This window comes from Lactuca virosa, chromosome 1 (assembly GCF_052849685.1).
Source record: "Lactuca virosa cultivar CGN04683 chromosome 1, Lactuca_virosa_CGN04683_v6, whole genome shotgun sequence".
Classification (NCBI taxonomy): domain Eukaryota; kingdom Viridiplantae; phylum Streptophyta; class Magnoliopsida; order Asterales; family Asteraceae; genus Lactuca; species Lactuca virosa.
The window spans coordinates 286,156,319-286,228,407 of record NC_136426.1 but is presented as its reverse complement, the minus strand read 5'-3'; the positions used below and the strand labels follow the sequence as shown (position 1 = coordinate 286,228,407).

The 72,089-nt window shown below is 36.0% G+C and overlaps 1 protein-coding gene and 2 non-coding genes across 4 annotated transcripts; 2 read left to right on the top strand and 1 right to left on the bottom strand.

The window, feature by feature from the left end:
- Window positions 1–41,000: 41,000 nt before the first annotated feature.
- Window positions 41,001–41,213, bottom strand: LOC145151876 (small nucleolar RNA U3). The gene has a single exon (XR_013732425.1). It is a non-coding gene; the product is annotated as a small nucleolar RNA U3 (small nucleolar RNA).
- LOC145151877 (small nucleolar RNA U3) lies at window positions 41,176–41,388 on the top strand. Its single transcript, XR_013732426.1, has one exon. It is a non-coding gene; the product is annotated as a small nucleolar RNA U3 (small nucleolar RNA).
- Window positions 41,389–54,431: 13,043 nt separating this feature from the next.
- On the top strand, window positions 54,432–63,493 carry LOC145166891 (uncharacterized). 2 transcript variants are annotated; one of them, XR_013740795.1, is made up of 5 exons: window positions 54,432–54,997; window positions 56,380–56,764; window positions 56,850–57,924; window positions 58,007–58,135; window positions 63,399–63,493. XR_013740795.1 is itself a non-coding variant. In XM_079085944.1 (4 exons), exons 1-4 carry the CDS (start codon window positions 54,538–54,540, stop codon window positions 58,034–58,036), a joined length of 1,950 nt encoding a protein of 649 aa, XP_078942070.1. In that variant the 5' UTR covers window positions 54,432–54,537; the 3' UTR covers window positions 58,037–58,239. The 2 variants fall into 2 exon arrangements, 1 of the variants encoding a protein (XP_078942070.1); XM_079085944.1 differs by lacking the exon at window positions 63,399–63,493 and having other exon boundaries at window positions 58,007–58,239.
- The last annotated feature ends 8,596 nt before the right edge of the window (window positions 63,494–72,089 follow it).

The window sequence follows — 72,089 nt, the reverse complement described above, 5'->3', positions numbered from 1 at the left end:
ATTTAGAGAGAGAAAGTGAGAGAGAATGAAGTTTGTTCTTTGGTGGAAAATGAGAGAAATGTGAGGAGAGAGGGGAGTTTTCCAGCCTTTGATTTGTGGTTGGAAAAATGATGGAAAGAGTACAATGAAAGGACTAGGTATGGTGGGACGACAAGGGCTGGTCATGGAGTGGGTATGGGTGGTTGCTTGTGTCATACACTAAAGTAAAGTCAACACTCCACCAATAACATCCCACCCACTCTTCTTGGATAAGGATTATACCCCAAAAACGTGATTAATTATGAAGTATGGGGTTCTCTATGTTAAAATACGAGTTTGGGTGAAAATCTCGCGTTAAAATCACGAAAAACGGGCTCAAAACGCTAAAAATATTGAAAACCGGGTAAAAATTGCTAAAATCCGAAATTCAGGGTCGAAGGTGCGAAGGTTCGGCTCCTTAGGAGCATAGAACCGAAGGTAGGGTTCGGTTGTATATGGGAACTGAGAGGTCTCGCAGGCATCAGAAGGGACCGAAGGTAGTCTTCTCGGACCGAAGGTTAAGTTCGGTTCCTTAGCAGGTTCGGTTCAGGAGGTGGTTTCGGTTCTCAGGAGGTTTCGGTTCCTTAAGGGAGGTTCGGCTCCTTAAGAAGGTTCGGCTCCTTAAGAGGTTTCGGCTCCTTAAGAGGGTTCGGCTCCTTAAGGATGTTTTTCGCGTAAACTTCCGTTTTCGAGCTGTTTTCGATTAAATTAAGGGTCGGGATGCCCCGAGTGATTATAAGAAGTTGAGAGAGATTTTGAGAGAGATTTGGGAGAGATTTCACACACTTGGAGAGATTTCTTATACAGAGAGAGATTTGGGAGAGATTTCACACACTTGGAGAGATTTCTCATACAGAGAGAGATTTGGGAGAGATTTCACATACTTGGAGAGATTTCTCATACAGAGAGAGATTTGGGAGAGATTTCACATACTTGGAGAGATTTGGGAGAGATTTCACATACTTGGAGAGATTTCTCATGCAGAGAGAGATTTGGGAGAGATTTCACATACTTGGAGACATTTCTCATACAAAGAGAGATTTGGGAGAGATTTCACACACTTGGAGAGATTTATCATACAGAGAGAGATTTGGGAGAGAATGCACACACATGGAGAGATTTCTCATACAGAGAGAGATTTGGGAGAGATTTGACACACTTGGAGAGATTTCTCATACAGAGAGAGATTTGGGAGAGATTTCACACACTTGGAGAGATTTCTCATACAGAGAGAGATTTTGGAGAGATTTCACACACTTGGAGAGATTTCTCATACAGAGAGAGATGTGGGAGAGATTTCACACACTTGGAGAGATTTCCCATACAAAGAGAGATTTGGGAGAGATTTCACATACTTAGAAGGATTTGGGAGAGATTTGAGGTAGAGTGAGATAGAGTGAAAGAGATTGGGAGAGACTTCTTTTGTGACCTTTTTGAGTGTTAAGCTTTGTAACGTAAGGTTTGTAAACCTCGTTAAGTCTCGTTATGATTGTTATATGCCCCCGAGGGTTAAGGATTAATGTTTTATCGAGTAGTTTCATCACTTGCCCTGATTAGGGTTTAGAATTTCCGAACACGTGAAAACTCTAAGTGATACTTTGTATTAAGATTGCGAGTTGTTAAATAAGAAACATAATGGAAACCCTAATATTAATACAAGGGTTAGATGAGTTGACCGGTTTGACTCGTTGACTTTAGTTGACTTTGACTTGACCAAAAATTGACGGTTGTCACATCATCCCCCCGTTAGAAAGAATTTTGTCCCGAAATTAGTGTTTCGACTGGGACTTCAAGAATTTGGAGGAAAGATGGGGGAACTTTTCGTAGTACAAGAAATTGATTATGGTGGGGACCAACCCGCCTGATGTTAAATGACGACCTTGGAATTTCTTATTGTAACTTGAGATGAGTCGATTTAAAAGGAGTTATTGTTTTGGAATGATAGTGTATTCTACGTGTGCCTTTATGCTCTCCACTTTATACTTGGTATTACCACTATGAATATTTTATAATGTAATTTGTGAGTACTAGTATTACGAATGCTTCAACAATTTGTGATGAAATTTGCCATATAAGTCCTACCAGGTCTTTTATAATTGCTTGGTGTAAACTAATCGTATATCATTAAGATTGCAAGGGCAGTCGAATGAGTGACTCCGCCTTAGGCCCACAACCAAATAAGGAACAGGAAATAGGGCGGAATTACACATTCTAAGTCCATAGAATCTTAACGATATATGGCCATAATGTTTACACTAGCCATCATAGATTCACTAGTAAAAACCATGCGTTTTTATATAGATGATAAGACTTATTCGGGTTTTGCCGTGTTCTCGAGATTTATGGTTGATATACTTTAATCGATGCTAGTTTTAGTAATAAAAAGAAATTTAAAATTTAAACGTCGATGTTAGAAACACGCACTGATATTTACGGGTGGTTCCGGGGTGGTCTCTCCTGCGGTGATCATAAGCACCCTTCCACCATCACCGGCATTCCTTGCTCTTGGGCAGTCCCTTTTAAAGTGTCCCGTTTCGTCGCACTTGTAACAGGCTGGGCTTACTCCAGTGCTAGGGACCTGGTTGATGGGTTGTGCTGGCGCCTTACAGAAACGGACAGTGTGCCCCTCTCTGTTGTAATTTTTGCAATGCATCTTTCGGCAAGCCCCAGTGTGATGGAAGTTACACTTATTGCATTTCGGAAGGGTTCCAGCGTATTGTTTTATGGGTGCTGGCGTGGCGAGGGTTGTGGCAGCATGAACATCAACGATCTGTTGCTTCTTAGTGAAGTCATGGGCTGGTTGGTCCTTCTTGTTGTCCCAGAACTTTCTTTTGTTGTTCCCTCCTCCTGCTTGATTAGGGGTGGTTGTCGCAGTGTCATGGCTGGCTCGATGGTCGATGAGTTGTTGTGCCAATTCCTTGGCACTGTCAAAGGTAGTTGGTCTTGAGACCAACACGCTATCTTGAATTTGGGGGGACAATCCCCAGAGGTATCGCTCCAACTTTTTTCCTTCCGGGGTGACCATAGTGGGACAAAGGAGTGCTAGATCACAAAATCGGGCGGTATAAGTCGCAAGATCAGAGCCTGTCATCTTAAGATTCCACAGTTCTTGCTGTAGCTTTTGCACTTCGCCCCTTGGGCAATATTCTTTCAGCATCATTGTCTTTAAGTCCTCCCAGCTTAACGAGTTAGCCAGTGTAAGCGTTAGTGACTTAACGTGGCCTTTCCACCAAGTGAGGGCCCGGCCAGAGAAAGTGTATGCTGCAAATTTGACCTTGCTTGCTTCGGGGCATGCACAAATTTCGAAGACCGTTTCGGTCTTTTCGAACCATTGCATCAATGTGATGACGCCCTCGCTTCCATTGAAAGAATCGGGTTTGGCACTAGTAAAGTCCTTGTACGAACATTCCCTCGTACGTCCTGTACTGTCCCCGTGGTTAGAGTTTGTGGCTCCAGATCCAGCACCACCGATACCATTCGTACCAATCTGTGACATTGCGGCTGCCACAGCTGCTGTTACTGCAGCTTGGAACATTGCGGAATCAAACTGTGGAGGTGGTGGCGGAGGTGGTGCTGCTGCTGCGCTGCCTGAAGGTCTGGAATTTTTCTTCGGTGGCATAGTTCTGTCATAAGTTTGTAAAGATGAACAGACGGTAAGTTCCCAATAGCAGTGACAAGTCGGTTGTTATTGAACTAGATTTTTTGTATTATGTTCGACTTAAAAGTATCTTGCATGCAATTTATAACGAAAATCCATATGAATGAATTTAGCAGTAGAGACTCGAATGTAATCTTGTGATTTGTTCCATGCCTGATCTACTCCTAAGATCACTCGACATATACCAGTCGTGTGTAATTAAGGTTTGATAGGCCGTTGAACTTAATGAGTCTGCCCTGAACCCACAACCAAACAAGGAACAGGACCCAAGGCGGACTCATCATTTCTAAGTCGATCGCCTCTTAATTACACATAACCTTAAGGTATACATTAAGTACTTTTAGAGTCATCATAAGCAAATCGTTTGTAATACCTTGTTATGAAATGTGTGGTAAACTCCCAATGAAATAAAATGCATGCCAATTTTTTTTAGTGATATACTCCAGTTCATAGAGTTCAGGAATGTTTGACCTTATATTAGGTCTATATTTCGTTAATGTAAGGAAAAACTTTGACGGTGACACGACCCCTTGAATAGTGTAGTCTCTACATGTGAAAGGTCAAATTTATGTATAGGACGGGGCAATGTTTCAAACGCACTACAGGAGTTTGAGTCTGTAATGGTATGTCAGTAGTGTACACACTACTCGTGGCGGGTGATGTTCCGTGGGCCATAGAATGAAGACATGAAAGTCTGCATTGTCTTATCCTCTGCCCTGGCTTCTGCCATTTGATGTTCTATTTTTGCCATGCGTTTTCTCTAACGCTATGTGAAGTTCTCGTTACTCCTAATCTCGGCTCGGGTTGCGGTTACTTCCCTATGAAGGCTTTGATGTGGTTTCTGATATGTTCATGGTCTCCATCCAGGTGGCGAAGGCGAATTGCGGTGATCTTGGTGGTAGCGCCAACCTCCACGATTTCGGCTGACCGATGCTCGTGTTTGTACGCTCGAGTGATGCGGCGTATTATGACAAGGAGAGCCTTGTCTACCAATCCTCCTATGTTGAGGTTGTAGAAGCCTCATCCATGTTATAGGGAGGGTGTTAACCTTGTTCCTAACTTCGTCTTTGTAGTTCTACGGCTTATCGAGGTGTCAGGCGATGGAAGCCTCGTCGGGGTGTGGCGACTGGAGGGTGTATTGTAGACCTCGGGTTCTTCGTCAGAGTCTTCTCCTATTTCTTCTTTGTCTCACCATCTTCCTGGGTAGGAGAATAGGGGTCTCCTGGTAGTTGAGCTTTTGCCATGTTGCTTGTGCGAGAATAGGGGTAGAAGAGATATGAAATGAATCTAAAATGTCGAGTTATAAATTTACAAAATACTCCTATAGTATTTTTAAATGTTATGGTTGGTTTTTAGTGCATTCATTGTAGGGTGATGTTAGGTTGTCAGATTTGTTGTCCACTACGACTATCCCCCAATATATGCAAGTCACTTCTCGGATAGATATAGTTGATCAGGCTATATCCATCTCAGACTTGACCACATATCCCAAGGCATACTCGTAACGTACAACTCCTCCTCTTTTACCTTATGTTTTTCCTAGTTATGACACTATGTGAGCATGTATGCATGTACTTATACTTTTAACAAGAAACCGTTTACTTTCTAAAAGTATAGTCATTTGAAAATGTTCAATCAGAGACTTTTAGTCCCAAATGTGTTTATAGTTTGTATATCTTATGTGGTTCGATATACTTAGTTCACTATAAACATTGCTCTGATACCAATCTGTCACACCCCCAAACCAATGATGGCGGAAACGTCCGGGGGTGGAGGACTTCATGTAAAGTATCACAACAACGAGTATAATAGTGCTCAAAGTAAATACAACCATCATAAATATAATTGAAAAGGTTACACCATAGTATATGTTTACATGTTTCAAAATCAATTACATTATGATGACAAAATGAACTGTTTGACGAATTAACGTCCCATCCTCAAAATGCTGTTGTTTTCCTGTTTCACTGATTCCCTGAGAATACAAGTAGTTTTAAAAAGTGTCAACAATTAAGTTGGTGAGTTCATAAGAGTTTTGTTTGAGGAAGAAACCGTTTTCCTTGTAAAAGCGATAGAGTATGATTTCCAGAAAATCCAATATTTTCTTAGTTAAGTGTGAAATGGATGCTCCTATGTTATGCGCTAATGAACCCTAGAAAGACCCGTAGATTTCTTCTATAATCACCCAGTGTATATAAGTTATATAAAATTTAAGTTAAATAAACCTTCGAATATAATGGGTCTGCCCTAGGTCCACAACCAAACAAGGAACAGGAAGTAAGGCGGACCCACCAATTCTAAGTCGATTGTGACTAGATTCTTATATAACTCTAGCAAATACACTTAGCAACTATAGCTGAAGTCTAACAATTCTAGATGAAGTGTAGTTTTAATATCATAAATGTGTAAACCCGGTGCTTTGTATTTGTACCCCTTTTTGTATAAACCCGGTACTTTGTATTTGTACCCCTTTTTGTGTGAACCCGGTACTTTGTACTTGTACCCCTTTTTGTGTGAACCTGGTACTTCGTATTTGTACCCCTTTTTGTATGAAAACCCGGTACTTTGTATTTGTACCCCTTTTTGTGTGTAAACCCGGTACTTTATATTTGTACCATTTTTTGTGTGTAAACCTGGTACTTTGTATTTGTACCCCTTTTTGTGTGTAAACCCGGTACTTTGTATTTGTACCCCTTTTTGTGTGAACCCGGTACTTTGTATTTGTACCCCTTTTTGTGTGAACCCGGTACTTTGTACTTGTACCCCGTTAATGAAAATCCTTTGTAATGAGTTTGAAATGTAAATGAAACATAAACTATACCTATTATAGTTTAGCATATTTGTTTGTGGTGTATAAGAACCCTTTTCTATGTAAGTCGAATGTATTTGTACCCCTTTTTGTATGAAAACCCGGTACTTTGTATTTGTACCCCTTTTTGTGTGTAAACCCGGTACTTTGTATTTGTACCCCTTTTTGTGTGTAAACCTGGTACTTTGTATTTGTACCCCTTTTTGTGTGTAAACCCTGTACTTTGTATTTGTACCCCTTTTTGTGTGAACCCGGTACTTTGTATTTGTACCCCTTTTTGTGTGAACCCGGTACTTTGTACTTGTACCCCGTTAATGAAAATCCTTTGTAATGAGTTTGAAATGTAAATGAAACATAAACTATACCTATTATAGTTTAGCATATTTGTTTGTGGTGTATAAGAACCCTTTTCTATGTAAGTCGAATGTATAGCAAAAATATAACTAGGTTTATCATGCATTGTTTTGTACTATTGGTAATGATGGAGGATTCTTACAATTCAGGGAGTATTTTCTGTTATATAATTATACCACAACAAGAAACACATGTAAAATATGAAATCCTCAAAGATTAACACTTTGCTCAACAAGTTACAAAGTATGATGAAAGTTATAAGCTGTTATCTAGATTTTTACCTTTCTACACTGTTTTATAAAAATCATAGAAAAATCATACGAAGTTGGAAACTGAATCCGTAAATTCTGAGAGTTCATAAAATGTGTCTAGTTTATTCATAATTTTTATTATGATTTTTAGAAGTCTTTAACTTGTGTCAAAATGTTCATATTCACAGACTGGTCCGAATTCGTTTATGAAATGATACACAGTTTTGTAAAAATTACCATAAATCATAGAAAAATCGTATGGAGATGTGAAAGTAGTAATTTTAAAGGTATGAACCTGAACTATTTGCATGTTAAACAATTTTGAAAGATATTTAGTTTCAGATAGTCAAAACAGTCCGTGAATAAGACTCAACTTTTCTGATGAAAGCTGTTGTTTGAGTTTAGTTAAGTTTTTGGTGTTTTAACTTGTATTCCCCCCCCCCCCCCCCCCACCCCTTAAAACTTGAAGAAAACATGAAAATGTAGGGGTATGAACTCACCTTTTGTGATTTCAGTGGATGGATGTTGAGGAAAGGAAGTGTTCAACTCAAGAACAATTAGAAGATTGCTTGAAGATTCGAAGTTCTAACACAAATATGATGAAGTTTGTGTAAGAAACCTATGATTTGAGTAGAAAGGAGTGAAATAATCATATGGAGGATGATAATACTTACCAAAAGTAAAAGAAAAGCTTGGAGAATAGCCTTGAATCTCGAAATTTAGAGAGAGAAAGTGAGAGAGAATGAAGTTTGTTCTTTGGTGGAAAATGAGAGAAATGTGAGGAGAGAGGGGAATTTTCCAGCCTTTGATCTATGGTTGGAAAAATGATGGAAAGAGTAGAATGAAAGGACTAGGTATGGTGGGAGGACAAGGGCTGGTCATGGAGTGGCCATGGGTGGTTGCTTGTGTCATACACTAAAGTAAAGTCAACACTCCACCAATAACATCCCACCCACTCTTCTTGGATAAGGATTATACCCCAAAAACGTGATTAATTATGAAGTATGGGTTCTATATGTTAAAATACGAGTTTGGGTGAAAATCCCGCGTTAAAATCACGAAAAACGGGCTCAAAACGCTAAAAATATTGAAAATCGGGTAAAAATTGCTAAAATCCGAAATTCAGGGCCGAAGGTGCGAAGGTTCGGCTCCTTTGGAGCATAGAACCGAAGGTACGGTTCGGTTGTATATGGGAACCGAGAGGTCTCGCAGGCGACTCATCAGAAGGGACCGAAGGTAGTCTTCTCGGACCGAAGGTAGCCTCTCGGACCGAAAGTTAAGTTCGGTTCCTTAGCAGGTTCGGTTCAGGAGGTGGTTTCGGTTCTCAGGAGGTTTTGGTTCCTTAAGGGAGGTTCGGCTCCTTAAGAGGGTTCGGCTCCTTAAGAGGTTTCGGCTCCTTAAAAGGGTTCGGCTCCTTAAGGCTGTTTTTACCGTAGACTTCCGTTTTCGAGCTGTTTTCGATTAAATTAAGGGTCGGGATGCCCCGAGTGATTATAAGAAGTTGAGAGAGATTTTGAGAGAGATTTAGGAGAGATTTCACACACTTGGAGAGATTTCTCATACAGAGAGAGATTTGGGAGAGATTTTACATACTTGGAGAGATTTCTTATACAGAGAGAGATTGGGGAGAGATTTCACATACTTGGAGAGATTTGGGAGAGATTTCACATACTTTGAGAGATTTGGGAGAGATTTCACATACTTGGAGAGATTTCTCATACAGAGAGAGATTTGGGAGAGATTTCACATACTTAGAGAGATTTCTCATACAGAGAGAGATTTGGGAGAGATTTCACACACTTTGAGAGATTTCTCATACAGAGAGAGATTTGGGAGAGATTTCACACACTTGGAGAGATTTCTCATACAGAGAGAGATTTAGGAGAGATTTGACACACTTGGAGAGATTTCTCATACAAAGAGAGATTTGGGAGAGATTTCACACACTTGGAGAGATTTCTCATACAGAGAGAGATTTGGGAGAGATTTCACACACTTGGAGAGATTTCTCATACAAAGAGAGATTTGGGAGAGATTTCACATACTTAGAGGGATTTGGGAGAGATTTAAGGTAGAGTGAGATAGAGTGAAAGAGATTGGGAGAGACTTCTTTTGTGACCTTTTTGAGTGTTAAGCTTTGTAACGCAAGGTTTGTAAACCTTGTTAAGTCTCGTTATGATTATTATATGCCCCCGAGGGTTAAGGATTAATGTTTTATCGAGTAGTTTCATCACTTGCCCTGATTAGGGTTTAGAATTTCCGAACACGTGAAAACTCTAAGTGATACTTTGTATTAAGATTGCGAGTTGTTCAATAAGAAACATAATGGAAACCCTAATATACAAGGGTTAGATGAGTTGACCGGTTTGACTAGTTGACTTTAGTTGACTTTGACTTGACCAAAAATTGACGGTTGTCACACGAGTGGAATCACAAGTGCTGTGATTTTTGAGTTTACTTAGATTTAAGATCGAATTCATGGGATAAGATATAACATCAATATGTACAATATCATGCAACTTTTGCAGACACATCACCATAATATACCTTAAGGTAAACATTTATGCTGATAAATATACCTCTCATACATAGTCATATCCTTTTTGCAGAGAGGTGTTGACAACTAACCACAGTAAGCATAGCATAGACCATGTTTTAACGAAATTACCCCTCCGAAACGCTCTTCATATATGTTATGGCCAAAGATGGTTGCAGTCTTTGATAATTTTGCAACTTTAATTTCATTTAACTTTTCGGGGAAAATGACTCAAGGGGGTTACCAACTGTTGAGTTTGTTCTCATTTGGTCCCTTTTTTGTACTCAATATACCATCGAACTTGTTGTTTGTATTCACCATAACACTTTGACCGGCTATTGTAGGTCAAAAGTCGGTCAAAAGGGTTATGGTGAACACAAACAACAAGTTCGATGGTATATTGAGTACAAAAAAAGGAAAGTGACCAGATGAAAACAAACGCAACAGTTAGTTACCCTAAAGAGTCATTTTCCCTTTCTCATATGTATGCTATTTTTGTTCTATTTTCCAAATATTAAACATTCATAAATCCAAAAATCGGACTCCACTATTTACAAATGACTCTTGATATTTTTCCCATATTATATACAACATCAAATAATTTTACAAAAGTTTTTAGGAATTATCCTAACTGTTTACTATTTATTCTCATTTTTATTTATTAAATACACATAAATTATGAAAATCAGACTCCTCTATATGAAAATCACCTTTGTCATTTTTCCCAGATTATATATGTTTAATAAAAGTGGAACACCAAGTTGGGGAAATTTTACATACTGTTTTCTAATTATCTTCATTTTTGTTAAAATAAACACACAAAAATCATAAAATCGGATTACACTATTTGAAAACCAATATTGGTATTTTTCCCAAATTATGTACACTGTATATATGAAGTTTACAAAAATTTTGGTAATTTTCCTTAAAAGTTTAATAATTATTCACAAATTAATGATTATTTAAGTTAATAAAACCAAGAAAAATATCTAAACTGCTTGGAAAGCAACTTTTATATTTTTCCCAGTTTGTATATGTCGAACAACACTAGTACAAAAAGTTTGAGGACATTTTCAAACTGTTTTATATTTATCTCTACTTTGATAGAATAAATACACCAAAATCAGAAAAATCGTGTTAAACTGTTCGAAAATACATTTTATTATTTTTCCCAGATTAAGTAAACTTTAAAATAGTTACACAAAAATTATAAGAATTTTTCAATGATAATTTACTATTTTTCCATGATTTTATGATTATTCAAGGAATTAAAATGGTGAAAAATAGTTAGACAAATAAAAAATTCAAGAAAATTTATCTTAACATCTTTGACTTCATTTGAAACTGAATACAAAGTTTGGGAAAGTTTAGAACTAAATTGATTCAGTTTTGAATATTTAATCATTGGAACACCTCTTAAAATGTTAAATGTTAACATTTCAATAATGAGAATTTTCCACTTAAATTGTTATATAACAATTGATTCATAGAAATCTAAATTTCACAAAAAAATGTTTGTAACTTATCAATATTAAATTTTGACACAATATTGGCATAATTCTATTGTAGTAGTAAGTATACTAGTGTTAGATTTCGATTAGAGACTCACTAGTGTATACCATTATTGTAGGAATCGGTTGTGGTACAAGTGAAACATAGATCAAGGCATCATTTGCATCATCTCAATGTATTGTGAGTATTCACGACTCCCCTTATTTTCGGTTTTTATGTTTTGGGGTGGAAAAGCATGTCCAAAAAACTATTTATTATTCGTTGTATTTTAAAATGATTTGTATCAACTTGATTGCTATATTTTGTTATGTATGTTTATGCAATTTGAAACATGAGGCCTTATCATCTTAAGTCCCTTCCCTTACACTTTAGTCCAACCATTAACTCTTTGAGCCAATGGTCATTATGGATAGCGCTATTAGGAATTGACAACTCCTCACTTGCCCGATTGTTGGAGTGCATGATACCATATAATCTATGGAACGATAAGCATATCTCTCGATAGGGCATCAGTCATAGGCTTGGTTGTGAACTCATTATTTGATCATATACATACAAAGTTGTTTATTAATTATAGCAATGAACTTTGTTTCTCATTATAGCAATGAACTTTGTTTCTCATTATAGCAACGAACTTTTATTACTAGAAACTTATTTACTTGTCTTAACAACGAACTTGATTGCTCCTTGTAGCAACAAACTTGATTGCTCATTGTAGCAATGAAACTTGTTTACTCGTCTTAGTAACGAACTTTATTTACCATGAGAATATGAACGTTGCATCTCACTTGGGCAACATACTTTATCTTTCATGATGACAATGAACTTTGTTTATGCAAACTTATTTACTCATTTTTGCAATATATTTTTATTTATGGAAACTTTTTTCAAAACTTTGATTTCGATTCATGAAACCAATATTATTTTTAATCTGTGAGTACTCACCAACTATTTTTATAGTTGACGCTCGTTTTACATGCTTTTTCAGGAATCCTCTAGTAAGAAGCACGTAGAGACACAACACTTGTAGGAGCATTTGCATGTGTTGACTTTTAAATACATTGTAATCTCTTTTAAAAAGTTGTTCAAACTCATTGTAAATTTGTAATGATTTTTAATACTATGGTTGGTGTTGTCTTTTAACTTTTGCTATGAGACCTTTTGTACTGCCACGCCTCGTGTTTCCGCTTTAGCGGGGTGTGACACTATTCCTTCTATTCCCAGTTGAAGCTTACACCCTTTTGGGTTAGGGCGGTGAGTGGCTTAGCGATCTTGGAGAAATTCTATATGAATCTCCTGTAGTAACCAGCGAGGCCTAGGAATTGTCTGATCTCCGTTGGGGTTCTTGGAGTTGCCTAGCCTTCGATTGCCTTGATTTTGGAAGGGTCCATGTGTCCTTCCTTGCTGACAACGTGACCTAGGAATTCCACTCTTCAGATCTAAAATTCGCATTTGGAGAACTTTGCATACAACTTCTCCGCCCTTAATGTTTCCAGGACCTGTCGTAGGTGTTGACTGTGTTCTTACTTACTTCGTGAGTAGACGAGTATGTCATCGATGAATACAATCACGAATTTGTCTAAGTAAGGTCGACACACACGGTTCATTAGGTCCATGAATGTCGCAGGCGCGTTTGTTAGACCGCAGGGCATCACTATGAATTCATAGTGACTGTAGCGAGTTTGGAATGCGGTTTCGGGATATCTTCCTCCCAGACCTGTAGCTGGTGGTACCCAGATCTTAGATCTATCTTCGAGAAGTAACTTGATCCTTGTAGCTGGTCGAATAGGTCGTCGATTCGGGGAAGAGGGTATTGGTTTTTTACGGTGAGTTTGTTTAGTTCTTGGTAATCGATGCACATGCGGAATGATCTGTCCTTCTTCTTTACAAATAAGACCGAAGCTCCCCAAGGCGAGAAGCTTGGCCTGATGAACCCCTTATTCAGCAGTTCACTCAGTTGACTGGAAAGTTCTTGCATCTCCGCAGGAGCTAAGCGGTACGGCGACTTGGCGATTGGCGTGGCTCCAGGTATCAAGTCGATTCTGAATTCAACTTGTCGTTCAGGAGGTACTCCCGGGAGTTCTTCAGGAAATACGTCGGGGAAGTTACAGACCTCCGGGATGTCCTTAATGTCCCTTTCTCCTTTCTTCTTATCGACAATGTGAGCTAAAAAGGCATGGTTCTTCTTGTCTAAGCACTTCTGGGCCTTGATACACGAGATGATTCAGAGGTTCGTACTGGGTTTATCACCGTATATGACCAAGGTTTCGCTACTTGGTAGGTGAAGGCAAACGACCTTCTCGTAACACATAATATCGGCACGGTGAGGACTTAGCCAGTCCATGACGATGATAACATCAAAACTCCTTATGGTAACCGACATTAAGTCGATTTGGAAGGAGTGGTTGTTCAAAGTTAGTGTGCATCCTATGTATACATCCTTTATTGTTTCAGTTTTTCCGTTGGCCATTTCTACGGTGAATGTTTCGTTTAGTGTTTGAGGGTTTTGTTTGAGTAGATGTTTAAACTTATGACTCACAAAGCATCTCTCTGCACCACTATCAAATAGTATGCATGCATAAATGTTATTGAGGAGCAACGTACCGGTGACCACTGCAGAGTATTTCATCGCCTCCTCGTGTCCTATCGCTAGGACTTTTCCCGTTCCCCCAGTGTTTCTGTTGTTGGCCTTCGGACAGTTCCTCTTGTAGTGCCCCGTTTCCCCACAACCATAGCACGCTTGGCTCACCCCAGCATTTGTGGGTTGGGGGGCCTGTTGTGCGGATGTTCTGTAGTATCGGGCAGTGTGCCCCTTCCTGTTGCAGTTTGTACAGTGCATTTCCCGGCAGGCGCCGTTGTGGTGAAAATTGCACTTGTCACACTTTGGGAATGTACCGGCATATGGCTTGGTAGTTGCTGGTGCGGCAGGGGCGGTAGCGGCATGAACCACTACGATCTACTGTTTCTTTGCGAGCTCCTGGGTTGGTTGACCCTTCTTCTTGTTTCCGAACTTCCTCTTGTTATCACTCCCCTTTTTCTGTTCGGCGACGGGAGTCATTATGCCTTGTCGTACTCCATGATCAATGAGCCTTTGAGCGAAGCGCTTGGTGCTGTCGAAAGTTGTTGGGTTGGCAGCAATTACATTCCCCTGAATCTGGAGAGATAGCCCCTGATGAAACCTTCTACTTTCTTGCTCTCCGAAGTGATCATTCCAGGGCATAGGATTGCCAGGTCGCTGAATCTGGTAGTGTAGGCTTCGATATCAGAGCCGCTCATAGTGAGATTCCAAAGCTCATGTTCTAGCTTCTGTACCTCGCCCCTTGGACAGTACTCTTCGAGCATCATGATTTTGAGATCATCCCAGCTCATCGAGTTCGCCACTGGGAGTGTTAGGGCTTTGATGTGGCCATTCCACTACGAAAGGGCCCTATCAGAAAGAGTACAGGCTACAAATTTAACTTTGCTCTCCTCTGAGCAGGAAAAATTTTCAAATATTGATTCCATCTTCTCGAACCACCGTGTCAGAGCAATGACACCACCGCTTCCATTGAAGGGTTTGGGCTTGCAGTTTCCAAAGTCCTTGTAAGTGCATTCTCTTGGTTGCCCTTGGTTTTCGCTTTGATTGGAGCTGTTATTCCCATTTCCGCCTCCGTTGCTGTTACTGCTGATTTGGGCGACGGGAGCAGCCACAACAGCTGTCACTGCAGCTTGGAACACTACAGAGTCCATTTATGGGGGAGGTGGAGGTGGTGGTGTTGCTGATCTGTTGGGAGTTTGTGTGTTGTTCTTGCGCCTGTTTGACTTCCTTTGTGGCATACTTCTGCCATAAAGTTTAAAGGTTGGAATGACGATAAGTTTTGAGAATAGTCATGAATCATGCATTATCGTAACTGAATGCCTTGTTTATGTATGTGTATCAATTTTAGTTGTTTTTGGAATTTGCAAGCAATTTACAAATGAAATTTATTATAACAAGTAAACAATTGCATAACAAATAGTGACATCCAATGAAATAAAAATGCATAACTATTTCATTGATAACATGGTTTTAGTACATAGTTTTTAGTGAAAATTGACCTTTAAGAAGGTCTACATGAAAGAGTAGCACTAACGCTTACTCATAAATAAAAAAAAGATATGAGTGGTACATGCCCTACTCATGACGGGTAGTCTTCTGTGGGCCAGAGGATGAAGTCAAGGCGCCCTGTAACTCTGTTATCCGACGCTCGGCTGCAATCACTCGTTCCTCGAGAGTCGTGTGCCTCTCCTGATACTCTCGCACTTCCGCTCGGGCGGTGGTAAGGTCCTCGTGGAGGCTGTAAATGAGGTGACATGTGCGGGGGTAATCCCTCTCCATCCATCGGTCTCGGACGTTGGTGGCCTCAGTAGCAGCCCCCTAGCTCCACAATCCGGTTTGTTGCTGCTCTAGTCTGGTCCCCGAGGTGGGAGATGCGCTGCACCATGATAGTAAGAGCCTTGCCTGCCGGTCCTCCATGGCTGAGGTTATAGAAACCTCGCTGCATGTCGTATGACGAGCGTTGGTGTTGCTACCGGCTCCACCTCTCCAAGTCTTCTGCCCAACGGGGCGTGGGTTCATTGTAGCCTAAACGATCTACAGGGACTCGAGCGACGTAAGGAGGGTTTATGACTTCGGACTCCGCGTCCAAATCCTCCTCTTCCTCTTCCTCGACTTCCTCTTCCTCCACCTCTGGATCCTCTTCGGGATCCTCTTCAGGTTCTTCTTCCTTTAGCTCCTCAAGATCTTCTTCGGGATCCTCTTCGATCCACCCACCATTCCCCTGGTTATGGAAATAGGGGTCTCCTGGTGCATGGAATCCTGCCATTATGTCTGTTCAAGAATGTGAGAAATGCATGAAGAATTTTAAGTGTATGTATCCTAAAATACTCCTATAGTATTTTAATTGTTTATGTTTGATTCTATAGTTCTTGATTTTTAGTAAGTGTTAGACTCGTTGTTCACCATGACCATTCCCCAGCATATGTTAGTCACACCTCGGATAAATATAGTTGATCAGGCTATATTTATTCAAGGTCTAATTACATATCCCAAGGCCTACCCGTAGTTTTCAACTCATCATACTACTTTTATTATGCTCTCGTTATGATACTGCCCTAACTTGTATGTATTTATACTTTACTTAAATTATTATGATCTTTTTAAAAGTATATTTGTAGTCAGAGTGTTTTAACCCCATTGTATTTATAGTTGTATATCTTGTATGGTTTGATATACTAGTTCACTATAAACAATGCTCTGATACCAATCTGTCACAACCCCGAACCGGAACGGCGGAAACGTCCGAGGGTGGATGACGTCATTTCACAATATCATAACAATTGAATATAAATGAATCATAGCAACACAAACATCATACATTGAGATTACAAGTTTACATTGTTTACAAACGCCGCTTGCTCAAAAGTTAAATACAAATACTGAAAAGTAGAAAACATGATGCAACGTCACTTGCCCTCAAAATGTTTGGATACCTGTTTACTGGTTTCCTGAGAATACAAGTGATTTCGGAAAGTGTCAACAATTAAGTTGGTGAGTTCATAAGCATTTTATACAAGAAGGATTTGTAACGTTTTCGTGTAAAATGATTTTTGTATACTTCTAGAAAATCCGATATTTTCTTTAATATGCACTGTAAATATAAGTATTTCCTTTGTATCGTTTCATTGTAAAATGAAAATGTATGTTTCCAGAAAATCCAATATTTTCTTATATATGAACTGTAGTCTTAAACCCTAAGACCAAAATGTAAGTAATGGTGTACTGAAAATACCATGTAGTTTCATTTCTTTTATAAAACTAGTGAAGTGTAAGTTACTCCATAAACCAAGTCGTTTTGTTAATCCCTATGTGAGTTATTATAACCATGCTTAATATGACTGATATGCATGAACGACGTTCTTCAGGCGTCGGAGTTGGTAGACTTTTGTCACCCTATACTTGTCGGTCTAACTGTAGCGAATAGCTAAGGTGTGGGGTTGTCAATCCCGTATAGATTCATACACAACTATCTCGCTCTCCCTCAAGGAGACTCTGGTTATAATGCAGGACTTAAGGTGTACACTAGGTAGGTACGGTGAAGGAACGTCTCACAAAAGCATCAACAGATTTACATGAACTATGACTCCTTTTTCTTGTAAAATAATTATACCTTTGATAAATTATATGATTTTTCTTAAATGAAAGTGTGGTTTTGTGACTCCCAAACTATACCAATTATAGTTTATCTTGTATGTTTGTTGAGACTATTTATATAATCTTTTATATAAATATAAAGTTGTTATCTTGTCTAGTGTCAAAATATGAAATTAAAACTTGGTATCTTTGGGTTGAAACCCACCAAAATAGTAAATGGCTAAAATGTAACTATTTTTGCTAGAAAAACAATATTTTAGTAAAAAGTTTCCAAAACCTTGTAGTTTTACAATCATATTTTCTTGATGATATTTGTAACATAATACAAGTTATGTTTTTGGCTAACTTTGCATATCAAAACTAATTTATCACAAATATTGTATAAAAATGATGATAATCCTAACTTGAGAAAATAATGGTCTATACTTCAACATCAAGAAGTAACAACAAGTATTTATGAAGTAAATCAATTTTTGACTTGTATCCCCCCCCCCCTAAATACATGGAAAAACTTGAAAATGTGGGGGTATGAACTCACCTTGGGTGGATTTGTGGGTTGTTTGAAGTGACGAAGTGAAGATTTCAAGCCTAAACTCTTGATTGGAGTGGATGAACTTCCTTGGAGATGGATTTATCCTAAGGGTTTAACATATTTTAATGTGTGTAAATAGAGTCAAATCAACATAAAAATGTATAGAATCACCAGGAATCTCGAAAATACTTACAAAGATCTAAGGATGACTTGAAGGATTTTTGAACTTGAAAGCTTGGAATTTGCTCTTGAGAGGAAATGAAGTTTACTAGAAGTTTGAATTGGAAATGGGGAAGGTCCTAAGTGGTGCTCTCATCCTTAAATAAAGAAAGGGAATGATAGGATGTTTACTTGGTAATCTGGGGGTTAATACATGGATATTTGATGGGTAATACGTGGGATACTGTTATCTTATTGGAAATGGGTGGGATATCAAGTCATAAAGTCAACTAACCTTATCTTTTACCTCTCTTAAATCGAAATCCGTTTGAAATTCCCTTAATATGGCCGAAATCCCAAGTGATTTCGGCCTAGACTTCTTTGATTTCGGTTTTGAATCCTCCCTAGCTTGTGTTTTCGGCCTAGGGTGTTTTAGGTGTGAGATTTCGGCCTTGAGTGGTCTTAAGCAAACCGAAATCTCAAAGGGTGGGGTACTTCGGCCAAAAATTACAAAACAATGTTTTTAGTTCCATGATTTATGTTCAAAATCATATGGCTTTACTTTCCCTTTAAGTGTTTACTATCAACATGCTTTTTAAAGTATGCATATATATATATATATATATATATATATATATATATATATATATATACACACACGCTTATACAACCAATGCCCTTTTGGCTTTCAAAGTTTTGTTACAACAAGGTTACATTGTGGTTGCACTTATACTTAGCAATATTTAAAACCTTGCTTAATCAAAATTTTCCCAGTTGTCACATAATACTCTTGTCTATACCTGTCATATCTTCGTGTTACCATGCGAACGTCTTGCTTCTGGTTCGAAGGAAGTTCAATAGGTCTTGCTCAATTTGCTCAGGTATTGAGCATCCTATGAGGACTTTGGCTTCGGGATCCTCGCTGCTTAGGGGCACTTTCGTGACGTCTTGCTCCTTTGTTTCTAGAACATGTCGTACCCCTTGCCTTCATTGCTATGCTTGCTACGGTTTCGTCGTAGGCTTCATAGAGGTTTTATAACATTCCTTTGACTCTTGTTGATCTCCCATGATATTCATTGTTCCCCATGGAGTAGGCATCTTTACACACTGATGATATGTTGATGGAACCGCTTTCATCTCGTGGATCCACGGTCTACCTAATATCACATTATAAGAAGATAAAGTGTCAATAACACATAAATTTTGTATAGAGCTTACCCCCTCTATGTATATTGGTAGCTTTATCTCCCCAATGGTGTGTTTCGTTTCTCCGCTAAATCCTATGAGGACCGAAGATTTTTTAATTATATCTGATTTCGGGATGTTTATCCTCTTTAGTGCGTCCAAGAGTACGATGTTGACCGAGGATCCTCCGTCAACAAGGATCCTTCTTACGAAGTGGTTGGCAATGTACAGTGTTATCACGAGTCCGTCATCGTGAGGATCTTGGATCCCTTCCCTGTCCGTTTCGTCAAACGTGATTTCCTTTTCATTGCTAACCAAGGTATTCTTCTGTGGTCTATCCTCCTTTTCTGTTTTAGAGACCTTGGCGTGTCTTTTAGCCTGAGAATAGGAAGTACCACAAATGTTAGATCCGCTTGAGATAACGTTAATTATCTTGGCGTTTAGGGGTGGAGATCCTAGTTTCTCCGGGATCTTGTGACCATCCTGGTTGTTCTCCTTGGACTTTTCTTTCTTTCTTACGAGGATCTCTTTAAGATTCCCTTTGCTAAGGATATAACTGATCTCCTTTCTTAGAGCTATGCAGTCCTCCGTCATGTGACCAAAACCTTTGTGGTAAGCACACCATTTGGACTTGTCTTTCCAACTGGTGGAATTGTTATCCTTCTTTGGCCACCTTGCTTTATCTCCGAGATCCTGCATAGCATGGATTAAACCTAAAACATCCATAGAAAAACAATAGTCAGTGATATTAGGAGGATCCTCTTCCTCCCCTTCATCTTCGAGGGCATTAACCATGTGATGATCTGGTCTAGAATAGGGATTCGATTTGTAGGATCTTGGAGCTGAGGGTTCGGCCTTCCAATTGGGATTCTCGTATTGACTTGGAGGGTTGCTCTTCTTCTGGACTTCTTTATCCTCTTCAAGCCTTATGAACCTCAATGCTCGGTACCTAACTTCGTCCAATCTCTTGCATGGGGTCATCACGAGATCTTCGTGGAAGGGTGAATCCTTCCTTAGACCCGTCTTGAAGGCCTCTACAACAGTTGCCATGACAATGTTAGGGATGCTCAGAGCTTCCCTGCCAAACCTGTTGATAAAATCCCTAAGTCGTTCCTTAGGATCCTGAACCACCCGATAGAGATCACTAGTGATCTTTTCGAAGGTTCTGCTATAAGAAAACTGGTTATTGAAAATATTGAATAAGTGTGCAAATGAAGTAATAGAATAAGGAGGAACGTTTAGCATCCATTTGAGAGCTGATCCTGTGAGGGTTGAACCAAAGCCCTTGCACATGCAAGCTTCCTTCAAGTGCACTGGGATGAGAATGACCTCCATCCTTTCTCGGTATTGTGTTACGTTCTCTTCAGGATCCGTAGTCCCATCATAAGGCTTCATGCTAAGAGTCTGGAAGCACTTAGGAACTTCGGTATCGACTATCGCAGGAGCAATTTTAGAGATCTTGTGGCTTGTTGGAGATGCTTCTGGTATGGGTTGAACTACCCCGGGTATGCTTGAGATCATCTGTCTCAACTGCTGAAGTTCCTTAGCCATGTTTGACTTATTCCTGCATCAACATTCATAGAGTTAGTATTGATAATATTGTTGTTTAAGAAGTTACTAGAATCAAGGTTTCTAGGAGTATTGAAAGGCTTACCGAGATCATTGATCATAGATGCTCGATTTTTCATAGTCGCCCCCCAGGGTGATGCAGCAGTAGCAGGAGCTGTGTTCCCATGTTGATTTCCTGAGGATCCCTCATTGTCGAAGTTCAGGATCCTTGGTTGTACAACTGTGGGCATCGTTTCCTGGGATTTCTGAAATCTCGCCTTCATCCTCTCCACTTCTCTAAGTAGTGTTCTATTGTCATCTTGCTGCTGAGTCATCTGTTGCGTCATTTTCCTCATCATAGCGAAGAGTTCAGTAGTATTGACCGGAGTTGTCGGATCCTGGAGTCCTGAAGATCCCAAACTTCCTTGGTTAGTGACCGGAGGGGTGTTTCTCTTGGAACTATCAGGTGCTTTCCTCAGACCAGGGGGTCCACTCGGAGGAGGTGGTAGGTTTTTAGTTGGAATGGAAGGAGCAGAGGATGAAGAAAGGATCGGTTGTGTAGACATGATCTTTCGAGGATTTTGAACACCACGTCCCTACGGTGGGCGCCAAATTGTTTTGGTAAAAAATTACACAAGTATAAATCAACCAAATTGAATGAGAGGCTGTGATGTTCGAATTATGCAATAGCGAAAGGTAAAGTGAATGGCACGATTGTTTATAAGGAAAGCCCTTGATCCTTGCTAGGATCTTCGGCACAAAACCTTGGGAGGTGATAATGATCACCTGTCTTGATGATTTTATTAATATATATTGATGATTACAGAGAGTATTCAGTAAGAACAAGTGAAAAAATTCATAGAGTAAGCTAAGAGTAAGTAGTGTGTGTCGTGTGCGAGATACATGTGTCAATTTATAGTCTAAACTAGCTAGCAAGATGTCCGATATTCCCAGGATCCTCTATGACCAGCTTTGTGAACGTTGATTGACTTGGTATTCCGGGTCTTTAGCATAGTTGAGACGAAACTCTGTTGAGAATAAGTCTTCTCTTGACTATTTCTGCACATGTGTTAGTTAAGAACGAAATATAACCATTATAAATGTTAGTAAATAATAATAACGGTAATAGTCGGGATCCTGAGATAGTTGAGGATCCTGAATATCTGATGAGGTTTGAGGATCCTAAATGCTTTGAGGATCCTGGCCCTAACACTGTATATCACAAAGGAACTCAATAAGTTCAGGATCCTTTAAATAAAATAAAATAGACAGACAAAGGATCCTTACCAGTAGACATCATAGCAGTGGTAGAAGAACCTTCTTGGAGGTTGGAATGTTCAAACTTGAAAGATCTTTCAGCCTCAGGCAAAGCAAGAAAGTGTTCAACCTTCTCCTCAGTATCTTCAGTAGCCGAAACATCTTCCTCGAACTTGAAAGCTGCATCAAATCAAACAAAATAAGGAAGTGTGAATTTTAGGATCCTTAACAAAATAAAATAAAATCCTACCCTTTTAACCTAAGATTTTGGTAGGAGATCTTCGTTGGGGATAGAATCACGCCTCACAAAGAAATATTTTTCTTTCCAAGCACCGTCATTTTGTTTCGATTTCAAAATAAGATGCAATTTGTTTGTTTCGACTTTAAACAACAAATGGGAAGACCCAAAAGTTGAAAGATCATGGGTGTAGGCTAACTCAGACAAACCAATGCCAAGGCCCATGGAATGATTCAATCGATCAATCCAAGATAGGATCCTTCATACCACTGGCATAACTTGGATTTAATAAATTTTTGTTACTTCAAAAAACTTAGAGACAAGACCGGAGAAAGGGTAAGTTAACCCAAAAGAAAAGGGGTACTCAGGGAAACAAACCCAGTTAAGAGAAACGAAATTAGGTTGAGCATGAACATCAAAAGGTTTGAAAACAATTTTAGCAGGAAAAGCCCTATTTGACTTCAAACTTTCGATGTCATTATCATCGAAGGAGCAACTCTCTTCATACACAAGGAGCTTTTGATCAACAAAATCATTGTCCAAGGGAGCGAGGATGCTTGTACAAGAGCAAAACATTTTCTTTCCCAGTGATTGAAAGGAAGAAAACAAGAAAAAACAAGAGAAAAATGGAAGTACGAAGTTTACTTTAGAAGCAATTGATGATACTCGAGAATAATCCGGGAGAAGTAAAAAAGGATCCGTAGCATATATGTCCTATTTATCCTAAATCAAAGAGGAGAGAGAAGTTATTTCAGAAGCCTAATCATATCCATTGAGCGGATAAAATTCTATCCGTTAGGATTTGAGTTTCAAAATCCTTATTTTTATGAAGATAAATTATACACCTTAAAATATTTAGAATTAACTTGAATATTTAACAGGTGCAATTTGAGGGCAATCGTTAAGGGTCAAGATCCTAAAAGCTATCTAGGATCCTGGATCTCAAGAGAATCTAAGGATCCCGAAACATACATGATCCTAACTAATGCTATTATTATTTCCTTACAAAATTAACAAATATATATTTCTAGTCTATTCTTCACATGTACAGAAATAGTCAATACAAGACTCGTCCCCTATGAAGAATCCTTTCAATCAAGCTTAAGACCTGAAAATACCAAGTCAAAGCAACGTGTGAATACTTATTCAAGAGGATCTTGGAAATATCAGACTTCTAGTTATTCAGATTAGAGTATAAATACACATGTATAATTCATACTACACACATACCTAGAGCTACTAAAACACTTGTAATCATATTCTTATTATCATTTTTGTAATTTGCATTCAAATCGATAAAATAAAGCAAGGTAGGTAATCATTATCACCTCCCAAGGTTTGACGTCGAAGATCCTATCATGGATCAAGGGCTTTTCTTGTAAACCACTTGTGTCATTTTGATCTTAATTTGATACTCATATTAGTCACAACACCACAACCTCTCATACAATTTGGTTGATATCTATTTGATTGACTTTTTACCAACAAATGGGTCAACATGTGGAACGATCATTTCTCTTTACCACACAATCAAATGGTTTGACCTTGGCCGATCCTTTTCGATTGGGAAGAGAAATATTTTCTTGATCACAAATGTTACCATTTTCAATGTCCATGGAAATCTTGGAATTGGACCCTATAAGCATTTCTGCTCCAGTTGTGTTCTTAAGCATTTCTGCTTCAACAACTATCAACATTTGGGTCAGATCAATTAAGGTCACATCAAGATTCCTCATATGAAAGTTCTTAATGAATTGACCATATGACTTTGGAAGCGAAAAAAGAGCCAAATCATTGGCTTGCTCCTTTGGGAATACGACACCCATTCTCTCTAATTTTTCAATGTATAATTTCATTTTTAGAATATGCGCACACACAAAATTTTCATCTTCATGTTTACATGCCAATAGGGCTTGAGTTGTTTCATCTCTCTAAACTCGAGGAAAACGTGACGTTGGGAGAGTCACAGGAGGAGGTGGAAGACAATTTCACCTTGACTCGAATATGGAAGACCATCTCCAGATAATTGAGGAAAACCATTTACATAAGAACGAGGAAGATCATTTCTATCTTCATAAGACATCTAAAATTAGGAGAAGAGAGAATTCAAGTTAATTGATTTTAATCCTTAATTATTAACCTAAATTTTAAATTAAGGCTAGTGTCACACCCCCGACCGAGGCGGTGGAACACGTCGGGCTGTGCGACTAAGTTCATGGATCACAGACAAATTGAATATATAGCACAAGTACAACAATAAACAAAATAGCATTCATATTCCATCCTGATATTTGAATACAATGTTTTTTTACAAATAATAATAATAATAATACATGAATTGCCTTAACATGCAGGCATATAATACAACAATAAGTAAGCTAGGTCACCTATAATCCAATCTGTCTTGAAAGTCTGTTTAACGATTTCCTGAGAATACATGTAGTTTTGAAAGTCAACACAAAGGTTGGTGAGTGTCACAGGTTTTCTGCTAAGGCAGTAATACTTTTAATAAGTCTAAAAAGTATTATCCTTGTATGTATAACCATAGTTAAAAACAATGTTTTGCAATGAGTCTTGAAAAGCCAAAATGTATCTTTGTATAAGTAATTCCATACTTAAAAATTGTGTTCGTAATAAACCTTTGAATATCCTTGAAAACCAAACGGTTATGTTACATAAGTAATTTCATACTTAAAAATAGTTTTGAAAGCAACCAAGCCCATGGTCGTTAGTAAGAGAGAGAGATATTCCTAGTTAATGTTTTTAGTGAGTTCTATAATCGAGCTAAGTGACTGAAAGTAAACCCCCCTACAACGCTTCATTGGACGTTGTAGTAATGAATGTAGACATTTATCACCCGCTTCGATGATCAGTCGAGGGTTGTAGCTAGCAACCGCAGGTGGGGATGTCAACCCCGTATAGATCTATACATATGTATCTCGCTCCGAAGATTAACGATTATAGCAGTTTGGGTATGCTAAGTGGTTAGACTCAGCTAATGAATAATGTATTGTCTCACTAAAAAGCCCTTAACTAAAAAGTTTGTGAATAACTCTCAGCCCTGACTTACTTATGGGTAAGTTCTAGGCGTAATGAATATCATTGTATAAAGTTTATACAAACCGAGTATGCTTGATCTGTATGTAAAAGTGTAATGTACTCGCTTTTATAAAGATGTATGTTTCACAGTAATGAACATATGTATATGTATAAGCGTGGTGTACTTAAACATATAAATAAACATGTTTAATAATAGCTTTGAATCCTTGAAATACTATAGAGTTTCATAACGTATTTGTTATAATATCCATGTCACATAAAAATCATAAAACTTTATATAATATTGTATTTGTAGTGTGAACTGGATATTTCACGAGAAATAAATCATAACACGTATACAAAAAGTTTTCACAAGTTTATTTTTAGCAATATGGTAAATTGTTAAATAATAATATTTTATTAAACTATGTTTGTTGTATTCTCGTATATAAGATAATATATTTGTATAACAAAATATATAGGCACATGTATTCCCCCCAAAATAATTAAAATATTGAAAAAGGGGTCGTAAGCACTCACATTTGTAGCGTGAACGAGGCTCGTGGTGTGAAACTTGTCGTGAAAATTGTTATGTGACGTTCTTTGTTCCTAAAACGAACCACCGGATATATTTAAATTACCTAATAGAACCAAAATGGTAGTTTTTGTATTAATTATTAAGTGTAGGGTGGACTTTGTCAACACATAATATTTATGGATTGATTTTTGCTAAAATCATTCAACAAGGGACTGATCTCAAAATTTACTCCCAAGGCAAGGACTAATAGTGCACATTTTTAAATCCAAAATATGGCTTTAGGACAAGAATTGCAACCAACTCTCATATGGGGTTAAAATAATTAATTCAAATCGAGAGAAGGGCCAAAGTCGTACAAGTCCAAGAGTTGAGGGTTTAATCTAAACCATTTTAAGTTATATTTGACTTTCATCGTGTTTTCTTGGTTCCAATCATAGAATGTGAAGGCAAAGAACGAGACCCACTTCAGGTCTCACTTTAATGGATCATAGCCGAAAGAATCGGGTACAAAGGTTATAACGGTGGTAGGGATGATCGATACCTTCATCGGTGACAAGACAATGGTGTTGCCGGTCAGACTTTCACGGTGGCAATAACAGCAAGTGGCGGCGGCAATGGAGTGGGTCAACGATGGCAACACTACCCTCATGATTGTGTGGTTGTTCTTGTCAGCAATCATCGAAAGTGGAGGAGGAATCGAAGTAGGGTTCGATTGGGAAAGATATCAGTCGATCCTTCATTGATCAACAAAAGAGGAGAACGGATCGAAGAGAAATCGAAGCTATCACGATGGGAAAACACAGACCAAATGAAATCAAAGGTAAAATCGATTGGGTTTCGATCCTTGTCTGATCGGGAATGGGTATGATTCGAAGGCAGATGGACGGCGATTTGGAGGGTGTTTTGGTTGGATCATTTTACGGGGAACAACTTGTTGTTGCACGTACCTGAGAATCAAGAACAAGAGTGTTCTTGACTGAAACATGATACACAGAATAAGAAAGTAGGAAGTTGGATGTTTGATGATCTCTTAGTTACACCTCCAATAATGGCTCTTGACCGGAACGAAGGAGTAGAGGGAAAGAAACTGATGTTAAGGCATTGGTGATTCATTGACAGCTCATTGGTGATTCACAGCTTTGAGAACAAGAAACGTTACACGTCTCATTCAAGAAGAGTAAAAGAAACATTTGGATGTCCTTTCTTATTTACTTCTTTATTTATTTGTATTTGTTTATGTATTAAAATTGTATTATCTATTTGTTTTATTATGTAAATGTTTGTATCATTTGTAATTACTAAATTGCCATATGTGTTTTGTTTGGTTTGGCCCTAACTATTTGTGCATTTAGATGAGTATGTGATTTATTTTACTAGTTATATATAATAACATACGTATTTTGGTATTATATAAATTGAAGCTCATACATTAGAAAATGTAAAATTCTTAATTTGTTAAAACTTTGGTCTCTTATATTTGATATTGATAAATATATAATGTATATTTACGAAAACTTAGTCAACTATATGAAATCGATTATGACATTCGTTCATGAATTTATGAGTGTTGGGTTGTTTGATTTGTTTGTCAGGTTACATATTTGGAAGTGAGATATTATCTGGTATCTGATAATAGTTGAAATAATTCATTTATTTTATATTATATGCACTAAAACTCAATGAACAAAATTACAAAGAGATTTACTGTGAACTTGACCATTCACATTCTATGACCTAAATTCCGGGATGTCACACTACTTCCCCGTTAAGGGAATTTCGTCCCGAAATTATTATGTCCTATATTATTTTGTTCCACTATCATTTTGTTTTAGTATCATTCATTCTAGTATCTTTTCATTCCAGTATCTTTTCGTTCCACTAGTGGAAAGAGCATCGCTGAAAAATTACAGATACTTTTGTTTTGTTTGATCCTTATGTTTCCAAATAAACTATGGCTCTCTACGAGAGTTCTATTGGGTGTTTACTATAGTTATTCGTCTTTGTGTGAGGCGTTGGATTTCTTGATCTATGATCTCCACCGGTTCCTTCACGAAGTGAAGTTTAGTGTTGACCTGGATCTCATCGAGAGGAAAGACAAGGTTCTCATTAGAGAGACACTTTTGAAATTATATACGTGGGAGGTTTCGTGAACTTTGTTGAGTTCTTGAGGTAATTTAAGTTTGTAAGCCACCGGACCAAAGCTTGCTAGGATTTCAATAGGTCCAATGTAACAGGGGTTTATTTTACCTCGTTTCCCAAGTCCAGTGATGCATTTCCATACTGCGGTCTTTAGTAGGACACAGTCTCATGTTTGAATTTTAATTGTTTGCGTCTTGGGTCAGTGTCTGAATGATCTTCTTTGTTGTTTCATGAATGACTTCATGGCCGACGTTTAGAGTATATGTAGCATGCCTTATAGCTAGTTGGGTATCTCCAACTTTTGCTCACCATATCGGAGAATGGAACCTATATCCGTATACGAACTCTAATGGAGCGGCCTCTATGCTATGGTGGTAACTATGGTTATATTAAAACTCCACTAGCGGTAAGTGAGTATCCAATGCTTTATCGAAGTCTATCCCACAAGCACAGAGCGTGTGCTTTAGAGTTTGTATCTTTATTTTGTCCTGGTCATCCGTTCCTATTTCCAATTCAGGACTGACGGTTGTTGTAGTAGCTTAGATGGCTTTTGGTAATCTGCGTTGACTTTGGAGCAAGTCAGGCCCTCACTGTCATAGGTGGCAATTTCTGCCTTCATGTTGGGTTACCAATATAGCTTCTTGAGATCAAGATACATCTTATCTGATCCTAGATTTATTAAATATCTCAATTTATGAGCTTCGTTTAGAACTAGACTCTTGACTTCACCAAACTTTGGGGTCCAAATTTGTTTCATGAAATTTGGTGTTCCGTCTTCCTTGAGGTTGAACCGTTTATCCATTCCTCGAAGGTTTTTCTTCCACGGTATCCTCGGGTTTGAGTGCTTCTGGTTGAAAATCTCGAATTCGGGTGGTGAGATTGAAGTGGGTGGTTAGGTTTAGAGCCTTCTTACGAAATGGCTTTTCTTGCTCTTTCCTGGTTAAAGCATCTGCTACGACGTTTGCTTTTCTTAGGATGATAACGAATTTCGCATTCGTAATCATTTAGCAATTCGACACGCTTTCGTTCCATAGAGGTAGTGCCTCAAAATCTTTAAGGAAAACATTATAACTCCTAACTCTAAGTCGGGGTAGTGTAGTTGACTTTGTTTAGTTGGAGTTGTCTAGATGCATATGCAATGACTTTGTTTCCTTCCATCAATACGCATTCTAACCCTTAGTGTGAGGTGCCACAGAATACTACAAAGTCTTATGTTCTCTCTAGAAGAAACAAAATTGGTGCACTGCATAATAATTGATTAAATTTCTGGAAAGCAGACTCTTGGCTGTTTCCCCAATCAAATATCTTGTCCTTCTGGGTTAGAGCAATGAGAGGCTTGGCTATCTTAGAGAAGTTCTTGGTGAATCTCCGCTAATAGTTTGCAAGCCCTAGAAATTGGCGTACCTCGTTTGGTGTCGTTGGTCAGTACAAATGGCATGACCAGAAACTAATGGTGACTGTACCGAGTCCTGAACGTCGTCTTTGGAATGTCTACTTCTTGAACTCTAGGTTGATGGTAGCTGGATCTTAGATCGATCTTTGAGTAGTAACGGGATCCTTGTAGTTGGTCGAACATGTCATCGATCCTCGGGAGTGGATATCGGTTCAAGATGGCGAGTTTGTTCAACTCTCGATAGTCGATGCATATCCTGAACGATCCATCCTTCTTTTTGAAAAACAATATCGGAGCTCCTCATGGAGAAAAGCTTGACCGAATAAAGCTTTTGTCAAGAAGTTTTTGGAGTTGGCTGGATAATTCTTGCATTTCCGATGGAGCCAGACGATAAGGAGATCTTACCACTGGTGTTGTACCCGGGACTGAGTCGATTCGGAATTCGAACTATCTGACTGGAGGTAGTCCAGGTATATCCTCTAGAAATACGTCCGGGTAATTGCACACTTGTGTTATATCTTTGATTTCCTTACATATCCACCATGTGGGCCAAGAAAGCGAAGCATCTCTTCTGCAAACACCTTTTTTGCCTTCATGCAAGAGATGGTTCTTAGATTCTTTGCTGATTTGGCTCTGTAAATCACGAGGGTTTTTGTTGTTTCATAAAGGTAGTCAAACGGATTTTTCGTAACATAAGATCTATGCTCGATGAAGTGATAACCAGTCCATTCTGATGATCACATCGAAACTTCCAATGATCATAGGTATTAGGTTGACGTGAAAAAAACGTGGTTATTCAGGGCCTTTCTGTAAAACTTAGAGGTGTGACCTCTTAAGTTATAGATGTTGCAGACCACGCAATTTCCGACACGGTGAAAATTGCACTTGGTATAGTGGGGTAAAATTCTAGAGTAGGGCTTTGATTGAGTGGGAGTATTTGTGATTACAGCGTACACAGCCATAGGTTTTTGGATTAGGTTTGCGACTTTTGAAGTTCCCTTTTTGACTTGTTATGGAACTTCCTTTTTGTACTCATATCCTGGTTCTTTTCAGTTTGTGGGGTCATGGTACCTTGACAGATACATTATTCAGTCAATTGATAGGTCAATTTCTTAGCATTATCAAAGGTTGTGGGTCTGGATGCAGTAACTAAACCTTGAACTAGTTAAGAAAATCCCCATATGTACCTTTCGGTATTTTTGTATTACGGGTTCACCATTCCTAGGTAAATGTCTGCGAGGTTGTTTCCGGGAGGTGTAAGCAGTCACATGGGAAGGTTCAAATTTATAGAGAGTGACTGATTCCAGAAATCCTTTAGATTTCTAAATTATAGGGCTTGAGTTGTTTCATATCTCTAAACTCGAGGAAAACGTGACGTTGGGAGAGTCACAAGAGGAGGTGGAAGATAATTTCACCTTGACTCGAATATGGAAGACCATCTCCAGATGATTGAGGAAAACCATTTACATAAGAACGAGGAAGATCATTTCTATCTTCATAAGACATCTAAAATTAGGAGAAGAGAGAATTCAAGTTAATTGATTTTAATCCTTAATTATTAACCTAAATTTTAAATTAAGGCTAGTGTCACACCCCCGGCCGAGGCGGCGGAACACGCCGGGCTGTGCGACTAAGTTCATGGATCACAGACAAATTGAATATATAGCACAAGTACAACAATAAACAAAATAGCATGCATGTTCCATCCTGATATTTGAATACAATGTTTTTTTACAAATAATAATAATAATAATACATGAATTTCCTTAACATGTAGGCATATAATACAACAATAAGTAAGCTAGGTCACCTGTAATCCAATCTATCTTGAAAGTCTGTTTAACGATTTCCCGAGAATACATGTAGTTTTGAAAGTCAACACAAAGGTTGGTGAGTGTAACAGGTTTTCTGCCAAGGCAGTAATACTTTTAATAAGTCTAAAAAGTATTATCCTTGTATGTATAACCATAGTTAAAAACAATGTTTTGCAATGAGTCTTGAAAAGCCAAAATGTATCTTTGTATAAGTAATTCCATACTTAAAAATTGTGTTCGTAATAAACCTTTGAATATCCTTGAAAACCAGACGGTTATGTTACATAAGTAATTTCATACTTAAAAATAGCTTTGAAAGCAACCAAGCCCATGGTCGTTAGTAAGAGAGAGAGATATTCCTAGTTAATGTTTTTAGTGAGTTCTATAATCGAGCTAAGTGACTGAAAGTAAACCCCCCTACAACGCTTCATTGGACGTTGTTGTAATGAATGTAGACATTTATCACCCGCTTCGATGATCAGTCGAGGGTTGTAGCTAGCAACCGCAGGTGGGGATGTCAACCCCGTATAGATCTATACATATGTATCTCGCTCCGAAGATTAACGATTATAGCAGTTTGGGTATGCTAAGTGGTTAGACTCAGCTAATGAATAATGTATTGTCTCACTAAAAAGCCCTTAACTAAAAAGTTTGTGAATAACACTCAGCCCTGACTTACTTATGGGTAAGTTCTAGGCGTAATGAATATCAGTGTATAAAGTTTATAAAAACCGAGTATACTTGATCTGTATGTAAAAGTGTAATGTACTCGCTTTTATAAAGATGTATGTTTCACAGTAATGAACATATGTATATGTATAAGCGTGGTGTACTTAAACATATAAATAAACATGTTTAATAATAGCTTTGAATCCTTGAAATACTACAGAGTTTTATAACGTATTTGTTATCATATCCATGTCACATAAAAATCATAAAACTTTATATAATATAGTATTTGTAGTGTGAACTGGATATTTCACGAGAAAATAATCATAACACGTATACAAAAAGTTTTCACAAGTTTATTTTTAGCAATATGGTAAATTGTTAAATAATAATATTTTATTAAAATATGTTTGTTGTATTCTCGTATATAAGATAATATATTTGTATAACAAAATATATAGGCACATGTATTCCCCCCAAAATAATTAAAATATTGAAAAAGGGGCCGTAAGCACTCACATTTGTAGCGTGAACGAGGCTCGTGGTGTGAAACTTGTCGTGAAAATTGTTATGTGACGTTCTTTGTTCCTAAAACGAACCACCAGATATATTTAAATTACCTAATAGAACCAAAATGGTAGTTTTTTTATTAATTATTAAGTGTAGGGTGGACTTTGTCAACACATAATTTTTATGGATTGATTTTTGCTAAAATCATTCAACGAGGGATTGATCTCTAAATTTACTCCCAAGGCAGGGACTAATAGTGCACATTTTTAAATCCAAAATGTGACAACCATCAAATTTTGGTCAAGTCAAAGTCAAACAAAGTCAACAAGTCAAACCGGTCAACTCCAATAACCCTTGTATGTTAGGGTTTACGTTATGTAATCACTATACAATTCGCTATTTTAATGAGAAATCATCATTTGGAAAGTTGGTGTGTTGAATTTCCTAAGTCTCAAATGCAGTAAACACTGAACCAAAACGATAAAACATTATTGCACACTCATCGGGAGTGTGTACGACACTAAAACACGGTTTAACGGGGTTTACGAACCTTGCGTTGTGAAGCCGGACACTCAAATTAATCACAAACGAAACCTCTCTAAATCGTTTTCACTCTATCTCTTTCTATTTGAAATCTCTCCCAAATCTCTCTTAAAAGTTCCCATAACTTTTTGGAATCATTCGGGTCATCCCGACCCTTAACCGGGTCAAAAACCACTTGAAACGGGGTAAAAACGGGTAAAATAACCTTAAGGAACCAAAACCCTCCTATTAGAAGCGAAAACTCTCATGAGAAGCCTCTCAGGACCGAAGCCTCTCAGGACCGAAGCCTCTCATGAGAAGCCTCTCAGGACCGAAGCCTCTCATTAGAAGCCTCTCAGGACAGAAGCCTCGCACGAGAAGCCTCTCAGACCGCCCATGCGAGAGGTCTCGCAGATAGCTTGTTTTTCCCGGTTTTCGACTACAACTTCGTTTTAACTCCGTTTTTCATTATTTTAACGTGGGATTTTCACCCAAAACTTTATTTTATAAACTAAGGCCCCAAAATATATAAATCTCCAGGGTTTTTATAAAAATATATTAAAGTGAACTAATTATTGAGGGAATATTTGCTTTTCCTTAATTTATGGCAAAAGCAAACCACCACCACCTCACTCTATGATCAGCCACTCTTTCCCACTACTCCTTGTCACCTTAGTGGACCTTTACACCCAATCTCCAGCTCTTCCCACGTTCTAAGAGCTGGAGGATTGATCCTCTCTCCTCTTTCTCCATAAAGTTCTTTCATTCTACACTTAGCAACCAAAGGACACTCTCCAAAATTCTCTCATCTTTTCTCTCAACTTCAAGAACTTCAAGGCTTTCTTCAGGGATTTCTTTCTTCAATTAGTAAGTATCTTCATCATTCATATAATTATTACACTCCATTCTACTCAAATCATTGATATCTTACACAAATTCCATCTTATTCGATGTTAGATTCTCGAATCATCAAGACATCTTCTTAGTGTTCTTGGGTTGAACACTTCCTCTCTCTCACTTTCATCTACTGAAACCACATAGGGTGAGTTCATACCCCTACATTTACATGTTTTTCTTAAGTTTTAAGGGGGGAATACAAGTAAAATCATCAAGAACACAATTAAACTTTTTCTATCAGATTACATCAGAAAAGATGAACTTCGATCACGGACTGTTTTGGTCAACTTAAATATTTTAGTTTTCAAAACTGTTCCAGGTTCAAGTAGTTCAAACTCTTAGCTTTAAAATGGCTACTTGCACATCTCCATATGATTTTTCTACAATTTATGGTGATTTTTACAAAACTGCCTATCATTTCAGAGGCAAACCCGGACCAGTCTGTGATTATGAACATTTTCACCTCTGTTAGAGATCACTAAAAATCAGGATAAAATTTACGAACAAACTAGACTCATATTCCAAACTCTCAGAATTTGCAGATTTGGATTTAGAGTTTTGATGATTTTTCTATAAATTTTCTAAGAACAGTAACAGAAACTGTATACAACAAAAAGTTGCTGTCAATTTCATTTCACCTTGTAACATGTGAGCAAGGTGTATATCTTTATGTGATTATATGTTATTGCAATATATGACATTTTTTTCTTAATATTTAGACACACATCAGTTTACAAATGGATTTGGACATATAAAATATAAATAATAACAAGTGATTATAATCAAAGTACAACCGATACATTCAAACATTTAATAAACTATTTTGAATATAGTTTGCATACATTACTACGTACTACCCTTGGTTGATAAACTATAATAGGTATAGTTTATGAAACATTACATAACACATACATTTAAAAAGGGTACATTTATACAAAGGATATTTTCATTAAGCAAGGTACGGCCATATGGTACCAAGTTTTCATAACACGTAATTCCGTTAATGACTTTGTGAGACATTTACTTCAAATTACCATTAAGTCCTGTATTGTAACCAGAGTCTCCTTGAGGGAGAGCGTGATACTTGTGTATAGATCTATATTGGGTTTGACAACCCCACACCTAAACTGCATGCAACAGTTAGACCGATAGGTCTGGGGTGACAAATGTCATAACATTTCCGACGCCTGAAGAACGTCGTTTCAGACCAACTAGGTCATAGCATGGTTATAATAACTCACATGTGGTATTAACAAACATAGAATTTACGGGGATTTCACTAAAATCAAACGAGTTTATGTCGATTTAAACTTGCATTGTTTTACTATAAGGAACGAACACTACTTGTACATTTCGGTCTTTGGGTTTTAAGACTACATTTACACATTAAGGAAAATATTGGATTTTCTGGAACGAACACTACTTTTACAAGAAAAGGCTTTCATAAACTCACATTAAATATTAACAAACATAGAATTTACGGGGATTTCACTAAAATCAAACGAGTTTATGTCGATTTAAACTTGCATTGTTTTACTATAAGGAACGAACACTACTTGTACATTTCGGTCTTTGGGTTTTAAGACTACATTTACACATTAAGGAAAATATTGGATTTTCTGGAACGAACACTACTTTTAAAAGAAAAGGCTTTCATAAACTCACATTAAATATAAACAAACATAGAATTTACGGGGATTTCACTAAAATCAAACGAGTTTATGTCGATTTAAACTTGCATTGTTTTACTATAAGGAACGAACACTACTTGTACATTTCGGTCTTTGGGTTTTAAGACTACATTTACACATTAAGGAAAATATTGGATTTTCTGGAACGAACACTACTTTTACAAGAAAAGGCTTTCATAAACTCACATTAAATATAAACAAACATAGAATTTACGGGGATTTCACAAAAATCAAACGAGTTTATGTCGATTTAAACTTGCATTGTTTAACTATAAATATGACAAATTACTTGTACATTTCGGTCTTTGGGTTTTAAGACTACATTTACACATTAAGGAAAATATTGGATTTTCTGGAACGAACACTACTTTTACAAGAAAAGGTTTCATAACTACATACAAAAGCTTATGCACTCACCAACTTAATTGTTGACACTCTTTCAAAACTACTTGTATTCTCAGGAAATCACTAAACAGGTAAACAAGTGCTTTTGAGGATGGGACGTTAAGGCGTCAAACATTTCATATTTTATCAACATAATGTAATTGATTCATAAACATGTAATTCATACAATGATGTAACTTTTTCAATTATATTTATGTTGGTTATGTTTACTTTGATCACTATTGAAATTGTTGTTATGATACTATACATGAAGTCCTCCACCCCCGGACGTTTCCGCCATCCTTGGTTTGGGGGTGTGACACAAAATATGGCTTTAGGACAAGAATTGCAACCAATTCTCATATGGGGTTAAAATAATTAATTCAAATCGAGAGAAAGACCAAAGTCGTACAAGTCCAAGAGTTGAGGGTTTAACCTAAACCATTTTAAGTTATATTTGACTTGCATCGTGTTTTCTTGGTTCCAATCACAGAAAGTGAAGGCAAAGAACGAGACCCACTTCAGGTCTCGCTTTAATGGATCATAGCCGAAAGAATCAGGTACAAAGGTTATAACGGTGTTAGGGATGATCGATACCTTCATCGGTGACAAGACAATGGTGTGGCCGGTCAGACTTTCACGGTGGCAATAACAGCAAGTGGCGGCGGCAATGGAGTGGGTCAACGATGGCAATACTACCCTCACGATTGTGTGGTTGTTCTTGTCAGCAATCATCGAAACTGGAGGAGGAGTCGAAGTAGGGTTCGATTGGGAAAGATATCAGTCGATCCTTCATTGATCAACAAAAGAGGAGAACGGATCGAAGAGAAATCGAAGCTGTCATGATGGGAAAACACAGACCAAATGAAATCAAAGGTAAAATCGAGTGGGTTTCGATCCCTGTCTGATCGGGAATGGGTATGATTCGAAGGCAGATGGATGGCGATTTGGAGGGTGTTTTGGTTGGATCATTTTACGGGGAACAACTTGTTGTTGCAGGTACCTGAGAATCAAGAACAAGAGTGTTCTTGACTGAAACATGATACACAGAATAAGAAAGTAGGAAGCTGGATGTTTGATGATCTCTTAGTTACACCTCCAATAATGGCTCTTGACCGGAACGAAGGAGTAGAGGGAAAGAAACTGATGTTAAGGCATCGGTGATTCATTGACAGCTCATTGGTGATTCACAGCTTTGAGAATGAGAAACGTTACACGTCTCATTCAAGAAGAGTAAAAGAAACATTTGGATGTCCTTTCTTATTTACTTCTTTATTTATTTGTATTTGTGTATGTATTAAAATTGTATTATCTATTTGTTTTATTATGTAAATGCATGTATAATTTGTAATTACTAAATTGCCATATGTGTTTTGTTTGGTTTGGCCCTAACTATTTGTGCATTTAGATGAGTATTTGATTTATTTTACTAGTTATATACAATAACATACGTATTTTGGTATTATATAAATTGAAGCTCATACATTAGAAAATGTAAAATTCTTAATTTGTTAAAACTTTGGTCTCTTATATTTGATATTGATAAATATATAATGTATATTTACGAAAACTTAGTCAACTATATGAAATCGATTATGACATTCGTTCACGAATTTATGAGTGTTGGGCTGTTTGATTTGTTTGTCAGGTTACATATTTGGAAGTGAGATATTATCTGGTATCTGATAATAGTTGAAATAATTCATTTATTTTATATTAGATGCACTAAAACTCAATGAACAAAATTACAAAGAGATTTACTGTGAACTTGACCATTCACAGTCTATGACCTAAATTCCGGGATGTCACAGCTAGGATCCATATTTTCATTTCGAAATATGAAGAGGAATGTCGTAGTCATATCAAGAAACTATTTTAGGCAGGTAGAAACACTTCACCAATTTCAATCACATGAAACTCCTAGATATTTTTAAATTCATTGAATCATATCAATGACATGTTTAATCTTAGATTATGCTCTTACCAATTGTGACTGGGATGCTGAGGATCTCAATTAAAATGTGAATAACCATGAAAACCCGCTCAAACATCCTCGATCAATTTCTAATCTCCCATTGATGTGTTGGTTAACCACACACGCTCCATCAACAATTATAAACATGAGTTGTTTCATAATTTCATCTTTACAATCCCAAATTAGTGTGTCGGTTAACCACGCACGCTCCAGTAACGACTCATAAATAAATGATATGTATTTTCATGGATTAGCATACACTTCATATTTTTTTAAAGTAACTAGAGTTAAGATTTATATAAAAGGTTCTAGTACTTTATAGCATCATACTTTTAATGAGGTTATGTCCTATCAAATACGTTCGGCTAATGACCCTCGACCATACAATGGAGTGGTGGGTGAGAGTGGACACTCATTTAACAGTCATTTTATAGGTCGGTTTCCTTATACCCCTTATAGTATGGTTTCGTGAATGAGACGTACTAGCGATTTAACTGACTTTTCTTATACATAGTATATTAAACATTTAATCATATATAGTATAAGGTGTATTTTAAAATTTATCAAAAATACTAGGTTTAAAATTCATTTTTGAAATTAACAATTAATACATTAATTTTAACCAATTAATGATTTACCAATTATCCTTTAATTAACCAATTAAATTAATTTAAATCATTAAGGATTTAAAAAATTATCTTCAATTAAATAATTAATAAAATAATTCAAATTTAAATTATTATGGATTAAATAATTATCTTCAATTAAACAATTAATAAAATAATTCAAGTTTAATCCTAATCTCAAATACCCTTCTAATTTTAGAGAAAGGTATAGGGTAACCAGGTTTTTAATTATCCAAATTTTAAGGCATTTAAAATTGTAATTAAGGAAAATTAGAAACCGTAAGGGATACCTACCCATTTTCAAAAATAATGGGTGGGGGCTAGGGTTTCAAGAACCCCTAGCCTTTTGCGAAAATTTAAACCATTAGGTTTTAATTTCCATAAACCCTAATTTTGATCTATTCACTATTATGCACAATCAAATAGAAAACTAAGGCTCCGATACCACTGATGGGTTTTCTAGGTTATAAATAAATACATGTAAGCGGAAAAAACACTTAAACCCTTAAGTTCACATGCAACCTAGAAAGGATCTATGTTTTTTCTATTGATAGCAATAATCTATGAACATCAAGAACCCTAAGGGAAACCTATTTTAATCGAAATATACATAGGATTAGGGTCACATACCTTTGATTTGTTGTAGTAAACAAATCACTTCAATCCCTTGTGTTTGTTGGTCTTAGAAATCTTCCACCAAAAGGATGATGCCTCTAATGGCTCATACCTAAAACCAGAAACCCTAGAATGAGGAGGAGAGAGGATATATGAGGGAAATTTCATTCCTATGACTTTAGGTAATATGGTGAACGAAAATTGAAAACCAAGTGGTCCTATTTATAGTTTAGGTAACTTGCATGCAAAACAAGATTTAAATTGATTAAATACTAGATTTAATCCTAATTCAAATCCTTTCCTTTTATGCAACCATGAGGCTTCCAGAAACCTTAGGAAACCATCCAAACCGTCCATACCATGGAGGGTTCTAGAATTTCTTCTTTTGTTCAATTATTGAACAAATATAACTCACCCCTTGCGTCTTCAATTAATTCCAATTAATCTTGAATTAATTCCAAACTAATTTTGTTTAATAATTAATCAATTCTAAATAATTTCACATTAATTTATTAACCATATAAAATAACAAATAAATTATTTAACAATTGATCTCATATTAATTTATTAATCACATAATAAATCAACAAATCAACTATATATTTCCAATTAATATATTAATCACATAGTATATTAACAAATTATTTTTCCATAATTTCCAACTAGTTTATTAATCATATAATAATCTAATAAGTTATCCATCTCTCTCCTAATATCATTTCTAGCCATTTCTGGTCACGAGGGCAACCCAAAAACGACTTTGCTTCTAATTACAAGAATATACAAATTTAGTTACTGGCTTAGACACCTTAATCCAACAGTTATACCTATAGTCCATTGAGGAGTTGGTTGTGAACCAGATAAGTCGTTTGGGATGATAGCAAGACCAACGAGTTATCGTGAGCTGAAGGAATGCTAATCGGAAACTTAGAAGTCTATGGGAGGATGGTCATATATCTTTGGTTATACCTATAATGGTGGGTAATGAGCTTAAATGTGGTAGGTATTGTATGTGTGTTTAGACTAGTTAGTCTGATTGTCTGGTAATTGATCGACGGGGGTATTGTTGGGTATGGTTTGATGTAAGACGTGAGGCCTTAGGTGTAAGTGAAACAATGTAAGAGTCTGGATTGTAGGTTCTAATGGAAGATCACTCGTCAGTGGATGGGATACACCTTGTCCATGTAATTGAGGATGTAGATTGATATGGAACAGGAAATGGCGTTTCTAGATGAGTATGCCAAATGCAAGAGAGTTTCAGGTGAGATTATGACTGTTGATCAGGACAGTCAGGGTTGTTTGACATATTATGGTTAGGTCCGTGTTCCTACACTGGATGTAACAAAAAGACATCTACATTAGGAGGGTCGTAACAAGGCACGGGATGCCAGTTTCTATTGTCTTTGTTAGGGACATTCGGCTCATGTCTCAGTTTTGGGAAAGGTTGTAGGAGGAGATGGAAGTTCAGTTGCGATTTAGCATGGTTTTCCACCTGCGAATAGATGGTCAGAGTAAATGAATGGTTCAAACATTAAGAGTAATTAGGATTGGTATGTTCCATTAGCTGATTTTTTCCTAGAATAACAGCTTTCACTCTTATATTGGTTCAAACATTAAGGTACAACCCGCCTTCACCCCCCATTATAGGGTTCGATGTCCCTGTCGAATGCATCGACCCGTGCCCTAGCTCTGATACCATTTGTAACATCCCCCTCTAGCACGTATCACAATATTGTTTGCTTTGGGCTCCCGGCACGAAAACTTCATAGGGGGTCACCCATCCCTGGATTGCTCTCGCCCGAGCACGCTTAACTGCAGAGTTCTTATGGGATCTGCTGCCCTCACGGCTTTAAAACGCGTTGTGATGGGGAAGGTATCCACAGCCCTTATAAGGAATGCTTAGTTCTCCTTCCCAGTCGATGTGGGATCAGGTACAACCCACCTTAAAAAGATAAGTATGGTCTGTCAGAAAACCATGTAACCATGCCAAGACCCATAAGATGAGCCGACAACGATCATCTACTGATCCATGACCAAGACCATAAAGCTCTGTTAATCACGCTCTAGTTACATGGTCGTGGTTCATCAACCAGACATGGGTTTCTGTCTTCTTAGGAATCAAGAATACAGAGGTACGAGCCTATAGAACAGATCCTGTTCAAGTAAGGTCGTACCTATGTATTCTTGATTCCTAAGAAGACAGAAACCCATGTCTGGTTGATGAACCACGACCATGCAACCAGAGCGTGATTAACAGAGCTTTATGGTCTTGGTCATGGCTCAGTAGATGACCGTTGTCGGCTCATCTTATGGGTCTTGGCATGGTTACATGGTTATCTGACAGACCATCCTTATCTTTTTAAGGTGGGTTGTACCTGATCCCATATCGACTGGGAAGGAGAACTAAGCATTCCTTATAAGGGGTGTGGATACCTTCCCTATCACAACGCGTTTTAAAGCCGTGAGAGCAGCAGATCCCATCAGAGTTCTTATGGGATATGCTGCCCTCACGGCTTTAAAACGCGTTGTGATAGGGAAGGTATCCACACCCCTTATAAGTAATGCTTAGATCTCCTTCCCAGTCGATGTGGGATCAGGTACAACTCACCTTATCGTCACCCCCATTATAGAACACAATTCCTTTTTATCATGTTGCTAGAATATACAGGCTTTCAGCCCTACCTAGCCCGAAGCCAATACCAAAGTGATACGAGTCATGCTTTACATGGCCAAAGGCACAAAGCCAATACCAAAGTGATAGGAGTCATGCTCTACATGGCCAAAGGCATCAAAATCCAATATCAAGTAATAACCACTTATATCAATAACACAAGAAAGCACATTGCACATATAACACATAACATACAATTGTCCCTATATTGAACTCACGATTCCGTGGTACGGCTCAACAAAGCAGCCGCACAATCCTACCTATTTAAAGTTTAAGAATAGGTCGAGGGCGTTGCGCCCCCGATGCCTCTAATCATTCGCTTTACCCGATAATTTCAAGCCTCCACGGGCCTATCAACAGTTTGGGCTTTGGACGCCGCACCAATCCACACTATGATACTAAATTATTTTGTCTCATTAATTGTAATACAAACCGTGAAAGCGTGGATAAGCTCAACGAGAACAGAATTCTCATGTGGAACAGAAGGGTAAAATCTCGTTTGATTCTGATTTCCAGTACGAAGGTGGGTTGTACATGATCCCACATCGACTGTGAAGGAGAACTAAGCATTCCTTATGAGGGGTGTGGATACCTTCCCTATCACAACGCGTTTTAAAGTCGTGGGGCAGCAGATCCCATAAGAACTCTGCAGTTAAGCGTGCTCGGGCGTGGGAAGTTTTCGTGCCGGGAGCCCAAAGCGGACAATATTGTGATACGTGTTAAAGGGGGATGTTACAAATGGTATCAGAGTTGGGGCACGGGTCGATGTGTTCGACGAAGACGTCGAACCCTATAATAGGGGGGGTGAAGGTGGGTTGTACCTGATCCCACATCGACTGGGAATGAGAACTAAGCATTCCTTATAAGGGGTGTGGATACCTTCCCTATCACAACACGTTTTAAAGCCGCGAGGGCAGCAGATCCCATAAGAACTCTGCAGTTAAGTGTGCTCGGACGAGAGCAATCCATAGATGGGTGACCCCGTGGGAAGTTTTCGTGCCGGGAGCCCAAAGCAGAAAATATTGTGATACGTGCCAGAGGGGGATGTTACAATTTCCTTGATAGGGAGTGACACGATTCCGTGAAAGGGGAATGTTGGGACCTCGATACATAGGTCCTTACAGGACTATTGCCCGAGTAGGAAGGTAACATATTGCTTAAAGCTGCTAGCAGAGTTGAGTTTGGTACATATAACTTTCCATATGTCGTAACTTCAGAAGTGTTTGGTGGATGAGACAACGGCGGTCCCACTCGAGGATATTCAGATTGGCGAGCGGATCAATTACATTGAGAAGCTGATTACCATCATTGAGAGAAATACAAAGACTTTGAGCAACATGGTGATCACAATAATGAAAGTTTAGTGACAACACCAAAATGGTTCTAAATGGACTTAAGAGTTAGAGGTGGAAATACATGCGTGTTACCCGAAGCTGTTTGCTAGTGGTGACTTCGAGGACGAAGTCTGATTCAAGCGGGGAAGAGTTGTAACACCCCGTTTTCGGTTAGTTATAAAGAAATGAATATTTAATAACTAATTTGAATGATGAGGTAATGGGAAATAAAATTTTAAGGTCTTATGAGTGAATTAGTTAAATGAAAAGCATTATATAAACTTAAAGTGACTAATTAGAAATTTATAATGATTCATTATAACTATTAAAAAAATAATTAAAAATATTATTAAAAATGTATAAAGAATAGTTATATAACCTAGAAATAAATATATTTAAGGGGAGGGAATTAATGGGTCAACTTAGAAACCTTGTATCGTAAGACTTTTGTTTAGGGAGGGGCTGTTCTGTTATTATGTGAAAGATCAGGGACCAAAAGAGTAAAATTCTATTTGGTTGCTATGTATTTGAAAGGATAACATTTAGAATGGTCCCTTGTTGCCGAATATGTATTTAACAAATATATAATTATTTAGCATGGGAAAAACCCTAAACAAAACAATTAGGTGTGTGTTTCATATGTGTTTACGACACAAGAAAGAAACCTAGGAAGAGAGGAGATCGGGAAAGAGAGGAAGACCGAGAAAGGAGGTAGCTGGAAGGGAAGAAGAGGCTGATCAATGATGACACATAGTTTATTTGACTTAGTCCAGTCCAATGTCATTGGCCGCGTACCAGTAACATCAGAATGGGGGGACTTGATGATATATGGTCCATTAGCATGGCCTAGACTGCTCTAGAGCGTCAGCCTGTCCCGGCGCGCTCCTGCCAGCCCTGCCTTGCATTCCTTTACCAGCCTTGTCGGGCGTTCCCTTGCCAGCTGTGCTGGGGACTCTCCTGTCGGCCCGGCCTGACGCTCCCTTGTTGGCCTTTCCTGGTGCGCGCCCGCCAACCTTACCTGGGGCACGCCCGCCAGCCCCGCCCGACGCCTCTGGGCGACCTTGCCCAGCTCCTTGCTAGTTGGGCCTGAATTGGGCTAGCCCAAGGCCTGACCTAATTCCCCTTGACCTAATTGTCCCCTATAAATAGAATAGTGCCTCCTCCATGAAGGAGGACCTTTTCCCGGGGGGCTCAACCGCCACCCTAGACTTCCCCCATGGCTCAGCCGCCACACTATACTCCGGCTAGGTGGCTCAGCCGCCACCCGCCACCGTCAGCCACCATGCACCACCACCACCACCAAGATGGTTCTCTCCAGCTAAGGAGAACCATCTCAGATCTACTAGCCGATCTAACTTGATCGTTGGAGTCCGCTCCTGGGGCACAGTCCCTGGGGCGGCTCTAACGGTTTTGCTCTGTGATGTCTAGATCTCCGCCGCAGCAGAAGACCAGCAGGATCGTCGGAGTTCTATGTTGCATCAATCAACAACAAGGTTTATGTTTGGGAATTTCTTGTCTAATACCTAAGATACCGTTCCCATTATTTTTTCTCCTCCTTTTTTCTCTTCCATGTCGAGATTTTCATGGTCGTCGCCATGCTCCTTTCCTGGCGTCGCCACAGGCTATCGTGTTGGGGTGGTTGTCGTTAGTCAATTTATGGCAGCAAGTAGGGTGGTCCTAGAGGTTTGACTAAGCCCTTGTGGTGATGTTTGCAAGCATAACCATCTTAACCCTAGTTCATAAACCCTAATCATAGCAATCTACTTTGTCTAGGCCTTGAATGGCATCATGATTTGATCTAGGGTTTAAGAACCACATGGGTTTTGTCTCAACAAGTCATCCTACTGTAAATGACTTTGTTTCTAGAAAATAAATCACTTTATGTTGGGTCTTAATGGGTTAAGGTGTTAAATAACCCAAATTAATCAAAGTTGGAATTGTTGGAAAAAATGACCAATCTGTCCCTGTCTTGCAAAAAATAAAGAAAAATCATGAAACATATTTTTTTGGATCGAGATCAGTGCCAAATTTTCGTATATGAATCTACTACATTTTATTAGTTTTTATCAAAAATAAAAAATGGCTCTAACTAGGGTAAAAACGATCACTTACCCCAGTTCGAAATGTGTTGCTAAGCGAGACAGTTTTGTAAAATTAGCCATAAATTATACAAAAATCATATGAAGGCGTGTGCATAGTCCCTGGAAAGATAAGGACCTGATATGTCTACATGAGCTACAATGTTTTCAAAATATGGGGCTTAAGGTGGCCAAAACAGGTCCCAAACAGACCTTAATGTTTATGTAGAAATATGAAATTTAACCCATTTGCCTATTTGCATAATTAGGGTAAATGAGTAGCTAAACTTAACTTAAATTGTTATTATTAGGGAGTATGAAGGGTTATCAGGTGTGAATAAGTCTCGGATTGCTTTATAGGTTACTTTGCTTTTAGAGGTGAGTTCCTCACTACACCGTGTTGTGTTATATCTTCTTTACATTAGCTTGTGTGTGTTATGTATTGTATAGGGATGGCAAAAAAGCCCGAACCCGATGGTGAAACCTGAAACCCGATCATTTCGGGTCGGGTAACGAGTCGTTATCGGGTTCGGGGCAGGAAGTGGCTTATCCTCGCCCCGCCCCGATTACATATATATATATAGGGTTAGGTTCATGTGAGACTATCATATTTTGTGAGACATGAGGACGCAAAATAAAAATTACCGTTTTTTTTCAAAATATACGTGAAATATTCTAATAGAATATTATACTGTAAATATTCAAATCGAATTTTTAGAATGTTAGAATATTAAACTATAAATATTCAAAAAATTCTAACAAAATATTAGAATATTATAACAAATCTAAAAATTCAAGTAGAATATTATAATATTTTAACATATCCACCAATATTAGTAGAATATTAGAATACTAGGTGTTAAACCCGTGTATTACACGGGTTGATTAAAAAAATATTAAATATTAAAGTGTAACATTAAATATTTTTTAAAATAAAATTTCGAAATAATAAGAAAGGAAGAAACATATTTATTGCAATTTAATGTCACATTTATTACAATAAATAGTTTACATATATAAGTATACGTATTATGTGGCTTTTTAATTTTAAAATTTGAAAAAATCCATAAAATGACATGTGGATATTATTTATTCTAAAAATACTACAAAATGACAAGTGTCAAAACTCATAAGAGATTGACAAGTGGCAAAAAAAACCTTCATTTATTAGAGAGGATTCTAACATTCTAAAAATTCGATTTGATTATTTACAGTGTAATGTTCTATTAGAATATTTGAATCGTATTTTGAAAAAAGCGGTGATTTTTTTTTATTTTTCATTTATTTTTTGAATAAATTAAATAATGAAAATAATATTTAAAAAAGAATTTTTGGATTTTTTTCTTTTATTTTTCATTTTATAATTTTTTTTATCTTCATGATAAGTGGTTAGGATCGTGTCCCCATGTCTTACAAAATTAGCATGGTCTCAAATGAATCTCTACCTATAATATATATATATATATATATATATATATATATATATATATATATATATATATATATATATATATATATATATATATATATATATAATATGTTCGAATCATTTTGATGTTAATTACAGGCATTCAAAGATAAAATACTTACTGTGAACAATATTTTTAGTTATTAAGAATCTGGTGTGAATAATCATTTTTTATGTTTTGACGTATTACACTAAACTTAAATCAAATAATTTTTATTATGACGTCTAGTTTATTTTATTAAAAGGATGCAATATATTTTTAATTTAAAAGGGAGGCTAGAACATGTATTTTTTTATAGTACATCGGGGTACCCTAAAACGAAATAAAGATTTTGTTATGAATTGTTGTAAACACGATAAGATACCTGAAACCCGACGGGAAAACCCGAAACCCGATGGGGCGCCCTGATAAGATACCCAAAAGATATCGGAGTGGGTTTGGGAAACCATGCCCCGCCTCGAACCCGCCCCGTTGCCATTCCTAGTATTGTATTGTTTATGCATGTAGTACTAGGCGGGGTAGAGTATAGTGGTTTGCCTCATGTATTGAGGACTATGCATGATAGGACTTGACGCACTCGAGTGGGGATTAGGGCATAGCCAATGTGTCACAAAGGCTTGACGAACTGAGCAAGGGGGATCAGGCATGGCCAATGGTGCCCTAATGGGTTCGGGTATGAGGGACAGGGCTTAGCCAATTTGTCCTAAGGGCTCGATGTACTGAGCCAGGGGGATCGAGTTTAGCGAAGATGTCCAATTAGGAGTATGTTTGTTATTGATGTGTTCTTTGACATGCATGCATGGTTATGTGTTTGATACCATTTGTATTTGTGAATAGGGGTAAGGTTGATATGATATGATACTGTGTATGTTTGGAATCCACTAATCTTTGTGCTTACCCATTTTCCCTTAAAAATATTGTTACATATACACATGATGGTCGGACATTAAGGGTGAGCATATTAACCGAAAAACCGAACCGTAACCAAATTAACTAATATAACTGAAACATTACTAAAAAGATATGGTGCGGTTTTAAATTTTGATTAACCGAATACATATGGTTCGGTTATGATTTTAATTTAAAACCGAATCACTATAAACCGAACTGAACCAATAATATTAATAAATGTTTTTAATATAATATAATATTAAATATATGGTATGTAATTATATTAGGAATTGAAAATCTAAAGAATAATTATTTGGAATTAGATATGATAAGTAATCTTCTATCAATGTAATTATATATACTCAGTCATTCCCTTTTTATAATAATGGACTTTATGTTTTTCAATTTTTATTGAAAAGTATTTTTATTTTTATGTCATCTTGGAACATTATGATTAACCGATATTAACCATCAATCATTCATAACCATTAATCGACTAAAGCTGTTAGCTAAAATCAATATTAACCGCTACCCAATGGTTATCGAAATACATTAACCAATTGTAATGGTTATGGTTCAGTTTTAATCAATAACCAAACCAAACCTCCCCATACATACTCCTACCAGGCATGATTGTACACGTTGGCTCGAGGCGGGATCCTGGGTTTTATTTTGGAACTTGAATAATAATGTTTTCAAAAATATTTTGGAATATTAATTAATCATGATTTTAAAATTGGATTTGATCTTGGGTTTTGAATGTTGAATTTATCCAATGAATAATATTTAATGAATAAGTTGTGTTGTTTTAAAAAGTTCAATTTTTTCGAAAAATTCGGGATGTTACAGGGCACAAATTATAAATATGTCATACACATAGTAATCATACTATATAATAAATTTAAATCTTTCAAATTTATTGCTTATTAAATATTCAAATGTAATTTTCTATTAAATAATATATAAAATTTCAAATTAAATATTCAAATTTAAATAATATTTAAAATTATAAACTAAATAATCAAATTTAAATATTATTTAAATAATATTTAAAATTAAGGGATTTATCAATTCAGATTTATCTTAAATATTTAAATTTAATTTTTTATTAAATAATATTTGAAATTCGATTTAATTTAAATATTCAGATTTAAATCTTATTTAAATAATATGTTAAATTAATGTGTTTATCCAAATCCGACAAAATCCAGCAAATTCTTGAAGGGGAGCGCCGCACCATATAAGGCACGCCGTGTCTTTTGAAGTTTCATATTTTCTTCGTTTTTATTAGGGGTGAGCAAAAACCGAACCGACAAAAGAAAAACCGACAAAATCACAAAAAACCGCAACCAAAAAACCGACAAAACCGCAATAAACCGCAACCAAAAAACCGAAACCGATGCTAAAACCAATGGTGCGGATTTAATTTTTGCAAAAACCGAATGTCAACGGTGCGGTTTTTATCCAAAAAACCGATCCACCAAAACCGAACCGCACCGCAAGCATGTATAGTAATAAATCAATTAATATATATTATAATGTAAAATACTTATAAAAGATAATATATTTATTATATGTTTACTTTGTGTTTGTGTAAGACTATATGGGGTGCAAAAAAAATTTCTATTGTTAGCCAAATGTACTAATCGACATGTGTAATAAGCCTATAACAAATTAAGTCATAGTCAACTAACCTTCGATTATTAATTAGTTTGTGAGAGTAGTCACATGTTGTATTTTAAGCTACTTATAATGTGTGATTATGTATTTTTGTTTTAGGCTGGAAATGAATGGTTTCAAAAATGAAAAAAAAAATCACAATACAAGCTTACATGCACATGGTTTTCAGTTCTTGCGCTTTTAGAAAACCGCACCAATAAACATAAAAAACTGCACCAAAGTCTAGACACGGTTTAAAATCGAAACCGCACCGATACAAACTGAAACCGCATTTAAAAACCGTAAAACCGAACCGTTGCAAAACCGCACCCAACGGTTTTAAGAATGAAAAAACCGCACCATATGGTATGCTGTTTGGTTTAGCCTTAAAACCGCACCAAACTGCACCATGCTCACCCCTAGTTTTTATTAGGAATTCATATAACTAAAACCAGTTTCTGGTACCACTGATGAGATTTATTGCATTTTATACATACTAGTTAGCGCAACGGAAAACAAAAAAACCCAGACATACATCCTAGGGATCTAGATTTTATTATTATAGCAACCTACTTTAGGCCTTGCAAAAATACTAACCTCTTGATATTCTTTATCCCTTGATTGATGATATCTTGTCACAACCACTTTGCAAGGATGAAAAGGACCTAAACCATGAATCCCTCTTTTGCTTTACACCCAAGACACCAACAATCAAATATGAACTTCTAAAAGAGAGGAGGCTTTTACAAAAAAAATTCTATAACTCCAAGGGATTATAATTTTCGTCCAAAGGGAGAGGAATGGGAGCTTTGGCGAAATTTATGAGAGGCAAGGATTGTCAGGTTTTGATCCCTAGCATCCTATTTGTAGTCTCCAGCTTAATTCAAATTTCTAAGGATAATCCATATTTTTATCTGAAATCGTCCCCTGTCTTTATTCTGGAGGGTTTTGAAATATTCCAATTGATTACTAATAAATTAATTAATATTCAACCCATTCAATTAATTAAAACTATTTAATTAATTCCAAAATAATTTCCAATTAACTTATTAATTCATAATAAATTAACAACCTTATTTTCTCCTAATTCCTTATTGCTTAACTGGGTCACGAGGGCAACCCAAAAGGGTCCTACTATTATTATAAACTAGGCGAATGCTCGCGCGCTGCGCAGAAACATCTATATAGTTGAAGTCTTTACAAATATATATATATATATATATATATATATATATATATATATATATATATATATATATATATATATATATTAAAATATAGCAATAACGTTGTTGTTAAATTTGATATAATAATTCGTATACTAAATTGATATAATATATTGATTATTTTGAATTATATGATGATATATAATATATTATAACTGCAGAATCTCAATCATTTGAATGATTTCTACCCGCGAGTTACACATGAATAAAATTAAATATAATATATAGTTTAATGTTATTTATAGTTGTTGTTATTGTTAATTATTTTTTTAAAATTTATTTGCTTAATATTTTAATTTCTATTATTATAATTATTTAAAACATCAAACATTGTTTTTTGATTTTAAAGGTAACAATATAATAATTTATTTAGAGTTATTTTTATCTGTTTTTATTGTAATTATTTTAAGCTACTTATTTAAAAAACTTTTAAAGATTATAAAAATATCTTTAGGAAATATTTTAGTTAAATTGAGATTACAATTTAGTTTTTACATTTATCAGTACAATTTATCACTTTTAACTATTTACAAAATAATCTTTGGTTTTTTAAGTGAAAATGAAATTTATATTTAAGTTGACATTGTAATGTTATATTTAAATTAACAATTTAAGCATTTTGTCCAAACTGTTCAAAAATTGTAGTTTTAAACTGATAATGGTTCACATACAACAACATATTAAATCTAATATGTTAAAAGTTAAAGACATAACTTTATAATAAAAAGTAAAGATATTATTTTAAAATTGAAATTTAGTATATTTATGATTACACTTTAGGTTTGATATTTATTTAACCTTATTAACCAACTTATAATCATTATTAGAAAGACACTACGATTAATCATTTTTAACTATTTACAAAATATTATTTAGGTTGTTTAAGTTAAACTAAAATTTATATTTAAGTTAACCCTGTAATGTTATATTCAAATTAATAATTTAAGTATATTATACAAATTGTTCCAAAATTGTATCTTTAAAATGATAATGGTTTACATCCAACAATATACTAAAACTAATAAATTAAGTATAATATGTTACAAGTTAAAAAATATAACTTTATAAGTAGAAGTAAAGATATTATTTTAATGTTAAAATTTAGTTTATATGATTACACTTTATGTTTGATATTTATTTAACCTTATTAACCAACTTATAATTATTATTAGAAAGATATTGAAAATTCATGGGAGTTTCAAATGAATGTGGTGAAAGGAAAAATGAATGGGAGTTTCAAATGAATGTGGTGAAAGAAAAATGCTTCTTTCATAATATAGTATGATTAGTCGAATGCCCGCGCGTTACGTAGAAGCATCTATATAGCTGAAATCTTTACAAATATATGTTTTTTTAAATATAACAATAATGTTGTTAAATTTGATATAATAATTCGTATACTAAGTTGATATAATATATTGATTATGTTGAATTATATGATAATATATACATCTATTAAAACTGCATAATCTCAATCTTTTGAATGACCTCTACCCGCGGGTTACTCATTAATAAAATTAAATATAATATATGGTTTAATGTTATTTATATTTGTTGTTATTGTTAATTACTTTTTTAAAATTTATTTGCTTAACGTTTTAATTTCTATCATTGTAATTATCTAAAACATCAAACAAATTTTTTATTTATTTTAAAGGTAACAATATAATCATTTATATAGAGTTATTTTTAACTATTATTATTGTAAGTTATTTTAAGCTTCTTATTTGAAAACTTTTAACGATTATAAAAATATATTTAGGAAATATTTTAGTTAAATTGATATTATAATTTAGTTTTTGTTTTTAGCACTACAATTTATCACTTTTAACTATTCACAAAATATTCTTTGGGTATTTTAAGTAGAACTGAAATTTATATTGAAGTTGACCATGTAATGTTATATTTAAATAAACAATTTAAGTATTTTGTCAAAACTGTTCAAAACTTGTAGCTTTAAACTGATAATGGTTTACATACAACAACATGTTAAATCTAATAAATTAAGTATAATATGTTAAAAGTTGACATAACTTTATAAGTAGAAGTAAAAATGTTATTTTAATATTGAAATTTAGTTTATTTATGATTACACTTTAGGTTTGATATTTATTTAACCATATTAACCAACTTATAATCATTATTAGAAAGACACTACAATTTATCATTTTTAACTATTTACAAAATATTCTTTGGGTTGTTTAAGTTGAACTAAAATTTATATTTAAGTTGATCCTATAAGGTTATATTTAAATTAACAATTTAAGTATTTTATACAAATTTTTCAAAAGTTGTAGCTTTAAAATAATAATGGTTTACATACAACAACATATTAGACCTAATAAATTAAGTATAATATGTTAAAAAGTTAAAAACATAACTTTATAAGTAGAAGAAAATAGATTCTTTTAATATTGAAATTTAGTTTATATATGATTACACTTTAGGTTTTATATTTATTTAACCTTATTAACCAACTTATAATCATTATTAGAAAGAAATTGAAAAGTCATGGGAGTTTCAAATGGATATGGTGAAAGGAAAAATAAATGGGAGTTTCAAATGAATGTGGCGAAAGGAAAAATGCTTCCTTTATAAGTATATAATGATATTACCAATTAGTTAATGCCATCTGACACTTTTTCCAACAACATATTTTTTGTTCCATCATCTAGTATGTGCCTTATAGAAGTGACCCAACACTTTCTTGTTGGCTTGCCAATGATGGGTATGTAACTGTGTATTTGAGCAAGTGTGACTTTTAGATAATTTATGGACTTGAAATGTATCTGTAACCTTAACTTTTATAGCCCTTAACTGCCATTTATATTTTTCACAAAGAAAACTGCTTCAAACCTATTGTAGATTTGTTGACTTTAATTTGAAATATGTCATTAACACATTTCAATCCCAAAGCTCTCTCTCTCTCTCTCTCTCTCTCTCTCTCTCTCTCTCTTTTCTTTTTTTGAACAGTTATAACAATTTCACATGTGAAAAGGGATTGTAGGCTACATAAGTTTTATGTTTTTTGAGTTGAAAATCCGGGCAACAGTAAGGAATCAAACATCCTCCAATGAGTAGTTTTTTTCTTCATAATATGAAAATAATTAGGGTACTTTTCCTTACGGGGTTGTCGACGCTCAGTTTCCTCCTCTTCAGATTCAGTTTCATCATCCTCATATATTACAAAAATAATAGAATTTTCCCATTGGGTTTTTGTATGGAGCTATATTACCATCATCAATTTTACCTAATCGATTGATGATTTATCACCCTCAAATGTTGGACCATCATCAACAACCACCTTACATTTATACCTAACATCACCCCTGTATACATGCACATTGTAAGAAGGAACCTTATTCATTGTCATAGGTAATAAATTATATATTTGGTTACTTATAATACTTGAAGACTCATTGCCATTGGAACGATTTTCCCCTACAAATCGATTGCCACCAAGCATCATCAACAACAAACAATTATACTGCGTTAGGATCCATACTACTAACAAAATTGAGAAATATTTAACATCATTATCGTCAATAATCTCTATAACTATGTTTGATCTAGGATATTCAAAAGACAAACAAATTTGATTAGTATATAACTTGAACTTCGACAACTAACATAATGAACCTATAAAAGTATATCGTCGATAAGTCTACATCATATTATGTGTAGTTTGGAGCAACATACTACATAGATACGTCGATTCACTCACATTGTCTTGTACTGCAAACAAGTGCTTTTAAAATACTACGAACAATACTCTGTATTCTGAACTTGAATCCAAGAACACACTTTTCAACCCGAAATGTACAGTGTTAGATTCTTCTGAATGTCATATCCCGCCAACCACTAATTTCGGAATGACCTTTACTGGTCTGGACATGATTGTTATATTGCAAATTTCAAAAAAAGTAATAATTACTTTTATTAATACTCTAGTTTATGTGGATTACTTTAGTTAATTTGCTTACTTGGAAAAAAACACAAACACAAGTTTCAAACCTTAATTAAGAAAAAAACCTCTTGAAACAAACACAAGTTTATCAAGAAAAATAATTACTTCGACTTTGCCGCGGGGCGAGGATTCACACGAATAGGCTTTCGCAAGATCTCGCTCAAATCAAACAAAATTTCACTGCCATCTCAATCGCGACTGATGCCTACAACCACCTCCGCCTCCGCTGCGGCGGCTGGTAAATCCCCAATTGCCTCCGACTCTGACGAATACGAGTACGAGTATGAGTACGAGGAAATAGAAGTAGAAGAAGAGGTAGAAGTAGAAGTAGAAGAAGAAGTCTCCGACGAAGAAGTCAATGAAGAAGAAGACGAGGAAGAAGTAGAAGAAAAGGGAGAAGATATATTGCCACCAATAATCGATGGTGAAGATCACAAGAAAAGTGCGCATCATTCTGTTGTCAAAATTGACGAAGAAGAAGAAGACGAAGAAGAAGAAGAAGAAGAAGAAGAAGAGGAAGAGGAAGAGGAAGAGGAAGAGGAAGAAGAAGAAGAAGAAGAACCGGAAGAAGAAGAAGACGAAGAACCGGAAGAAGAAGAAGAAGTAGAAGAAAAGCGGGAAGATATATCGCCACCAATCGACGAAGGAGATCACGAGAAAGGTGCGCATCATTCTATTGTTAAAATACTACTTTTGCCATTTTGACATCTTAACTAGGTTTTGAGCTATGCCCATGATTTAGTTTCTCTGTTATTATCACTGCTGCTTAGATTGGCGTATTTTAATTCTTAATTTATATGATCATGCAAGCAATTCCCCAATTCGCTTCATTCTAGGGTTTTATGCTTTTGTCAACGGACGAAGACTGAGGGCTCATCTAGTTCTTTATCCTCATGTACTTGTAGATTGGGACAAAGTTCTATACCTTATTCATCAAACATCCTCATTGTCTTGAGGATTAAATTACCAATTTTATAATATTATAGGGCATACCTACATTTACAGGCTACCCAAATAACCAGACACACTATTATCCCTAGACATTACATACTTTCATCTTTCTTGTTGATTCCATCACCCATGCACTCTGATTCTGCATTTCTGTGTAAAATTTTCTGTTTGCATAATGAAGATATTCATACTCATAAGTTCCCTTACATTCCTTTCACTGTTTCAATTGCTCGATTTCTAGATACAATGTCAATGGTTCTTCCTCTTATACCTACCTTTACATTTGATTGTTGTAATCACCTTATTTACTACCTTATAAATGCACATTGTCATCTTTCTCCCCCTCATATTGGCTCCTCCTCTTATACCTACTTTAATCATTCAATGTGGATCTTCTTTTAGGTTTCATCATCATCTAGTTCTATGATATTTACTTCCTTTGTTGGGCTTATATTGTGCCTAATATGGGTCTCAACCCTTAAAAACCTATATGGGTTGCAAACTATGCATGACATTGCCACACTTGATCTTCTATCCTCATCTATCAAGAATCTTGACAACTATTGAAGGTTACTCATGTGTCATAAATGTAAAATTACTTCTACATTTAGATATCTATGACTACAAAAAAGCTCCGATATTTTAATCATCTCCAACTTGACAAGACACTCGAAATTCAGAGAACAAGAAGAAACTAGCAACTTTCACATGCTTTGGAAAGTCTCCTTTATTCTACAAAAATGGAGTTATCTTTAACATGGAAGACCACTCAACCATATCTTCTACTTAAAAGTGTTGAAAAACACTCCTTAACACCAAAATCATCATTGGTGTTGTTTCTATTCTCATGGAACAACCGAGATGATTATACTAGTTTCCTTTGCTATAAGATAGAGACAAAATTTTGGTTTAGAAACAAAAACTATGGTAGTATTAGTGTAGGGATAGAACTGATTTCATGACTCAAATAACCAAACATACAACCATGGAAACAACACTATATGCTGTTACAAACTAGTTGTTCAATGGAAAGGAGGTGCTTTAGAGCATCAAAGGAAAACTTGGAATCTGACATGCTGTGGACCCTTGCAGGGAAAACAACAACTGTAGATGATGGTGGCATGCTTTACACTGACAATGATAATAAACCTTCTCAATCTGATCATGGTGGGATTACAACTTCTTCTGTCAATACTACCAATCCTGTTGGTGTATCAGTATCAGCTGAAGTAGTGAAACTGAGTGGAGAATCAGTGATTCAAGTTCCCAATGATGATGATGATAAATTCCCTCCTTCTGAAAAAGGATTTAAGGAGTCAAATGAAGTTATTCAATCCCCACTTTCTGAGAAAGAAACTAAAGAGACAAATGAAGGTAATTTCCCACCTTCTTCTGAGAATGAAACTAAGGGGATAAATGATCAAGATATGGATGATAAACACCAAAAACAACCAGAGTGTGATGGTGTATCAGTTAGGTACTTTTTCTAAAACATTACTAACTTCCTTTCTTTAGATTTTTGAACCCTAGAAGCCTGATGTATTAATATCCTGATTTTCCAGATTGGATGTGCCTCTGAGAAGGCCTAGAAGTTCATCACCTGTGACAAAAACCAAAGAAGGAAACAAAAGACAGGTTCTTGTATGCGAGTTTTTTGCCAAAGGTTGGTGTATTAAGGGAAACTCTTGTAGGTTTCTTCATATAAAAGAGTCAAAGGAGGACAAGCCATGTAATTCTCAAAACACCCCTTTGATTTCTGCTCAAATGACGAAAATACCCCCGTTAAACCATAGCTCTGTTTGGACTAGTACTTCAATGTTGTTTAGTTCCTCTTCCTCACCTTGGAATAATCCTGATTCCTTTCCAACCATGAATGATTACAGATCTGGTTCTGAAACAAAACATTTGTATCAGAATCAGAATCAGAATCAGAATAATGTTTTATCTGGTGATTCAACAAGATTTTATAAATATGATTGGGAGCCATCAAAACCCTTCAGGTCAATGTTTCTTCTCTCTCAAGGTCTTTCTCCATCTACTCTATATGATCCAATCCGTGATAGCATCGATCAACCAGATTATGGAGTTGGGGTTTCTAAATTTTCTTCCTCATGTCAAGGCCCTTCAACCTCAACCACACATTCACCAAAAAACATCAATCCACCTGTAAATGTGACACCACATGACATTGATATTGATAATGCCTCTGAAAGACATTCGGTTGCTAGTCATGACAAGGATACAAGTTCAAATAAAGTAAATGTAGAAAAAGGAAATGAGCATATGCATATGAGCCATGTTTATAATGGAGATATGACGGAAGCAAGTGAAGCAAATGATGGGCCCACAAAAAAGGAAATTAAAGTAACTAGTGAAGCGAAAGGGGATGAGGTTGTTATGCAAAGGGAATCGAAAGCCCTTAGACATTTTCGTGGTGCTCTTATAGAATTTGTTAAGGAAATTGTGAAGCCAGCATGGCGTGAGGGTAACCTTAGCAAGGATGCTCACAAAGTGGTTGTTAAGAAGGTTGTTGACAAGGTCCTTAGCACATTACCTTCTGAGAATATTCCAAGCACCGGAGATGCTACTGATTTCTATCTGTCTTCGTGTCAACAAAAACTTGTGAAACTTGTTGAGGTGCGTGTTCTCTATGAGGTGAATTATAGAATGGAAGACATTGTCTACTTAATTTGATATTTGGGTATATTTTTACTTGCAGGGATATATTAAGAAGTATGGGAAATCTTGACGTGCTTATATTTTTAGAAACTTTCATCAAGGGCGGAGGTTTACATGTATTAGAAGAGACACGGCCTCATTAAGTGCTGCAAGTTTCTATGATTTTGTGGTAGAGTTGTTTCTCCTCTATGACGTGAAACCGTTTATGTGGTCTTATGCTAAAAGTATGGATTTGGACATGTTTTTTTTACCCTACCATTATCATTCTAATGATTGCTATTATGTTGTGGTGAAAATTGGCCGTTGTGAGTGGAAACGACAATAACGTTGGTATAAAAGTAACAAATCAACCCATGTAGTTTATTAGTTTTGAATGTCACAAGCTAATATGACTAGATAATAATACTAAATTTCACAAAGAATTAAAAGAGTTTTAACACAACTATAATAATAACAATACTCCGGTCACATAAGAATAAGAATGAGGTAAGGTGTTGGGAGGCGAACCGTTTCCACATATCACCTCTAGCATAAAAAGAAACACGAGCGTGGGTGATCTTCTGCTATTGAAAGGTCAACTCACAATGCTAAGGAAGCAGATACTAACAACGAAGCAAGAAGCAAGTACTCGCAGAAGAAGTTGAAAGTAAATGGGGGACAATAGTAAAGCGGTAAAAACTTAGTATCGTGCTCGACCGATGGAAAGAAATCTAATGTCTAGCTAATACTACTCCACTACCTTGATTTTAAGCCTTCACACCCTTCTATCTAACGTCTTGTCTCTTCTGCATGAGCTAACTCATTCAAGTCTAACCTGACCTAACTTCTCACACTTCCTTGTCAAGCTTCCTCTCTTTGCACCATCAATAATGACCGTCTCCACCTTTCTAACCATAGTTATGGGTTGTCTACTACGGACATTGTTTGAACCACTACAATTTTCTTCCCTTTGTTTCTCGATGATCGACACCATTCCCAAGAAAATTTAGTTGTCTTGTTTGGTATCTTGTCCAACAAAGTTCTACCACATGTCCACCACTACATCATTTTCACGACCTTCATCTTCTAGTTCTTGAGTTTAATAGGCCAACATTCAAAATCATACAACAAAGCAAAGATGGCCTTACAACCACCCTGTGAAATTTACTGTTAGTCCGAACAAGAACTTGTGACGCACAACTCATTCGACTACTCTCTCTCCATTATAACAAACATGTCTTTAAATGACGGGTTATGTCATCTTCAGATCTTATAATACCCCTTTTCTATGAACCGTAGACCCTAGGCACTTGAAATTTTTCTTTAGGTGTAGAACTTGCTCATCGGTACGGACTTCTACTTCTTCACCATTTGATGCCTAGAAAGAGTTTAAAAACAAACTCATTTGAATTTGATGTGGATGAGCTGAAAGACGATCTATTTACAAGTTTAGAGGCATCACAAATGTTAAATGAATTAAAGACGTGACTTTAGTTTAGTTTACTTTGACGGATCACAACTCACTCATTTAATCTACGAACGTAGACACATAATCCCCTAACTATTTTAATCGTTATAGCTCGTAAGTAATTTTCTTTTAGGAGGATAAAGACAAATAATAATAGAATAAAGTATATAAAATAGAAGGGTCTTTTAAAATGCTTTGCATCATTCCTCATTTGAGTTATCAAGATCCAGCTTGTGGAAGACATTTATCACCTTCAATGGGTTTCCACGAATTCTCTAAGTTCGAACATTTTTTTTATCCAACCTCCTTAATGTCTCCTTGAATGCTTTAGCGCATGCTCTTGCAACAACTATTTGGAACTTAAATGTGATCTTTTGTAGTCATGTTCTATATGCGTCATTTCTTTTCTTTTGAAAATGATTTGTCCTCGAATCGAAATCCACATCAAAATGACTCAAACCGTGGATGGAAAATCACACCAACACTATACTTACCAAGAAAATATAGTGTGTAAGCATTGTCATTGATGCACTCTAGAACTTGAAATGAACACCCCTCTTCGAAGCTATTTGGACTGTTGTGTTAGAACTCGTTTTTACATATGTAATAAAAATTAATTACCAGGTTAACAAGTCATCTTATGCTTCTCTTTGTTGGTTTGTTTTGCATGTTGCTTTGTTTTCCCCTTTATGTTTAGCCTTGCCTTCGTGTGCATCCGTTTTATGAGTGCAAGCTTTTTCTTTTCATCCAAATTAGCATTTCATATATCTGTTTTCCAATTTATCTTTTTTTTGTCCATCGAAATTTAGTTGCTGAGGAATAAGTAGTGGATATAATTTCTATGGAGTTAGCTTGGTTTTAGACTAGTTGAAAAGTTAGTTTTTTCTTGAAAAGCTAAGCTAGCTGGTAGTTGATAAAGTAATAACATTCGGTAAAAACTAGTTTCTAAGCTAGATGGCAAATTTTAAAATGACATAAAAGGATATTTAGATATATAAGGGTATTTCATATAGCTTTCTAAAAAGCTATCTTACAAACTACTTTATTGGTCTCACCAAACATTACATTGCAATAAGCTCAAAGAATAAGCTAGCTTATAAGAAACCTTATTGTAACAGACTTAAATTCGACACTTTTCCTTGCTTGTGCGGCGTCCTGAGGTTAACGCTAGAACCACGAGACCGGCCTACCTCGATACACATGCAAATTGGTTTCGCTCTGCCACGGACTCATCATGGAGGCGACATTAACCCCCGATCAGTTGTGTCTAGCCCGCTACGGTCCCCTTCACAGTCAAGCCCTCTAGCATTTACGACTTGACCAAACGGAAGCGACTAGACTAACAACGCCTTCATGGACTAATAGGGCCCCATAGATCTCAACGACACACTAACCAACGACATGGTCTTCTATTTCTTTGGTCTTCACGGTCACACCAACTTTTGGTCGTGAATTCTCCCACCGCCAAACTATAGCACGACCTTATGCAGCAGGATAAAAATTATTGTCCCCTCGAATCTCGATCAACATCACGTATAACTACGCATCGCATTCCGTGATCCCAACCGAATACACATAGGGTCATGATCCTTGGCATGTGGCCACCCCCAGTCTACTCTTAGACTTATGCGAGGAGGTTGAGCAGTCCTCCGCAGGTCACCCCTCTAGGCATCCCAACTCAATGTATGTCTTATAACGCGACTCTGATACCACTTCTCACAAACTTAAATTCGACACTCTTCTTTGCCTGTGTGGCGTCTCGAGGTTCTCACTAGAACCACGAGACCAGCCTACCCAGATACACATGCCATGCCAACTGGTTTCATTTTGCCGTAGACTCACCAGGGAGGCGACATTAGCCCCCGACCAATTGTGTCTAACCTGCTACGGTCATGTCTCTTGAACGTAATTGTGTACTTCAACACGATCTTGAGTTTTAAAATTTAAACATTAAGAGCTTGGCATAGTAGCTTCTCGATCCTCCTCTCCATTTCTTTGACATAGTCATACGATTTTTGCTATGCTTTAGATTCTAATTGTGAAGATCATGAAAGAAGTGACTTTGTACAAAACTTCCTTCATGATCTTCATTGCATCCCAAGTCTCAATAGGCCTTTATTTATTTCTCCACCTAGTAATCACAAGCTCATCTTATTATGTTAGTGCTTGGAAAACTCAAATTATAGTGAGATTTACCTTCTTACGATTGGAGTGTTCATGGTGAACAAAGATGAACTCCATCTTTGTATCCCACTCGATGTATGATTCCATATATGATATTCTTTGAAATGAAGGGAGTTTCATCTTTTATGGAACTCAAGTTGTTGCCTTCAAGTGGTCTCCTTTTAGACTTACTCTTTGCCCCATTCATTGCTTCTAGCTTCATTCTCCTCATCCATTTGGAAACATGTGATGATAATCAAGATAAAAGTCTTTTATTGATTGTGTCTTTGATCGATTCTTTCCAAAACCCAGTTAGATTTATTTGTCATCAAACATAGTGTCTTGATTTTTCCATTAAACACTTGGATATGATCATATAAAAGAATATTCCATTTATGATTTTACAAGTTTTTTATCTGAGCATGGTTCTTGAGCCATAGTCTTACATTATTATTAGAAAACCGAGATATTGCTCTCCTTTGAACAACAATGATCTTAGCTCAGAAACCCTGACTCAAGCTCATAATTTAACCTATAAAGTTTGCCATGAAATCACTTTTAGATCACACTCACCAACTTAACAACTCAAAACTCTTTAAACTTAACCTAAACTTATCATTAATTCACCATGAATATGAGTTTTAGATCAATTGTCCTCAGAAAATCTTTATAAATTTCTCAAGCTCCTGATACAAATTAAAAATCTGTCAAAACATTATGATTAGACTAGATTTTTACCTCATTATTATTTCATGACAGTTTTGCTTTTATTTTGCTCGATGAGTTCTACAGGCTGTTCTCGCATCTTGTCTTCTATAAAAAACACCACTTTAAGACATCAAGCCATAATTACAGTTTTAGACTTATAATTCTTGAACACATATTCTATCATTGGTTGGCTACAATCCTCCCTTAGATCCTCACATATTACTTATAGGGTTAAATGCAAAAAAATAGCAACCTACTTTCATTTATTTGTCTATTATAGCATCCTACTTTCATTTCCTTCTATTATAACACTGTACTTTGAAAAATCTACCCAATTATATAATTTATAACAATTCCATCCAAATACAAAACAATTTTCACTGTTATAGTTGCATTAAACTCTGAAAGTTAGGTGTTGTAATAAAAATAATTGAAAGTACAATGCTATAAACTGAATATATTTTTCGAAGTACAATGCCTTAATAATAAAAGTATTGAAAACACAATGCTGTAATAGAATGAAATGAAAGGATGTTGCTATTTTTTTTTTTTTTTGTATTTATGGATCTTCTTGTTATTTCTTCACAGTTGACAACTTGATACAATATGTTAGCTATTTTTTTATTTTTATTTTTTTATTTAAGGTTCCTATGTAAACTCTATTGGTCTGTGGGAAACATTTTTTGTAATCGTTTGCATGTGACTGTAATAAAGATGATTATAGTTATATTGAACACATATTTCTTTAGATTATAAATATAAGCATTTAACCATTTAATTGTTCTAATACAAATAATTACAAGAAATACTTCCTTTTGGCCTTCACACAAAGTTGACCGGTATTTGAATCCTGCAGTTGTGATTTTTTCATATATTTTCTGAGGTGTCAGTTTTTGCCACGTGGACGCCATGTCAGGTCAGAAATCAGAAGAATAACCTAAAGAATGAAAAAGAGCAAGGAAACCTGTTTTAGGGGTTTCTATTAATTTCTAAAACTAATAAAAAGATATATGGGAGGTCCTAACTTATTAGAAAAACAAATGCATACTGTTAACTTAAGTATGAAGGTAAAAGACATGAATGTCCTTCTGATTTGTTTTGGCTTTATTTCTAGAATGTAACCAATTGATTTGAAGATAAATGCTTCTTCATAAGCATATAAAGAGGTGGATGTATTAAGAAGTGGCTATCACTCGAATCACAAACATATAAAGGTGACAATTCTATCTTCTTTTCCTTCAACTTTTAATGGTCGTTCTATTACACATTTTTTTTTTTTCGATTTGTATTGATCTTAAAGCAGCTATCATTTATTATATGTTTGTGAATTAGAACCTAATTTTGTGTATTCCCTTATAATTTTATTTTATAAAAGTAACTAGATAATATATTTTATCTGATAATTTTTTTATAGGAAATATTTACAACAATCCCCATAACATCCATTTCAATAAGCAAGAAATAGCAATGTACTCAAGATCCAACTTTTTTTTTTTTTTTTTTTTTTCGGTCTAATTTAACAATAACATAATCATAAATAATTCAATTTTAAATCGAAAAAAATTAATAATAATAATAATAATAATAATAATAATAATAATAATAAGAATATGTTTAAATCTGTTGCACAATATTTGTCTTTTTAACAACCACAGATGGTTCAACCGCACTGCAACTTCTACACGGTGTTGTAATCGACTGCATAATCTTCTTCCCAAATCCTCCGTTTTTTTCCTCTTTTTTTCCATATTTTCCAATTTCTTTTTTATTATTTTTTTTCGAAGAAATACCTCCACTTTTTCTTGGCTCCAAAATATCTCTCATGGTCACGTTTCCATGTACTTGTGATTGCGATTGTGATTTCGATTGCTCATCATCTTTTGGTGATTTTGCAGTGTAACTGAACTCAAAATTAATATCATTTTCTGATATCTTTGTGGTTTTTCTAGGATGATGACGTGGCGGGTGACGTGGCGGTTGGGGTTTTGAGTATTGTTCTTGAGTGCATACGAGACCGGTTAATGAGAGTGAATCGGAAGAACACATGTCAGCTGCTACATCGGAAGATGGCATCTTGATCACCATGGAAATTGGAATGGATGCTTTGGAGGGTAATTTGGTAATTTGGTATGAATATGAAGTATGAAGTATGAAGTATGAAGTGAAGGTTTATTATTTTGAGATTTGTGTATATATAAGCCGAAGAGAGTGTCTTATGCACCGGCTTTGCTATCTTACTCCCATTTGTTTTAGGGAAAAACACAGATGAACATTTGTATTTTTACTATTTTATCCATTAATCCATTTAATAAGATAAAAATAACATTTCTTGGATATTTTATTTGACAAAATATAAAAAAGCACAAAGCACAATTGTTTTTTTAACAATCATAAAAGAAATTTAATAGTTCAAGGTCGGTGAAAATATGTTGTGTTTTGCCATTTTAAAAGTCGGGTAGCCGGAAAATTTGTTTTTTTAGTGGTCAAAAAATAAAATGCTTTATTAACATGATAGAAAACAGTTAGATGGGTAAACTAATAAATTGACAAAAGTAAAAAGAGCTTCATATACCTCTTTGTTAACAGTAATATATTGATTTAGTAATTAAAGTATTTTCCTTCGTGGTGATTAAACCATTATGTTTTTTTAATAACCATATAAAAAAAACATCTTTTTTCTCATCACTATTTTGAGAACGGCAAAATGCAGAATAAAAAACAACCTGGTTATATAGTTTTTATGAATTTAGTTGTTGCACTATTATTTTCTTAGGCTGCACGATTTTTAATGTTTTACCTATGAAGATTTTTGTATTAGGGTGTGGTGTTGAAAATTGCAACCGTAAAAAATGAAGAAAAAGAGAAAAATTTCAACGGTAATTGGAGAGATATCGGTGGAAGTTCACCGTTACTTTACCGCCGGCAAAAAAATAGGTTGAGACGCGGTGTTTACCGGCGGTAAAAGCAGCCAACTCAGCATGCCGCCGGTGAAAACTCTAATACACTTCACAGCCTTAGAGAAGATGATCATGATTGCTATTTTTCCACAAAATAGCAAAAATTCTAGAAAATTTGCCATAAGACTGGAAGGAGTGGGAGGGAAGCTTCCATCACTTTTTGTGGGCCATACCCTCCTTTCCATCACCTAAAACCCAAGGAATGGGTGGGAAGCCCTTCCCTCACTTTTTTTTTTTATTTTTTTTTATTAAATAAAATTAATTTTTTTGTTATGAATTATAATTTTTAAATTAATACTAAACATAAAATTTAATTAGAAATAAAAAGCATTTCATTAATTAAAATAAAACTTACATTAAACCTAAAATTTAAAAAAGTAGAAAATTAAAAAAAAAAAAACACACACACAAACTAAAAATCAAACAAACCAACAACTACCTACGGAAAATATTTTTTCAGAATTTTTTCCCTCTTTTTCATCAGGAGCTCGAGAGCCGGTCCCGAGAGATGATCGACGTTTTCCATCAAAAACTTCATGTCCTCCATTTCTTGTCTCTCCGCCCGCTCCTTTTTCCTTGTTTCTTCTTTTTCTTTGTCGAAAGCCAAACGTTCGGAGAAATTTAGATTATATCGATCAAACGACGATGTTATCTTCCGCATTTCGTCAATGTCCACGCTGAAATTAGATGCACTCGAAGAAGTCCCTTTTCCCTTTCTCTTCGCTTTGTCCCTACCCATTGAAAACATTTGCGACAGAACATTTGGAACTTGCATCGGGTAATATTGGCCAACATTTTGGTATTGGAATTGTAGTGGGGATTGAATGGGAGCATCGAGTTGGGGGCGGTAAACTCCTTGCGGGGATGAATTGATAGCAAAAATGTTTCGAGGAGGGATGTTTATACTCGAAAAAAAAAACCACAATTAGCCGTTACAGCCAAAAAAAAAAATTACATTTTTACCGTTGATTAACTGTTCTTTTTCACAAATAAAAGAAAAAAAATTTCCCAGCCAATCGCAGCAAGAGAGAGAGAGAGCGGGAGAGGCTCCCCTCTCCGTTTCCCGCACAACGCTTCTCCGCGCCGACGGTGCGGTGTTCCGCCGGGCTGGAAGCTTCCCGCTACCGTTCCCCGCGCCCGCTCCGTCCGGCCTAATAGCCACAATTATCGCAGGTCACCGCCTATGAAAATATAGATGGCTTGATATATATATATATATATATATATATATATATATATATATATATATATATATATATATATATATAACAAGTTATATTTGCAGGTTAACCCCTATGAAAATACCTAGGTGGTCACCTTTCTGTTCGGAAGAACCCAAATGGTCTGATTATTATTTTGAAGTTCGTATGCTTAAGTTATAATTTTTTTTTCATAACATTTATCGAATAACCTATTTTGGAGGTAAAATAATATGAGTTTTCGACATCCAAATTAAAAGTGTAATATGTGCATGGATAAACTTTGTTACAAAGAAAACAATGAAAAAAAAAAAAAACTAAATCAGAGTTTGTATGAAGTTATAAATGATTAAAGATGGGTTTTTTTTTTATATTTTTCACCGCCTATTTTGGGGATAAAAAAGTATGTCTTCCGACGATCTAAATTTGGAGTGTAATATGTCAGGAAAACTATTGTTACAAAAAACACAATGAAAAAAAGAATCAATTCAAACGGAGTTTATATGAAGTGAGTTATAAAAGTTTGAAGTTGACAAAATATTGAGATTTTTCGTAGGTCACCCCTTGCCGAAAATCATGACTATTTTAGTAAATTTTTGAATTTTTAGTTATTTTGTGGAGAAATCTTAGATATTTTGGCTATTATGGATTTCTGGTGATTTCTCTATTTTTTTTTTTATCGAATTAGGCACTAACTATTATTGTAAGAACCATAAGAGAAATATGATAGTTTGGTGGCAACATTTGTGAAAAATGGTTTTTGTAAATGGTAAAAGAAAATGTAACAGTGGTTGCTAAATCGACATGTTTTTTTTAATGTATTTCTATATTTCACTTTTGTGCAACTTGAATAGCGATTGTGGTTCATGTCATTCTGGGATTGGAATCATGGAACACACGTACGTACGATGTTTAAATATAAGGCGGCTGTGGCCGGAATAATGTTGATGTGTTTGTTTGGGTGAGTCTTACGAAGTGTTGTGTTTTTTTGCTACAAAAACTACTCGGACGAGAATTTTGTCGTGTTATCTGAAGGTGGGCCCATCGCCGTCCTCATATATCATCCACTACCATTGAAAAATGGAAATGTATTGCTATCCAATTTGTTAAAAAAAGTATAGAACATGATATAAAAAATAACAAAATTTGGGGTTTTATTTTCCATTTGTTAATATATGTTAAAAAAGTATTTTTAATTGTCGTAAAAATTATACATATTTTAAAAAGGTTTAGAAAGGGTTAAAAAATCTTGTTAATTCTCTTAAAAAAGCTGTAAGAAATTGGTACTAAAATTGATTATAAGCTTTATAGAAAAGGAAATGACTTAATAAAATAATAAAATAATATATTATATTTTGTACATATTTACTCACTGAAATTATTTTGTCCATATTTGACTATTTTTTTTTACATTCAGTTTTTATAATCGGTTACTCCATGTTAAATCGGAAAAATGATTTAATAAGATAATATAATTTTCAGTTTGTATACATTTAGTTATTATGACTGATTTCTTCATATTTTGCTCACAAAATTTTATATGGGACAATCATTAATGAGGTGTTCTCATATGTTACTCGTCCTTCACTTATATTAGTAACCTAATTCACGAATCGATCAAATAATATTGGTGCCCTAGTTTTCTCCAAGCAAAATATGTTTCGACTTCGGTTTCATCCATCTCCATAGCAGACAACAAGATTGTTTGTGATTGCTTCCTCCAAACTCGAATATGCACTTCGAGGACAAAAGAATTAAGGAAGACGCTAAAAGAATTTACACATCCAAGACAAAAGAACACCATAACAAAAAGTTGCATCTATCTTCATAGCAAACAACGAGATTCTTTGTAATTGCTTCCTTCCAACTCGAATTTACACTTCCAAGATAAATAATCTCATTGTCTGTTGTAGAGATATATGAAACCGAAGCCGAAGACATCTTCTGCTTGGAGAAAACTAAGACACCAATATTATTTGACAATTTCGTTAGTTAGGTTACTGATATAAGTGAGGGATGAGCCACACATGAGAACACCTTATTAATGATCGTCCCATGTAGGATGACGTACACAAAACCTGAAGAAACCGGTCATAAGGACTAAATGTGTACAAACTAAAACTTCTATTACCATATTAAGTCATATTTCAGGCTTAACCTGAAGTAGCTGGTTGTAAGGACTAAATGTGGACAATGTTTTTTAGTGATTAAATGTGTACAAAATGAAAAATACATTACCCTATTATATATATATATATATATATATATATATATATATATATATATATATATATATATATATATATATATATATATATATATATCAGTGTTGTAAAAATCCCGATTAGTCCATAGGCGCTACCCACCGATTAGAAGGTGCTTAGAGATTAATCCATGCATACACAATGAACAAAGTAGTAGCAAACGATGAAATTTGAACACTTTGCAGAAGTTCTATCTCAATAGAAACTATTTGAGGAATGATTAGTGGTTCATTAATCATATTAACCTATTTTGTTATGATATTAGTGGTATTCATGAACTTTTTTTTATCGTATTAGTCATATTTAATTATTTAAATTTGCAATTTAGAGTCCCCATTTAATCACTACATAGGCGATTAATCCCGTAACTTCGGTCTACTAAGTAGCGAACGACCAACGGTTTTTAAAACCTTGATGTGTGTGTGTGTGTGTGTATATATATATATATATATATATATATATATATATATATATATATATATATATATATATATATATATATCATGGGGTAGTTAAATGGGACGAGTTATAAATGGAGTGAATCGATAATGATCCATACCCAAGCCATTTAATAAGAGGTAAACGGGTAAATGAATCGAAAATTGAAATATAAACCCATAAAATTCTCGTGGGTTGGAGTTGAATCACGATCAAAACCCACAGTATTGACAAGTCTACTAAGAAGCCATTAGATAGGCATAAGTGCACTTCACCTTCCTCACCATCTAACTAGGGTTAGAGATTTCTTTAAATCCAAAAAATGTTAAAGAATATTAGGTGTTTCGAATCATGGATGGAGATATAGTGAAGATTCAAGCAATTCCTCATCAACCTCTAACTTGTGAAGGCAGTCATCTTCCATAATCCTTCCATTTTATAACCTACGGTTTAATGTGTTGAGCTAAATCCATTTTTTCTGGATTAGAATGAATTTCTATCTTAATTTATAGTTATTTCTATTCATAAATCAATTCTATAACTTCATTTTTCTTCTAGAATGCTTACATGTGCATCTAAGTGTTGTTTTGTTGCTTCCATTCCCGTCAATGGTGGAATTCAATATATAGCTACATTTGATTAGTTATATACTTTAATCATCATTGATTTGAGTGTATATAATTAATTTGGATTAAAAAACTATTATTGTTGCTAATAGACACTCATTGATCCTATCTCTAATGATGAAATTGATTGTTGGAACCCTAAACTTATGATTTGAGTTATACATCGACAATGTTGTGTTGGAATCTAACTTCTATTCATTCATTTGATCCAAAAGACAATGACAGTGAAAATATTCTCAAAACATCACAGTAAATAGTCAATGCGAAATAAGTCTTCAGGGGATACAGTGCGATCAAGCCAGGCCCTTCCTGTTGAAAAAAAAAAGTACCTGAAAACATTTTAAACATAAACCGTAAGCACAAAGCTTAGTAAGTTCCCCAAAATACCACATGCCATACATACATTGCCATGGGCTACCCCATGGTCTTTCCCCTGAAATGCCATGGGCTACCCCCATTGTCTTACACCCAAGTGCCATGGGCTACCCCAATGGTCTTTCCTTGTATTGCCATGGGCTACCCCATGGTATGTCTTTTATACAAGTGTCATGGGCTACCCCTATGGTCTTTCCTTGCACTGCCATGGGCTACCACCATGGTCTTACATACAAGTGCCATGGGCTATCCCCATGGACTTTCATATAAATGACACGGACTACCCCCAGGGTGTTCCATGCAAGTATTACAAAGACAACTAGCATCCTACATAGTATAGTGAGAAGACACACCTCGTTGACGCAATCCATAGCTAACAGTTCTCAAAACCAACTAATTGGTGCTAAATATCTCCTAAAAGCCATACAAGGTAAACCCATAGTATACCTTCTAAAACTAGTATTTTGACCAAAGTCAACCCAGGTCAAAAGTCAATGGTCAAAGTCAAAGGTCAATAATTATCATCAGCAAGCCTCCACGCCGTGGCCTCCTTGTAGTCATGTCGTGATCACAAAATGACAAAACAGTCAGGCTGATCCCCAGTTGCCACATCGTGGCGGCCAGAAGGCCATGTCATGGGAACTCGGCCTAAACAGCATAACAGATTAATGTAACGTCCCAAAAATATGACCCTAAAATTTTCATTTTTAAATTCATGAAACAGTAAGCCATATCATTATTATAAAACCAAGGTAATCAAATTCTATCATTACATTATCATTATCAGAGTAATCATAAATTGCGGAATCGTATGGTGTGTGCCCTACAATCATCCCAAGCTCTTCCCGGTAAAACCAGTAGTACCTAAAACATAAACTGAAAACCGTAAGCACAAAGCTATTTAAGCTCCCTAAACTACCTCATACAATACATAATAACTCACATACTGGGCCCCTGCCCTCCATCGGGTCCCGCTAGGTATCGAGTCCCACTTGGCCTCAGGCCACGCTCGACATCGAGCCCCGCTCGGTATACAAATCTGTTACTCTTAGGCCCCGCCTGACATCGGGCCCCGCCCAGTACACTCATAATCATATAAACATATAATCATACAAACATATGCGATAATCACAAAGACAATAGCATACCATACAGTCATCGGGCCCCACCCGGCACCAGGTCTTGCCCGGTAAGCATAAGAACACATATTGATAATTAGCGTACAATATACTCATCAGGCCCCGCCCGGCATCGGGCCTTGCTCGGTAAACATATAGTCCACAAAACCTATACATGAGTCATACAGACATCTTACATCCTAAGCATAACAATCATAGGCCGACATTGGTGCCTTAGACCTGCTAAATCCAGTGAGGAAACTCACTTCAATCGACATATAAAAGATCCTACACTCGCTGCTGCTGCGAACCGGCTCCTCGGACTAAGTCAAACAAACCAAAACCATACTTAATTAATATTCATGGTTAAATCCAACCACTAGGTCCAATAATGGCCCAACCAATCAGGCCCACTAAGGGCCCAAGCCCATTGGGCCCACTAAGGCCCAACAACACACTCCTAGGCCCAACAGGGAAAACCCAACAAGGAGTCCAAGACTCTAAGATAATCCTCATTCTATCATAAGCCCAATAACACAAAATCTATCCAAAGCCCAAAACCCCAAAGTCCATAAGATGGCCTGAATGGAAAGTCCACTGCCCAATGCTACGCTGGGTGCTCTCCTGGTCCGCCCCGCATACCGGGTCGCTTGGCTGGATCGGGGAAACACACGCATACACTCAGCGTACGAGAACTTACGCCCGACTTACGTGCCTCTTAAGCTAAAATCAACTTTAAGCACTTAATGCTTAAGACTAGAAGTCAAAATTATAGATCTAACCCTTGGGGAAACGTCTAAACCCATAAAGTCACTAACTTGGTGATTT

What these genes read in the sequence shown, in the direction of transcription:
- LOC145166891 (XM_079085944.1), top strand. Translation starts at nt 54,538, where the DNA reads ATGCCTACAACCACCTCCGCCTCCGCTGCGGCGGCTGGTAAATCCCCA. An exon ending in TGTGATGGTGTATCAGTTAG is followed by an intron (nt 56,765 to 56,849) that starts GTACTTTTTCTA and finishes CTGATTTTCCAG; the next exon opens with ATTGGATGTGCCTCTGAGAA. An exon ending in AACTTGTGAAACTTGTTGAG is followed by an intron (nt 57,925 to 58,006) that starts GTGCGTGTTCTC and finishes TTTTACTTGCAG; the next exon opens with GGATATATTAAGAAGTATGG.